General features: G+C 35.9%; 4 protein-coding genes across 6 annotated transcripts; 3 read left to right on the top strand and 1 right to left on the bottom strand.

The window, feature by feature from the left end:
- Positions 1–14,793: 14,793 nt before the first annotated feature.
- LOC107936674 (protein LEAD-SENSITIVE 1) lies at positions 14,794–17,299 on the top strand. Of its 3 annotated transcripts, none has more exons than XM_016869421.2 (2): positions 14,794–15,020; positions 16,407–17,299. In XM_016869421.2, the coding sequence occupies exons 1-2, from the start codon at positions 14,927–14,929 to the stop codon at positions 17,096–17,098; spliced, it is 786 nt and encodes a 261-aa protein (XP_016724910.2). In that variant the 5' UTR covers positions 14,794–14,926; the 3' UTR covers positions 17,099–17,299. The 3 variants fall into 3 exon arrangements, with proteins under 3 accessions (XP_016724910.2, XP_016724912.2, XP_016724911.2); XM_016869423.2 differs by having other exon boundaries at positions 14,801–15,020; positions 16,494–17,299; XM_016869422.2 differs by having other exon boundaries at positions 14,842–15,020; positions 16,341–17,299.
- A 13,254-nt stretch (positions 17,300–30,553) lies between these two features.
- On the top strand, positions 30,554–32,173 carry LOC107936669 (uncharacterized). Its single transcript, XM_016869418.2, has 2 exons — positions 30,554–31,278; positions 31,399–32,173. The coding sequence occupies exons 1-2, from the start codon at positions 30,554–30,556 to the stop codon at positions 32,171–32,173; spliced, it is 1,500 nt and encodes a 499-aa protein (XP_016724907.2).
- Positions 32,174–47,527: 15,354 nt separating this feature from the next.
- Positions 47,528–47,875, bottom strand: LOC121204821 (30S ribosomal protein S11, chloroplastic-like). Its single transcript, XM_041075409.1, has one exon. The coding sequence runs from the start codon at positions 47,873–47,875 to the stop codon at positions 47,528–47,530; it is 348 nt and encodes a 115-aa protein (XP_040931343.1).
- Positions 47,876–48,666: 791 nt separating this feature from the next.
- Positions 48,667–49,958, top strand: LOC107936672 (myb-related protein 308). The gene is made up of 2 exons (XM_016869420.2): positions 48,667–48,952; positions 49,061–49,958. Exons 1-2 carry the CDS (start codon positions 48,820–48,822, stop codon positions 49,750–49,752), a joined length of 825 nt encoding a protein of 274 aa, XP_016724909.1. The 5' UTR covers positions 48,667–48,819; the 3' UTR covers positions 49,753–49,958.
- Positions 49,959–63,566: the final 13,608 nt, after the last annotated feature.

The raw sequence follows: 63,566 nt of genomic DNA, 5'->3' as shown, positions 1-63,566 counted from the left end.
CATGAAAATTTCAGAACCCAGTCTGTCTATCGCTTCAAAACATATCTGAAAACTCAAATAGTTTGTGATTTTCCTGAACTAGATCATGCCACCTATGGATTTTTTCTAGAATTTGGTCGGCCAATTAGTACAGTTATTAGTCAAAGTCTCCCATGTTACAGGGGTCGACTACACTGACCTTTTCCCATTACGACTGGGATATCTCTCTGCACAGAGCTTCAATACTGATGCCGTTTGTTTCTATGGAACTAGACTCAGAGAGGAATCCATACATATATGGTATGACCCCTAATTATCTCTGGTCAATTTATAGTGAATTTCCAAAGGCGGAACAGTGAATCCAGAAACTGTTCTGGCCCTGTTCCACAAGAACCCGAATATCTCTTTCTGTACTGTTCCTATAATTGTTCGTTACTTCCATATGAAAGTAGATTCACAAGGTTCGATTACATAATTTATTCACTATTAATTCCACTCCTACGAATTCTTGTGATTTTTCCAATCCACACACTGCTGCTATCAGCTCTGTTTTCAAAGTGAACTTACCTAATTTGGGGTTTCATGGACAACTAGGGCTTGTCATACATAAGCCACATATGATCATACTTAGCCATTCTAGTGGCTGATCATTGCTCAACACTTCCATTCCAACATAGTTACATCATGAACCATCTATACATTCATAATACGAAGGTCTAATGCCATACTCCACTTCTACAAGCCATTTTCGCATGGCTGTACACTTATACATTTCATAAAGTACTCGAAAGACAACAATGGTAGTCCTATACATGCCATAACAAAATTCAACCAAAATAGTACCCAAAGAGCCTTGATAGTGTGGGCGACTTCGACTTCAAGATCCCGAGGCCGATAGCTGAGAACCAAAAATCTATAAAACAGAGGAGCAATGTAACGAGTAAGCAATTATGCTTAGTAAGTTTGAGTAAGGAATCCAGCATGCACAAAGAATAGCACACATTTAGCTAAACGAATATTATAATACGCAATTTACCGATATCAAACTTGCTTCACACATTAACAACCCTTATGTACATACACAATAAACTAACTTGGCCGAAGGCCGGTAGCTCGTTTATCAACTGAGCGAACATTTATTTGTAAGGGCTCGATTAATTCAACACATACGTAACATATCCCATATTGGGATGTTTTCGAGTATTCGCTGGAATTTTACAGCAAGCTCATTCATTACAAATACGTACCTTCGGGATTTAACCGGATATAGCTCCTCGTCAAATGCCTTCGGGACAAGCCCGGTTTAGTAACTCACACAATGCCTTCGGGACTAACCCGGATTTAACAACTCGCACGAATGCCTTCGGGACTTAACCCGGCTTAATAACTCGCACGAATGCCTTCGGGACTTAACCCGATTAGTATCTCGCACAAAGCTTCGGATCTTATCCGGATATATCCTTAGCACAAGCCTTCGGACTTAGCCCGGACAGCATTCAATTAATCATGCACATCAACAATAATTCATGACATTCATATTTCATTTTCGTTACGAACTCAACACAAGCACATATTGTCCTTGCACATTCGGCTCAATAGCACACATAGGCATGATTTAATCACATCGAAATTAAGCTCTCTTACTCAGAATTACCTCGGTGTTGTCGAACGATTCGCTAGCTATTCAACCACTTTTTCCTTCCCTTTATCGTTTATTCCCCTTTGCTCTTGAGCTTAATCAAACAAATAAATTGATTTCATCATTAGGCATCAAAAGATGAACACAAGGCACTTAGCCCATATTTATACATTAGACATTAAAGTCTCATACATGCAAAATCATGCATCAACACAACATATTAGCTAATTTCTTGCCCTTGGCCGAATATGCATGTCCATTTTTGGGGTCGATTCAACACTTAATACACACATTACACACTAGTAAAGCATCCTCCCCCTTTCATCAATTTAACACATGCATTGCTCATTAACATGCAAAGTTACATTCGGCCTTAGCACACATCTTGCTAGCCGATTTTCTCCATTTAGCAACCAATGCACATATGTGCTCACACAAAAAATGCTAAAAAGGAGGTTCAAGAATCATCAAGCCATCATCACATGCATCATTAACAAGCTTCATATTTTGCATGCAATGGCATTAACACAACCTCCACCTAGGCCGAATCTTAACTCATCCTCATGCTCATCACCACAACATCAAACATCAACCAAGAATGATTCATCCATGGTCAAGTGCCATTTCCATCACATAGCAAGATTTAGACCATGGGTTAGGTAGAACTCAAGCTAACAACTAAAACATGCATGCCTCTCATGGAACATCATCAAACATACCTTAGCCTAGCTACATGCATGGCCGAATCTCTTCACCTTTCTTCTTCTTTCCTCCTTAAATTTTTGGCCAAGGATGAACCAAAGGATGAGAAAATTTTTCTTTGTTTTTCTTTCTAGTTTTGGCAAGCATGAAGATGAGAAAAGGATGAACAAAATTCCCCCTTTCTCTTCTTTAGCTCACGGCAATGGGGGGACAAACACTACACACACATTTTTTTTCTTTTGTTTTCCATTTCTTTATTACCCATACTCCTTATTTTATTCTTCCACTAACAAAACATGTTTCATGACATGTTTTGCCCATCCTTCCTTGTCATGGCCGGCCACCACTCATTAGGGGGGAAATTTGACATGCAAGTCCCCCCTTTGTCCACATGCACTAATAGGTCCTCACACATTGACCTATCACATTTGGAATTTTCTCACATAAGTCCTATTGACTAAATTCACATGAAATCAACCAAATTGAAGCTTGAAATTTCACACATTCATAATTACATATTCTACACAATAAGTATCACATTCAAACATTTCGGTGACTCGGTTTAGCGGTCCCGAAACCACTTCCCGACTAGGGTCAACTTTGGGCTGTCACAACTCTCCCCCACTTAAGAAATTTTCGTCCCCGAAATCTTACCGCTAAATAGGTTTGGGTACGTTCTTTCATCGAGCTCTCGGTCTCCCAAGTTGCTTCCTCGATCCCGTGTTTGAGCCATAACACCTTTACTAGCGGAACTCTTTTGTTTCGCAACTCCTTCACTTCACGAGCTAGGATACGCATCGGTTCTTCTTCATAGCTCATGTCGACTTGAATTTCAACCTCTGATGGGCTAATTATATGCGATGGATCAGATCGATAGCGTCGAAGCATCGAAACATGAAAGACGTCATGAATCTTTCAAGCTCCGGGGGCAAAATCAATCTATAGCAACCGGACCAACTCGTTCGGAGATTTGTACGGCCCAATGAATCTTGGGCTCAACTTGCCCTTACGGCCGAACCTGAGTATCTTTTTCCAAGGAGAAACCTTAAGGAACACTTTGTCTCCCACCTGATGCTCGATGTCTTTTCATTTCAAATCTGCGTACGATTTCTGACGATCCGTGGCTACCTTCAGACTTTCACGGATTACCTTTACTTTCTGTTCAGCATCTCTAATCAAATCAACTCCGAAAATTTTGCTTTCACCGAGCTCGGTCCAAAACAATGGTGTACGGCATTTACGACCGTACAAAGCCTCGTAAGGTGCCATCTTAATACTTGATTGAAAACTATTGTTGTAAGCGAATTCAATCAAAGGTAAATACCGTTCCCATGAACTACTGAACTCGAGGATGCAACATCTCAACATATCCTCAAGTATCTGAATTATCCTCTCGGATTGACCATCGGTTTGGGGGTGAAAAGCAGTGCTAAAATGCAGCTTGGTACCCAGAGCTTCTTGCAATTTCTTCCAAAATCGTGAGGTGAATCTCGGATCTCTATCCGACACGATAGAAACAGGTACCACGTGTAATCTCACAATTTGATAAACGTACAATTCAGCTAGTTTATCCAATGAAAATCCGTACGTACGGGGATGAAATGAGCCGACTTAGTCAGTCTATCAACAATAACCCATATCGCATCCTTCTTACTTGCTGACAAGGCAGTCCGGACACAAAGTCCATTGTGACTCGATCCCATTTCCACTCGGGTATCATGATCGGCTGGAGTAATCCTGAAGGTACTTGATGTTCCGCTTTCACTTGTTGACATATCAAACATCTCGAAACAAAGTCAGAGATGTCCCGTTTCATACCATGCCACCAAAATTGACGTTTCAAATCGTTGTACATTTTCGTACTCCCCGGGTGAATTGACATTCGGCTACAATGGGCTTCGTTCAGAATCGTCGAAATGAGTTCCGAATTCCTTGGAACACACAAACGATTTCTGAACCTCAAACAATCATCATCATCAATTTGAAACTCCGATTCCTCGTTCGGAAAACACTTAGCCCGTTTTGCAACCAATTCATCATCGACTTTCTGAGCTTCACGAATTTGGTGAGTCAATAATGGTTTAGCTTTTAATTCAGCTACTAACACACTGTCTGGTAGAACAGACAAATGCACGTTCATCGCTCGTAAAGCAAACAATGACTTCCGGCTTAAGGCGTCCGCAACCACGTTAGCCTTTCCCGGGTGGTAATCAATGACAAGCTCGTAATCTTTCAACAACTCAAGCCAACGTCTTTGTCGCAGATTCAAGTCTCGTTGAGTCATCAAATATTTGAGACTTTTGTGATCCGAAAATACATGGCACTTCTCACCAAACAGATAATGTCGCCATATTTTTAAAGCAAACACGATGGCAGCTAGTTCGAGATCATGGGTCGGATAATTCCTCTCGTGTGGCTTCAATTGTCTCGACGCATAGGCCACGACTCGACCTTCTTGCATCAATACGCAACCCAACCCAAGTAGGGATGCGTCACTATAAATGACAAACTCTTTACCTGATTCGGGTTGCACCAAAATTGGAGCTTCAGTCAAATGAGTTTTCAGTTGGTCGAAACTTTTCTGACATTTCTCCGTCCACTCGAACTTAACATCCTTTTGAAGTAGCTTCGTCATTGGTGTGGCTATCATCGAGAAACCTTTCACAAATCGTCGGTAATAACCGGCGAGCCCCAAAAAGCTCCGAACTTCAGTAACGTTTCTCGGAGGTTTCCAGTCAAGTATGGCTGAAATTTTGTTCGGGTCAACTCGAATACCCGACGCGGATACCACACGACCCAAGAAGCTAACCTCTCTTAACCAGAACTCACACTTACTGAACTTAGCATATAACTTCTTATCCCGCAAAATTTGCAGCACTAGCCTCAGATGCTCAGCATGTTCGGTCTCGTCTCTTGAATAGACCAAAATGTCATCAATGAACACCACTACGAACCGATCCAAATACGGTCTGAAGATCCGATTCATCAAATCCATAAATACTGCAGGGGCATTAGTGAGCCCAAACGGCATCACTAAGAATTCGTAGTGACCATATCTCGTTCTGAAGGCAGTTTTGGGAATATCTGAATCTCGAATTCGCAACTGATAATAGCCCGATCTCAAATCTATTTTTGAGAACACTGAGGCTCCCTTCAGTTGGTCGAACAAATCATCGATGCGCGGCAACGGATATTTGTTCTTTATCGTCACTTTATTCAGCTGACGATAGTCAATGCACAACCTCAGGGTTCCGTCCTTCTTTTTCACGAACAATACTGGTGCACCCCAAGGTGAGAAACTTGGTCGAGCGAAACCTCTATCCATCAATTCTTGCAACTGAGCTTTCAAATCCTTTAACTCAGTTGGTGCCATACGATACGGAACTATCGAAATCGGCGTAGTCCCAGGTACAAGCTCAATACCAACTCTACCTCCCGAACAGGTGGTAAACCCGGTAATTCTTCCGGAAAAACATCCGGGTATTCACAAACCACCGGCACAGATTCGGGTTTCTTTTCTAATTCTTTGTCATCAAGCACATATGCAAGGTATGCTTCGCACCCTTTTCTTACATATTTCTGTGCCAACATTGCTGATATTACAGCTGGCAACCCCTCCAAGTCCGCAGACTCAATTCGGACTACTTCGTTATTTGCGCACCTCAAATCAATAGTCTTGCTCTTGCAATTCACAATCGCATCATGCGCGGTCAACCAATCCAACCCAAGGATAACATCAAATTCATCAAACGGCAAAAGCATCAAGTTCGCCGGGAAACAGGAACCTCGAATTTCCAGGGGACATTTCTTACACACTTTGTCGACAAGCACGTAACGACCCAAGGGATTTGACACCCGAATTACGAACTCAGTAGACTCAATAGGTAAAGTCTTACTGGATGCTAAGGTTTCACATATGTAAGAATGAGTAGAACCGGGGTCAATCAAAGCAATTACATTAGTATCAAAGAGGGTGAATGTACCGGTAATAACATCAGGCGAAGAAGCATCCTCGCGGGCACGTATAGCATAAGCTCTAGCAGGCGCGCGGGCTTCGGATCTGGTTATATCATCTCTAGATCCTCTCTGACCACCACCAGCATTGCCCATATTTCCAGATGGTCTACCTCGAGCAGTGGTGGCACCCGGTCTCCCACTCTGATTTGCATTCTGTCCCGACAACCTCGGGCAATCTTTAATGAAGTGGTCCACTGATCCGCATTTGTAACAGGAGCGGTCAGGAAATCTACAACTCCCCGAATGCCATTTACCGCAATATCGGCATTTCGTCCTGTCTCGACGTTCATTCCCAACACTGGCGACCGAAGTGCCTCGTGTACCCACAGGGGGTCGATCACGATCTCGTCCAAAAAGGCCCGAAGTGCCTCTAAACTGGCCCGCATCATCTCGAAATCTCTTCGATGTCTGTTGAAGAGACCTCCCCGAGGATCTTTTACGAAACTCTCCAGTTCCCTCATCAACTCTTTGCTTTTCTTTTCTAAGCTCTTCGGCTTTACAAGCTCGTTCAACAAGTACCACGAACTCTTGTATTTCAAGAACGCCAACAAACATTTTTATATCTTCATTCAGCCCATCCTCGAAGCGTTTACACATAATAGCTTCGGACGAAACACATTCCCGAGCGTATTTGCTAAGTCTAACAAATTTTCGCTCGTAATCAGTAACCGACATGGAGCCTTGCTTAAGCTCAAGAAATTCCTTCCGTTTTTGATCAACAAATCTCTGACTGATATACTTTTTCCGAAACTCAGTTTGGAAAAACTCCCAAGTTACTTGCTCTCGGGGCACAATAGAAGTCAGAGTACTCCACCAATAGTAGGCAGAATCACGTAGCAAGGAGATAGCACACTTTAGGCATTCATCGGGTGTACAAGATAGCTCATCGAGTACCCGGATAGTGTTGTCCAGCCAAAATTCAGCTTGCTCGGCATCATCGCTATCCATAGCCTTAAATTCAGTAGCCCCATGTTTTCGGATTCTGTCAACTGGGGGCTTATTTGACCTTATTTGGTCCGTTACCGGTGGTATTGTAGGTGCGGGGGTAGTATTTGTCGGGAATGGAGGTTGTGGAACAGCCATATTAGTTCGAATGTATTGGTTAAACCAATCATTCATCACGCTATAGAATGCTTGTCTAGCTTCATCATTCTGATTACTAGCATTAGGTTGAGAGTCCGCCGGCACTGTCCCTTGTGCGGGAGCAGGCGCTACACTCTCAAGATCATCAGCTACTTCTCGGTCACGATCGGGATCCATTACTATAAATAAACACATTTACGATTGTCAGAAATCACCACACTATCAAGTAATCACATAAAATGGCATGTATAGCTAGACCCAAAACATTACGGTAGTCCTAGAATCGACTAAACCTGGCTCTGATACCAATAAAATGTAACGCCCCGAACCCGAGACCGACACCGGAGTCGGACACGAGATGTTAACAAACTTTGAAAAATTTTTTCCAGACACTGCCCAGTCTGAGTACTAGTCGCTTCAAAAATAATATCTTGAGTTTCACAACTCAAAAATGAGTTTTGTGATTTTTCCCTGAAACTAGACTCATGTCCCCACCTATGGATTTTTTTCTAGAATTTTTGGTCAGGCCAATTAGTACAGTTTATTAGTCAAAGTCTCCCATGTTACAGGGGTCGACTACACTGACCTTTTCCCATTACGACTGGGATATCTCTCTGCACAGAGCTTCAATACTGATGCCGTTTGTTTCTATGGAAACTAGACTCAGAGAGGCATCCATACATATATGGTATGACCCCTAATTATCTCTGGTCAATTTATAGTGAATTTCCAAAGGCGGAACAGTGAATCCAGAAACTGTTCTGGCCCTGTTCAACAAGAACCCGAATATCTCTTTCTGTACTATTCCTATAATTGTTTCGTTACTTCCATATGAAAGTAGATTCATCAAGGTTCGATTACATAATTTATTCACTATATAATTCCACTCCTACGAATTCTTGTGATTTTTCCAATCCACACCACTGCTGCTATCAGCTTCTGTTTTCAAAGTGAACCTTACCTAATTTGGGGTTTCATGGACCAACTAGGGCCTTGTCATACATAAGCCCACATATGATCATACTTAGCCATTCTAGTGGCTGATCATTTGCTCAACACTTCCATTCCAACATAGTTACATCATGAAACCATCTATACATTCATAAATACGAATGGTCTAATGCCATACTCCACTTCTACAAGCCATTTTCGCATGGCTGTACACTTATACATTTCATAAAGTACTCGAAAGACAACAATGGGTAGTCCTATATATGCCATAACAAAATTCAACCAAAATAGTACCCAAAAGAGCCTTTGATAGTGTGGGCGACTTCGACTTCAAGATCCCGAGGCCGATAGCTGGAGAACCAAAAATCTATAAAACAGAGGAGCAATGTAACGAGTAAGCAATTTATGCTTAGTAAGTTTGAGTAAGGAATTCCAGCATGCACAAAGAATAGCACACATTTAGCTAAACGAAATATTTCATAATACGCAATTTACCGATATCAAACTTGCTTCACAACATTAACAACCCTTATGTACATACACAATAAACTAACTTGGCCGAAGGCCGGTAGCTCGTTTATCAACTGAGCGAACATTTATTTGTAAGGGCTCGATTAAATTCAACACATACGTAACATATCCCCATATTGGGATGTTTTTCGAGTATTCGCTGGAATTTTACAGCAAGCTCATTCATTACCAAATCACGTACCTTCGGGATTTAACCGGATATAGCTCCTCGTTCAAATGCCTTCGGGACACAGCCCGGTTTTAGTAACTCACACAATGCCTTCGGGACGTAACCCGGATTTAACAACTCGCACGAATGCCTTCGGGACTTAACCCGGCTTTAATAACTCGCACGAATGCCTTCGGGACTTAACCCGGATTTAGTATCTCGCACAAAGGCCTTCGGATCTTAGTCCGGATATATTCACTTAGCACAAAGCCTTCGGGACTTAGCCCGGACAGCATTCAATTAATCATGCACATCGAACAATAATTCATGGTACATTCATATTTCATTTTCGTTTACGAAACTCAAACACAAGGCACATATTGTCCTTGCACATTCGGCTCAATAGCCACACATAGGGCATGATTTAATCACATCGAAATTTAAGCTCTCTTACTCAAGAACTTACCTCGGGTGTTGTCGAACGATTCCGCTAGCTATTCAACCACTTTTTCCTTCCCTTTATCGGTTTTATTTCCCCTTTGCTCTTGAGCTTAATCAAACAAATAAATTGATTTCATCATTTAGGCATCAAAAGATGAACACAAGGCACTTAGCCCATATTTATACATTAGACATTAAAGTCTCATACATGCAAAAATCATGCATCAACACAACATATTAGCTAATTTCTTGCCCTTGGCCGAATATGCATGTCTATTTTTGGGGTCGATTTCAACACTTAATACACACATGTACACACTAGTAAAGCATCCTCCCCCTTTTCATCAATTTAACACATGCATTGCTCATTAACATGCAAAGTTACATTCGGCCTTAGCACACATCTTGCTAGCCGATTTTTCTCCATTTAGCAACCAATGCACATATGTGCTCACACACAAAAAAAAAATGCTAAAAAGGAGGTTCAAGAATCATCAAGCCATCATCACATGCATCATTAACAAGCTTCATATTTTGCATGCAATGGCATTAACACAACCTCCACCTAGGCCGAATCTTAACTCATCCTCATGCTTCATCACCACAACATCAAACATCAACCAAGAATGATTCATCCATGGTCAAGTGCCATTTCCATCACATAGCAAGATTTAGACCATGGGTTAGGTAGAACTCAAGCTAACAACTAAAACATGCATGCCTCTCATGGAACATCATCAAACATACCTTAGCCTAGCTACATGCATGGCCGAATCTCTTCACCTTTCTTCTTCTTTCCTCCTTAAACTTTTTGGCCAAGGATGAACCAAAGGATGAGAAAATTTTTCTTTGTTTTTCTTTCTAGTTTTTGGCAAGCATGAAGATGAGAAAAGGATGAACAAAATTCCCCCCTTTCTCTTCTTTAGCTCACGGCAATGGGGGACAAACACTACACACACATTTTTTTTTCTTTTGTTTTCCATTTCTTTATTACCCATACTCCTTATTTTATTCTTCCACTAACAAAACATGTTTCATGACATGTTTTGCCCATCCTTCCTTGTCATGGCCGGCCACCACTCATTAGGGGGGGAAATTTGACATGCAAGTCCCCCCTTTGTCCACATGCACTAATAGGTCCTCACACATTGACCTATCACATTTTGGAATTTTCTCACATAAGTCCTATTGACTAAATTCACATGAAATCAACCAAATTGAAGCTTGAAATTTTCACACATTCATAATTACATATTCTACACAATAAGTATCACATTCAAACATTTCGGTGACTCGGTTTAGCGGTCCCGAAACCACTTCCCGACTAGGGTCAACTTTGGGCTGTCACAGATCTGGTTTGTGTGTATATGCCAGTACTACTATGGCCAGTGACTTTAATTTCTTTGATCACGAGTTACAGCATATGTCCACACCCCAGACTGTTTGATAGATTGTCGTAAAAATTCTGATTAAAAATCTAAAACATATGATTCTTAATCTTTGTTGTCACAGAGCAGCTACAGGGAGTACCTAAAACTGAAAGCTAGATATGAGGAACTGCAATGAACTCAAAAGTGTTTAGTCTTACAACCATACCATAGCTTTGGACTTCCATATTAGTTTGATAGGCTATTAGTCCTTTTAGAAGTGTATACTCAACTTACTCCATGATTGTAATTACTAAAAGTATTTGAATAAGAGCAATTTTATGTGCAATCTGGTTTGGTCCTTGGATTCAACAAGAATCTTCGCGTTTATTAGACTTGGGTCTATTGAACTCAAAGAAGCTTGAGCATCAACTAGAGTCATCCTTCGCTCTACCAAGGTAACATGTAATGAAGCTTATATACTTCTAGGTTTTTTCTTGTTTGGAGGGTAAGTTTTGATTGCTACTTACATATATATCTTTGATATGTTTGAGTTTATACAAGTGAGAATTCCATACAATTGTTCAGCATAGTATATTTTATTTTTTATCATTTGTTGCACATCTGTTATATTCTGAATTGTTCAACATTATTGTTTACTTTCCTTTAAGAAAATCATTTGCAGCTATTCCATTCTCTTTTAATAGTTTTTAATGATCTCTTCGTGCAGTGGCTGTGTTAAACTTCATGATTTCCTTCGGTTTATTTTTATGCATCAATTACATTCAAGCAGGTAAGCTGCAGTTTTACCTCCCTAGAATTTTCGTGCTTCTGTTTATTTTTATCTTAATTTTAGCTTTACGTACAGTGTGTTGCTAACCGGCCATGACCATGGTAACATTGTCATTACTCATAATGCTGCTATTATATTACCTTCGGTTGATCACTACTAGCTTGCATAAGCATCCAAATTCTCTCTGTTATGATAATTCACCTTAATTTTGGTCCAAAAGACAACTCAAGCAATTTTTTCATCCGTAGATGGCTCATTGTACTATTTTGTGTTCTTCCTGGCAGTCTTTATTCGGGGTAGCTCATGTTATGAAGAAACCACTACTCATGCAAGCTTGTGAATTAGCATTTGCCGAATATGATGTTACAAATGGAATGCAAGCCCCGTGGTTGGTGGAGATAGGTATCTGCAAGGCTTAGCACTTCTTCAAGTGGAGTGTTATACAATTGGTTCAATTGTAACTATTTGCTATCCATTATAGTCTGCTAAGGAGTTAATAGTAGCTGTTAGTCGAAGCTGTTATACATATTCTTGTATGAATAGCTATAGAGACTTTATTGTAAAGAGATCATCTTTGCAGATTGATGGTATTTCAATATCAGATGTCTTCCTTCTTGTATATTTAGTGTGTATCTTGATATGCATTGATGTGATTTCCCAGTATTAGAGCAAAGTCATTGTTTAAATTGTAGGTTATTTAATTTGATATGGATTTTAGTATGGCAGTAAGTTTTATGTCGAAATGTACCTATAGGCTATAGCATATTTTGCTTCTTTTTTTTTTCTTTTTGCTCGCATAATATGCTTATCTTTGTTCTTTTAGTTTGTGGTTGCAAGCAGTTCTGTGTTTGCTGCCTGTTGTTTAGAGGATCTTGGGAGTGTCATATTGGGCATCCTTTGTCATGTCGTTTTTTATTTCTATTTTTTGTTTCTCCTATTTCTCCTTATGTCTGACCTTGTTTCCATTCTTGTTTATTGATGGATATTTTCTTCCATAATGGTTGTTTCCTTTTACTGTGGTTTTCCTTGTTTCAAAAAGACCAGTTCTATACTCTGGAATTAGTGATTCAGCCTGGAGGAATTTCAGACTTCCCCATCAGGTATTCTTTCATCCTTCACCTCTTCTTCTTCTCACGGTCCCCATTCCTTATGCATTTGACTTGCTTTTCCTCAGATGATGTCCCCAGCAAACAATACTAGGCCTTCATCTGGCTCACAGATGGATTTCTTAGCTGAGTTTCGTCGTGCAATTCGAAATGGCAATACCGGCAACTGACTACTGACAAAGTGTGATAATGGCAGATGTGGACTTATGAAGAAATTCATGAACTTTGCACTCGAAGTACCTGTTGTATGTGTTCATTAGTTACTGAAATCAAATGCTACTTATTTGGGCGATCGTGTTATTCAGTGTAAAGCATGGTCCAGGCATTTGTTTATGTCATGGTCCTTGGACATGTAATTTAGATGAAAACGTTATGAAATATGTCAGCTATACAGTGTTATATTATTACTCTGGAACTCTAAGGTGGTGTTTTTATTCTCTTTCCTTTTATGAGACAGTAGTAGGGGAGGGGTATTTTGTTGCCAGACCTGTATGGATTTTGATGAATGCAAATCTCTATCTAGTAAAATTGAGCTGTTGTTCTTTTTAAGACTGATCATTCATATCTGTGTTTTTAGGGAGGAATGACTGCTAAAGTGAATCAGAGTTGTATTGTTAATTCAAATCTTAAAGCTGCAGTGCCCTTTTTACTCTTTTGTTCAACCTAAAGGTTTGACATGATGATGGGAATTGATATTTGCTTTTCTAACATTGCCCTGAATTAAGCATCTAAAAAGATTCATTTTTCAAATTGTAGAACAATTATGAATTGGAAAATTTTGTATGAGAGCATTATATTCAGACATGAATAATATATAAGAATATTAATTATTCTTATATAAGAATATCACAAGCAATAACAGTCATATATTATGATTTGAGTAAATTCATATAAGAATATTGATTATTAATAATATTATTAAATTATATATTTTAATTATAATATATTTAATAATAATTATGTTAATTTATATTTTATAGTATCATATATTATGATTTGAGTAAATTCATATAAGAATATTGATTATTAAGAATTTTATTAAATTATATATTTTAATTATAATATATTTAATAATAATTATGTTTAAATATGATTAAATTATTTATTATTGATATTAATAATCTTATTAAAATTTAAATAACAATAACAATAATCATTTACCAAAATAAATTTATGGTAAGGGTATTCTAGTCATTTTAGTTTTTTCCATTATGCTATTATACCTCTATTCCATTCAACCAAACACAAGATTACTATTACGCCTCTATTCCATTACATTCAACCAAACAGTTGATTTGCTATTACACCTCTATTCCATTACACCTCTAATCCATTACACCTCTAATCCAATACAGCTCTAATCCAATACAGCGAACCAAACGTGCTCTTAGGATCCTTAGCTTGATCAACTTTCTTTGCCTCGTGATGGTGGATTTAGATTCCAAACTTCCCAAAGAAATTAGGAAAAACAACAAAGGAAACTTGTACATCAAAGATGGTCAATTTCACATTCATATCCGAAATTAAAATTAAAAGTATTTAATGTGTAAGTGTTAATTTGACAATACTTTTAAAAAGTGATATGAAAAAATATTTTTGAGAAATACTTTTAAAAAGTTTAGTTTAAAATTTGAGTGTTTAAGGTTGTTGTCAAAAAATACTTTGAAAAAATAAAATATTTATTTTAGACATGTTATTATCAAATAACAAATATATATTTAAATAATATTTAAATTAATTAATATTATTATATTTTAATAAAATTATAAAAAAAATTATTATAACTAGTTGTTAATATTTTAATAAATAAAATATAAATCTTAAATATTTTAAGTAATAAATATTAATTATTTATAAAATTTAATTAGAATATATAAATTATATTTTAAATATTTAAATATAACCATTAAATATTTATAATTAGTATTTTAAAAAATATTATTTTATTTTTAATTAATAAATTTAATTAAGAAAAAAACTATATTATTAGAGAAATAAAAAAATAATTAAGCACGTACTTTCCCTTCATAAAAATACCAAAAATTTCAGCCAAAAAAACATTAATCCAAGCTGCTAAGAACACAGAGGCTTAAAAATGGGGGGTCAACCATAAGTAAGTTGCTGCGTGAGCAGTGATACATTATCAGAGGCAAAGAAGAAAGGTCAAAAATGGGTCTTCTTACAAATAGAGTTGAGAGGAATGAGATCAAACCAGGAGATCATATTTACACTTACAGAGCTGTTTTCGCTTACTCTCATCATGGTATCTTTTCTCTCCTTCTTTTACTTGAGTGAAATTTATGGGTTTCTTCTTTTCTGTAAAAGAAAGGACTTGGAAACTTTATGCCTTGTGATCTGGGTATTCATCTAGGTTTCTGAGTTTTTAAATTCATGGTCCCGTTTTGCTTGCTTCAGTTTACTTTCTTTTTTCTTGTAGATTTTACTAAATGTTCGAAAATTTTCCATGTCTCAATCTTGCAATTCTAATTCTTTTGGTCTTTTTTTGGCTATTTTGTACCAATAATATTCTGGATCTTGGTAACATACAGGTAAAAGTTACCCCTTTTTTCACGAAGAGGTGAAAATTTACTCCAGAAGCTCTGAAACTGAAAATGGTCTTATAAACTAAGATACCTTTCCTTGTCATTGTGCCGTAGAATGTCTAGGATTGACATGATGACATCCTTTATTTTCTGTCAGAGGTTTTGAGTTTTTCTTTTCTTCGTTTCCAACAAGTACTGGTTCTGAGAGGTAATATTTTAAGATGAAGAGAGCTAATAGAAAACTTTAAACCCTTTTGAACCTGGGGAATGAAGTGGAAGATAAATTATATGGTGGTCTCTGTCTTAAGCTACAGGAATGTTATCATTGGCCGTTGATGCTTTTTGACATTTTCTTTTGAATCAAGATTGGCCTCTGTCAAATTAGCTATGTAAAGTGTTCTGTAGAAAGCAATTGTTACAAAGGCCACACAGTTACTTGGTTATGTCGTTGAGCAATCAAATACTGTCTTGTTACTATGATGAAGTTCATTCACTAGCTTTATTTTCAAAAGTCTAGAGTTCTTAGCTTGAAAAAGTTATGAGGACAATAAGTCTCGGCCACTATCCCACAGCCAGAATCCTAAATGTTGCACCTATTCTTATATTTGTTTCTATCTTTCCTTTCTTCTTGTTCAGAAGTTGCATTGTCACGAAAGATTCGAAGTTCCGATCCCAATCATGCATCTCTTAAGCAACAAAATTTTAGGTCCATTCTTTTTGTTCTATAGGTTAACTGCTAAAACTTGAAATGGTAGCTGATATTCTTGGACTCCTTCATTTCTAGGTGGTTTAAGACTGATCTCATGGCAGCATCAACTGAGTTATTTATGTCTTGAGGAGTCATATCATCTTTCTCGACATTTCTTCACTTTGCCTTAATTCCAAAGCATATCTCTGCTTCTTGCTTCTTATTCCAGTATCAAAATCCTCAATTATACCATGCTTGCATTAATCTTAAGTTCATAATCAACTCATTATTCTACCTTACTACTTTATGGCTTTGTACCACTTATTTTAAAGGTATCTTCAAACTTTTCTAGGATGTTGATGATGCTTGAATCAAGCTCAATATTGTGCATATGCTTGTTGAATGTCAAATCATGTAGGTATCTTTGTTGGTGGAAGCAAGGTGGTTCATTTTAGACCTGAACGTAACTTGGATTCCAGCATTGATACATCTTCTAATCTATTAGATCCGACATTCCCTCAATCAACTTGTCCAACTTTCCCTGATTGCGGCTTCCGGCAGCCAAACAGTGGGGTAGTACTCTCATGCCTGGATTGTTTCCTTCGAAATGGATCTCTCTACTGTTTTGAATACGGGGTGACCCCATCCGTTTTCCTTGCCAAAGTGCGAGGAGGCACATGCACCACTGCAGCCTCTGATCCTCTTGAAACAGTTATCCACCGGGCAATGTATCTTCTTCAAAACGGGTTTGGAAACTATGACATATTCGAGAATAACTGCGAGGATTTTGCTCTGTATTGCAAAACTGGTCTTCTGATTCTAGACAATCTAGGAATTGGAAGAAGTGGTCAGGCCTCTTCCGTGATAGGTGCCCCATTGGCTGCGCTTCTTTCTTCCCCGCTAAAGCTTTTGATGCCAAGTCCTATAGGCGTGGCAACAGTTACAGCCGGAATGTACTGTATGACCCGATATGCAACTGATATAGGCATTCGAACTGATGTGATCAAGGTGGCGGTTGAGGACTTGGCCGTGAACCTAGGCTGGGCAGGGCGTCCTGATGAAGCAGCTGAAGAAAATGAGGCTTCTAACAGACAAGTTGTGGCATTGTGACATGATCTGTATTTATTCTGCATGAGAATAAAGCAGTAGCTTAGACTTGATTGAACTCCTAATGTGATTGTCGCCTCCAAGTTTCTCACTGCTCATAACATTGTTAACTTTTCTCAGGCTAGTTTCTTGCCGTTTAAGCTATGCTATATTCGGACAGAACTTGAGATATGGATTAAATGAAAGCCATGACATTGCTTGTTATTATGCATAACAAATTAACAATCTCTGATGTAAATATATAAAATCTTTTACTGAAAAGCAATGGAGTATATAACTGTTTTTATTATCAGTAATATTTTTCTAATAGAGGTATGGTAGAGTGTTGGACTCTTAATTTTATTGATGTCAAACCTTTGCAAACATAAAAAAAAAAAAAGTGTATGTAGATTTCTAATAATAATATTAAAACCAATCAGATTTAAATATACATATATGCTTGTAATCGACCCGTCAACCATTCTTGGAGTCGAAAGGTGCAACCAACTTGGCACAACAATACACCTTTGTAAAGCCTTTAGCTGCTCAGTGGTTTCCTCATGAACTGTTGGGAAATTTAATCTCCATATCAACTATTTTTCATTAAGTTTGTTAAATAATTTATTTGACTTTTTTTTTAATGGGATGTGACATATACATTTGATTTTTTTTTTATTTTATTGTTGGACAGATGTTACACTTATTTTATACAATATTAGGGGAGAGATGGGATAACACAGTTTGAACTTGTGCAATACGAGTTATTTGACAATAGTTTTAACCACCGCTGTATACAAATCAAGATATGTTTCTTTTTTTTTTTTCTTTTTTTTTCTAAATTTAACTCCAAATATGTTAAGGCGTATGTCATATAATCACATATTTTATAAAGAATTAATATAAGATATATTGTCGGTGTATAGGACTCATATATTATCATTTAATAATAATATGACACATCATTGTTGGTATAAAATAAAAAATATTAAAAGACTTAAAAATAAATACCAACTTCTTTTAAACATAATTAAATATTAACTATAATTATTTTGTTTCTCTTTGGAGTTTTAAATTTTTGGATTTCAGATTTCATATTTTAGATTTTGGATTATGGTTATGATTTTTGAATTTCAGGTTTCATGTATTTGCATTTATTTATGTTTAATAGTTATAATTATTTTTTTAAAATAAAGTTATTTATATTTATTTTTAAATCCTTTAATATTTTTGTTTTGCACAGGTGTTATCCTACTATTAGTTCATAGTGCATTAAATCTCTTCATCGATAGTGCATTAAATCTCTTCATCGATAGTGCATCAAATATTTTCCCAATTTAAGTCAAGGTTATTAATACCATATGGGTATATATCGTTGTTAGGATCGACCCGATTTAAGCAACGAACAAGTAAAAATAGTAGAATAAATTGAGAAATTGAACACACAAATTTAACGTGGAAAAACTCCTCCAAAGAGAATAAAAAATCACTGGCAAAGATAATTTTACTATAATGGCAAAAGAACGAAGAGTATAAAAGATGGAGATAAAAAACTAAACCTCGAAAGCCCAAAAACAAAGAACCCTCAAAACGTAAAGACAAAATTCTCTAAATGTGTTATGAGTTCTAATCTCAAATGGGTGTATTTTCTAATGTTGTAAAAGAGCCTATTTATAGGCTAAATTAGCAAGTCAAATAAACTATACTAATAAATGCTAAATATATTATACTAATAAATACTAAATCTTCTAGAAAGAAAATATATTTTTGTTTAACTTGACTTGCAAGCAATCTCTTAGAATTTGTGTCACACAACTCTAACAATCTCCACCTTGACACGAATTCTTTCAAAGCCATCTTTTCCAAAACATGCCACGGGCCTATCTTGAACTATGCAGGGAATTAACTGAGTCGAATCTATGCTTAGAAGCTGGAAGACTTAGTATTGATGGAGAAGAAGCGTAATATATCTTCTTTCTAGAAGATTTAGTATTTATGAGTATAATATATTTAGCATTTATTAGCATAATATATTTAAATTTGATTAGAATTAGGTTTTTCAACCTATAAATAGATGTAGTCGAAACTCTTTTTGTAATCATTCGAATTCGACATAGTGAATTTTCTTCTCCTCTGCCCATGATTTTTTCCCGTAAGAGTTTCCACGTAAAAATAGTGTATGTTCTTTTTTTTTATTCGTCTTTGTTCAAATACGGGTATGTAACAAATATTGCTACATTTTAATATACCATTTTGAGTTTATTATTATTATTTAAATATTATATATAATCTAATTTCTAGTTTATTAATGAATTATATATTTAAAAATATATTTGTATATAAATATAAAATTTAAAATTATTAGTTAAGTTAAATAACTTAATTTGATTAATTATATTTTAATTTTAATGTAATTGTAAAAAATAATAAAATGGTCAAGATAAAAAAATGTTAATTGATATAGATTGATACACACCCGCACAAACTAATATTGATCGAAAATGATTGAAACATACGAAACATCGGAAAAACACTCAACTTTTTATGAAAAGAAAAGTTCAATTATTTCATGCCAATCTATATAATTCTATATAAAAGGAAGCTCATGGCTATTTTCTTTTATATTATTATAAATAAATGATTAAATTTTAATTTAGATCTTTTTATTATGCTTAAATTTAATATTTAATTCTTATATTTTAATTTTTAATATAATATAATATTTATATATTTATAATATTATTAATTAGTTCAAATAGTTAATATCATTAATTTTTTTATTAAAATGTTATGTAGTTATATATAATTTGAAAGTAGATTTTTAAATTCAAAAAGTAGAAGAATTAAATTTTTGAAAAAAAAATAGGGAGAGTAAATTCTAAATGTACGAAGTGTACAGAGACTTAGAGTCATGGTTGTTTGAATTAAATCTGGAACCGACTAATATATTGGTCCGAAGAGAGGCATTCGATCAGTTGATGGACTAACTGGTACAAACTGGTTGAACTAGGCTAAAAAAACCATTGAAATGATTTTTTTTATGATTTATTTAATTGAATTGTACGAACCAATGGCCTAATCGATTCAACCTAATTCGATTCTGAAACCTTGTATTAATTGTATTTTAATTTTTAAATTTTTACGTTATAGTTTATATAAATAAATAATCAATCCAATATAAAACTTGAGCGGAATCATACTAATTTAAAATTTAAACGGTGCATAACGACTGATACCGTTGCAATGCTCACCACTCTAAGGTTAGTTGAAATCTCAAATGCCATACAAATATATCATAATATACAAATAATAGTATAATATAATATAATAAAAGGAAGTAAAGACATCCAAAATTGCCTCCCATAGTTGGGAGATTGAATTATTGGTGTTAGAAAATACCTACGGATTTATTTAATCTGGTATCAAGTTGAATTTGTTTAGTGTAAACTCATAAATTTTGGGACAAGCAAAGACTTCGATAGTGATTACATTACATCTATATTTCTGACTTTGTGATGTAATTATGGATGAGTATTGGATTTTTATTTCTAATATTGTATATATATATGTTTTTGGTGTGTTTTGTTTGTTTTTTTATGTAATTTTATCTATTAAAAGTTACACAATATTGAGAGCTTCAACGGAATTTGAGGACTACTCTACTGTTTTACCATGCACATCATGTATCGAGGGAGTTTTCTCAAACTTATTTTTAATTGGGAACTTATTAGGAACAACATGTAATTTAAGTGTGGGGAGACACATAATTTTCTATTTTTTTGTTTTGTCTGTTTTATTAAAAAATATTATTTATGTTTTTGTTTGAAATGCATGGTGTTTGAATTATGTTTGACATTGATATATTTGGTTTTTGGTATTGAATGTGCATTTGACTCTCAAAGCACACAAATTATGGTTGATCTTAGTTAATTTAGTTCTCTAAAAGTAGATTAGTTAGTTCAATAAGGTTAAGTTGCATATTAGGCTAGAGGTGATTATTTTCTATGAAAATATGTATGAATTTGTGTCAAATGATAGATAAGTTGTATAGATAATTGTAGATAGATAGTGCTTGAATCTTTTGTCATTCATTTGTGTAAATGTTGAGCATGATTGAAATTGTGTAATGTGAAATGTTTTGAGGATGACCTAAGATATTGTTTGGATAACTAGAGCATAAATAAGCATACCTTTATGCTATCCCTAGGTCCTATGTTTTAGCCTTTATTTATCTTTTCTTGATGAACCTTTATTTTTGAGACCTTGAGCTTAAATTGAGTATGAAACTTAAACATTCTATGTCCTTATTATTTGATTTGCATCATGAAATGGACGTAAAGCCTTGGATATTGAAGGTTAGGTAGCAACATTATAGTGGTTTCAAAATGTGTACTTGAGTGAAAAAGTGAGGAACTGGTTCAACATGGTTGGTATAAACTTTTGCTAAAATATGCTTAAATGAAAATTTTGTGAGTGAACAAAAGCAATCTGAAGGTTAAAAGCATGATGACTGAATAAAAGCACTGAACGTGTCAAAAGCATTGTGAGTGAAAAGAGTGATATACTAGAATGTACTCAAATGATGAATCATATTCGAGCTTAAAAAGAATTATTTCATTTTTATAATGCACAAAACTTGATAGTTTGTTTTTTTTTTGGTTCTTGTTAATATTGAACCATATCCTCCATAATTTGGAGATAAAAGGGAGGTGAGAGAAGGAGGGATAAGGAGGTGAGCTTAATGATAAATGTTGGATCTAGTGACTTAAGTGTAGCATTTTTGTTAATGAACACTTGTAATTTTTTAAAACAGATTGGTTAATAAAATTATTCATGAATTACATTAATACTTTGTATAATGTCCTCATACAATTTTTTTACGTAAAGAAAAATAAAAGTAAATATTGCTCATTGGTTGCCTAATGTTTAAACTAATATTAAGCGGATCGTAATACGAAAAGACAAATTATATTAGTAGATGAACCTAAACATACCCTTAGTCTAATATGTTGTATATCAAGTCCAATTGGGGAGATGCTTTGTCTTGGGCATTGAAACGGATAACTCACAGAAGATAGAGACATAGATGTGACTGGCTTGACTGACAGCACATTGAACTGGACCCAAGAAAAATAGATCATGAATTCATTTATGGATTTATTCACTTGTGACGTTCATAGTGTGACATACTGATAGCCTCCAGAGGTACCAACATCCAGAGTAAGAATCATGCGCAAGAGATATGAAATAAGCGGTATCCGCAAGTATACGGGTTAGTTTGTAATATACTTACAACGAAGTAGGTAAGTATTACGAGGATTGTACCCAAGAGAGGCGAGTACTAAATTAATTTAACCTAAGTACAAATAGATCTAATTAGTACTTTAACTAAAACATATTACGATAAAATATAAATAGAATTTTTTGGGGTTTTATAAATAAAGGAACAAAATACCATAAATGAAAAGAATTTCAAAAAAACTAACTTATAAAGTCTATCAAATCTAGCTATGGGTGATTAGCTCACTTTGGTGGTCATAACTAATTACTATTTTTGGGTTTCTATTCAATAAACTAGCCCATTAACCTAGCAGGATCTTTCGATCTTCCAGTAAACTAATGAGTCGGCAATAACTACTAATCTCTCGACCTCACAGAACAAACTGGTTTGAGGCTAAGGTGATCACTGATAGGCCATACCAATTTTGGGTTAATTCCCATCTAAATGACTTCTTAGGGTCGTCAGGCCTTGGGTTTAAGTTCTTTCTCTCCCAAACAGTTGAGCCGTTAAGAAAACCATACATAGTCATTAATTAGCCACACTTCCACTCACTAATCCCCCATAAGAGAATTAGTTCCTCATAGATCTCATAAACACAATAAACTTGACAAATAATATATGTTGTAGGCCAATTTTGTCCCGTTTACACTTTAGGCCCAATATATTAAACCCAAAACAGACCCTAAACCAATACCCAACTAACAATACAAGCTACCCAAACCCAACTACCCATTTAACCCATCCTCAAACCCAATCTAAACCTAAGCCCACTAATCCCAAAACAATGTAGCCCAAACCATAACAAAAAAACAACAACAAAAATTTCAAACCCTAGGTGCGCCGCACCTAGGGTCTTCTGACAACATGACTGTCACATCCACCGTCAGCCACCATACCTCCACTCCACCACCATCAACCACTCTGCAAAATGAAGCAGACACGCAAGCAGCAAAAACGGATTAGAAAGCAATGAAAACGACTATATAAGCCGAACAAAGTGATGTAAAAAGGGGATTTTTTTCGACAATTTTCAATACATACATACATTATTTTCAAAAAAAAAAAGTAGATCAAGCAAGAAAATCAATCCAAATCAGAGAACCAAAGCATTAATAGTCGAAACTAGAAACCCTAAGGTGATTTCATCATTTTTCTCTATTTATTTTAAATCTTTTTTAGTATATATCTTTATCTATCAAAAAAAGATATATAATATTAAGCAAAATAAAATAAAATAAAATAAAAGAAAGTAAAAAAAAATACCTTTTGAACTTTCGGCGGCGGCGGACCTGCGACAGCGCACGGCGGTCGGCGACCGGACGGTGACCGGCCCTGTGGCCGGAAATCACCTCACCTCACCCCTCCCCTCTCTCTTTTTTTTTTCTCTCCAGCAGCACAAATGATTTTTTTTTCTGAAAAAGGCCCTTTTATAGCCTCCCAAAACGACATCGTTTTGGGGGCTGCCTTTTAACCCCAAAACGACGTCGTTTTGAGCTAACCCGTGTGTTGACCCGACCCGCTCCAAGGATCCGCGTATTTTTACTTAAGGGTTTAATTGCGCAAATGACCCTTCCACCTTTTTATGTTTTCGCAATTGAGTTTTTTAATATTTCTTAATTTGGCCCCAAAATTTGTTGCGCTTTGTGATCTGGTCCTTTGCCATACGCTGCGTTTTAGGATGAGGGAATATTGCGCTTTTGGTCCTCTACCGTTTTACGCGCGTTCAAATAAGTCCTTCCTTTTTGTTTTTATTTCGAATTCGCCTCAAAAATTTCATTTTTAATTAAATTTCGTCCTTTTTTCACTTTTTTCTCATTATTTTATTTTAATTTTAATATTATTTATACTATTATATTTTATTACTGTTATTATTATTATATTTTTTTATTTATTAGCATTTCATTATTATTATTTTTTTACTTAATATTTATATATATTATAGTATTATTAATAGTTTTTAATATTATTGTTTTTGTTAATATATTCATATGCCATATATGTATTCTTTCAATATATATATTATACTCCATATTCGCATACATATATTAATATTATATTATGTATATTATTTTTTAAAATATTATATTTTTTTATATGTTATGTATATATTTTTAATATCATATTAGTCATATATTTTATTATATTATGTATATATTTTTAATAACTATATTATGTATGTATTTTTAACACTATATTACGTACATGCTTTTAATATCATTATTATGTATATATTTTTAATATATATATGTGTATATTTATGTAATACTATTAATAGTTGTTTTTAATATTATTATTATTATTTCTAATATGTATATATTATTTATATATTTTTAATACTATGTATATACCTTTTAATACTATTATTATGTTTATATTTTAGTATATATACGTATGTATATAGGTAACATTATTAGTGTTTAATATCATGTTTCTGTCACTTTACTAACTATTATTATATGTATATATATTTATTGTTTTTATTTCGTGTTTAATACTATTATTACGTTTAATATCGCATGCATTGTTATTGTTTTTAATATTATTGTCACATTTATTATTTGCTTCAATGTATTTCTAACTCTTTTATTTTTTGTTTCTTACCCATTCTGTATCAGTTTGCTCTTTTTATTATATTATTAGCATATCATTTTTTTATTATTATTTTCTTTTTATTGTAAATATTGATTTTATTATTGTCCTAATGCTCTTATATTATATGTTAATATTTTTTCATTCATTATATCATTGTTTGCACCATTTATTTATTTAGGAATTTTTATTTTGAAGAATATTTTTCTTCATTTTTTTCAATAAATAACGCAATGTACCGATTTAACATTAAGTCATTGATTTCATCGCTATGTTGGATGAAATTCGTCGGCTCGTGTTAAAAACAGGACGCCCTTCAAAAGAAACCGAAATTTTAAAAATTCTCGTGTTTTGATCGAATCACTATTAAATATCAATTTGAACTCGTATTTTTGAAAATTAAGACAACACATGTTTAACGAGATACCAATTTTGGGCGTCGCGAGGGTGCTAATACTTTTCTCGTGCGTAACCGACTCCCGAACCCTATTTTTTCTCTAGTTTTTGACGTAGATCTAAGCTCGGCCTTCTTTTTTTTAAAAAAATAAATTTTCTTTTTAAAAAAGAGGATTTATTAGGTGTCCGATCACACCTAGGAAAAAGGATCGGTGGCGACTCCCTTCTTTTTAAAACCGAAATTCCATTTTCAAATTTTCAAATAATCGCCTCAACTAGCGACCAAAGCGAAATTTTTACGTCGCTACAGCTGGCGACTCCGTTGGGGAGCCATTCTTGAGAGTCGAGTCGAATTAAACGCGTGTTGTCAAAATTTTCAAATTTCCTTGTTCAAATTAATATTTAGTCGTGATCCTCAAATTTTGTTTTCAAAAATCATGCATTTGCATCATGTTGTAAATATTTTTCTAACTTGTTTTATCTTTTGCTTTTCAGCTCTAAGTTTTTATAGTTTTAGTTCCGTAGTTTTAAAATAAGATGAAAGGTTTGTAAGTTTCTCCCCACACACCGTGCACTTGCATTTTGCATAACATAAGTTCTCTACCCGGGCTCCGTCTGTTTAAGTGAAAGTAAACGCTATGCCTTCGTGAGTTAACTCGTCCCTCCGCACAGGCTAGTGAATACTTTCAGGTTATATATAACTTATGCTTTCGTGAGTTAACTTGTCCCTCCACATAGGCATAAGTAAATGTGATCCCTCAAATTGAACTTGTAAGCTTGTGATAGGCAATGACCGAGGCTTCGTACTAATCTTAGCAGATGACAGTACGGAAAATTTGAGTACCTATCTAGAACCGAAACCTCATATAGTGAATCATATGAGCCACCTAATTAGAGCCATGACGAACCTCTATCCGTTAATAGTCACCAAAATAAGTACATAGGAGAAATGCCTCTTACCTTTTATTTCTTTGACATTTACAGTTTTTATTTGGATTTTTCGTAATTTTCCTCTGTTCATATTTGTTGTACTAACCAAGGTATTTGTCTTTGTTTTTATTTTGCATCATGCATCATAGGCATCTTGATTAGGAAGGTGTTGATTAGAGATTGGTTGCCCAAAAAGGGTTTCTGATGGAGGAGTCAATTACACAAGTGACCGAGAAAAATGTCGTGATTCGAGACTGGTCTTTAAAGACTCAGAAAGCGAAAGGGGACAGTTTAACAGAAGGATGTATCTCCAATCTTCCCGAGCAAGTAATTTCAAATGCTCGTCAGAATAACCTCGAAGATTTGACTCAAATTTGGAAACAGTGGGACTCAGAGAGTAGGGGCATCTTCACTGAAAAGTATAGGGATATAGCTCACTTGATCGCCATCAACGTAGACGAACAGTTGATTCAAGCCATGGTTCGATTCTGGGACCCAGCTTACCAGTGCTTTACTTTCAATCAGGAAGATATGACTCCGACCATAGAAGAATATGCTGCTTTACTTCGTGTTGATAATGTGCAATTCAACAAGATATATATGAAAAAGCCTAAGCCAATAACCTTCAAGAAAAAGCTAGTGAGGTTGACCAGAATGACCGATATATGGGCTGAAAAACAGATAAAGAAAAAGAATGAAGTCAGTTGTGTTCCGTGGTTTTCTCTGCGAGACTTAGTTCAAAACCATCCAGATATTGCAAAGAGAATGGATCTGTTTGCTTTGGCCATTTATGGACTGATCGTCTTCCCAAAGGTTTTGGGGCATATAGAAGTCGCGGTAGTGGATTTCTTTGAAAGGTTGGGGTAAGGGATCAACCCCATCCCAACTATCTTGGCCGAGACTTTTAGATCTCTGAGTAGTTGTAGGAGAAAAGGGCAAGGACATTTTATCGGATGCGCGCAGTTACTTAATGTTTGGATTCTGAGCCATTTCTAGAAAGTAGAGCGCACACCTTTCCACATGTTCTCAAAAACATTCGCCCCATTAAAGGCTTACTTTGAGAAAGATTGGCCGAAAGATGTCATCTAGCAGCACTGGGTTTCGATTTTTCAAAACCTTCGCGCTGAAGAGATAACCTGCAGAGCATCATGGATTCGTCCTTCAGTTCTGATATATAAATGCGGAAGCCAAGATTGGGTTTCTTTACTAGGATTATGGGGAGGAATTGGATAAGCTCCGTTAATGGTTCAAAGGCAGTTTGCTTCACGACAGTTCATACCCGCTACCGGAGGATTGGCACAATCAGAGTTTGCCTTTACGGGTGAAGGCTACATGAAAAGAGTCCAAGATACTGCAAAGTCTTGGAAGGAAATTCACCTAATGGAGTTAGCCCTTTATGCTGATACTGTCACTTAGGATTATGACTTATGGAGAAAATGACGAGTGAATAGTCAACAAATCTCACCGACGAGTTATACTTTCCAAATTCCTTTCACAGAAGAAATGCCATCCGAGCTGGAAGTGGCGAGACATGAATTCGAATGTGAAAAGGCCAAGCTATTACAGGATATTAGTTCTCTTTAGGAGGAAAACTACCAGCTGAAGATCGGGGTTCAAATTGAAGAATCCAAAACCATGAAAGTTCAAAAAGAAGCTGAGAACGTGAGAAACGATTTAAGGGACCTTCATTTGGAAAATAAAAAATTAAGAAATACTATAAAAAATAGTGGTTTGGGCAAGTCATCAGCAGAATGGAAGGAAGAAATCAGTAACATCAAAGGTGGGATAAAATTCTAGAAAGGAAAAGCAAAGAAAGAAGAGGAAAAAGTTACGCGTGCTATGATAGAGTTAAGAAAGAAGAATGTTGAGTATGAAACTGTGACTGCAGACTTTGTGACTAGTCAGCCTGAATGTCAAGAGCTAAGAAGAAAAATACGAGATTTAAAAAATACACTGCAAGCTCAATAGCAACAATTGGATAATCTCCTAGAAGCCCTGGAAGAAAAGAATAGTCAGTACGACAGAGACATTCACGCCTACGAAAGAGCTCTCTAAGAAAAGAAAATGCAACTCGGCTTTTTGATCAATGAAATTTGCAAGGCGACTATGCAAGTTGTGCAATTATCAGATGAAGCTGAAACTCTCAGTTGCTAATTTCCTCCGAGCTAAAGATCAAGCATGTTAGAGTTCTTAGAGCGAGTGAAGAAACAAGGCGATGTGGCTAGGAAATCTGTGTAACTGTTGAATCAAAAAATGGCGAAACGTTTTGTAATAGACTCTTTTGATAAATGAAATGCCTAAGTATGGGGCTATCTTGAAATCAACACCAAAATTCTTGCATATTTATTCATGACTAACATTTATTCGTCATTTATTCAACATTTGTTTGTCATTTATTCATTCATTCATTCATTGCATGTACATATCTCATAATCATTCATTGAGGTTAAAACCGTATAATCCGCAGTTGCGACACATCAAGTCTGGAATCACGCCATACTTATAGAACGCGTCTAAGAGCTAGAACCATAGAGGCCGAATTCAATGAAAGAATTGAAAGGATGGAAAGAGCCCAAAGAGAATTGCAAGAGCAGTTGGCTAAATCACAGCAGGAAACAAGAGATCTGATGGTGAGATCTCGAGAGGAATCACTCGAGCAAAAAGATCAAATGACCAAGATGATAGAAATGATGTTAGCTTTAGTTAAAGGAAAGGGGCCTATGTAGAGCCTTGACACTATGGAGCCTCAGCCAAGAACTAATCATGATCAGGATCCGCTCTATCCCCCAGGATTCACTCCACCTCATGCACATGTAATGTAAAGAGAATGTCCTCGAGTAGAACCTGCAAGCTTGGAGCAACGACCCGTACCCCTTGCTCATCTAGGGCAAGGTATATTCGTATCGAACCCCGGAGCTAATCCTATCGATCCCAATGTTCCAGATTTGGATAATCCGATAGAAATAGTCAGGTTGAAAATGGATGATCATGATGATCAGGATAAGTATAGGACTTTGGAAGAAAGACTGAAAGCGATAGAAGGTACTGAAGCCTTCTCTGCATTGAGTGCCAAAGAGCTCAGTTTGGTGCCCGATCTGGTTCTGCCTCCGAAATTCAAAGTACCAGATTTTGAAAAATACGATGGCACGAGATGTCCAAAAGCGCACCTTATCATGTTCTGCCTGAAGATGACTGGTTACGTGAATGAAGATAAATTGCTAATACACTGTTTTCAAGATAGCTTGGTCGGATCGGCTCTTCGATGGTATAATCAGCTTAGTAGAGAAAAGATTCGATCATGGAAAGACTTAGCATCTACATTTTGTGAACAATACAAGCATGTATCTGACATGGTGCCTGATCGGCTGACTCTGCAGATGATGGAAAAAAAGCCGACGAAAACTTTTAGACAATACGCCCAAAGATGGAGGGATATCTCGGCCCAAGTAGAACCCCTATTAACTAAAACTGAAATAACGGTCCTCTTCATCAACACTTTGAAAGCACCATTTTACGATAAGTTGGTAGGAAGTGCCACGAAAGATTTCACAGATATTGTAATATCCGGGGAACTTATAGAGAATGCCATCAAAAGTGGAAGGATGGAAGGCCTCAAGAGCTCGAAAAGGACAGTACCCATGAAGAAAAAAGAGGCAGAAACCTACATGGTGGGAACTGAGAGTCACTAGACTTCTAATCCGTCTCCAACCCAGTCACGACCTCGATATCGCCCACCTCCAAACTTCTATTATCCTCCCCAAAGCCCTTACTATCAAGCACCATCTCATTACCCTTCTTACCCCATTTACACCACAAATAACCAAAGACCAGTCACTACGTTCCCATAGAATACCATGCCAGCTCAAAGCCAACCTAAAGATGAACAAAAACCGGTAAGACCCAATCCTAAAAAACCTCAATTCACCCCTATTCCCATGTCATACGGAGAGCTGTACCCAAAACTATTAGAAAAACAATTAATATCCCCATATTATATGGCACCCTTGAAGCCTCCATACCCAAAATGGTACGACCCTAATGCTAGTTGCATGTACCACGCTAGAAACCAGGGGCATTCTACAGAAAATTTTTTGGCCTTTAAAAGGAGGGTTCAAGGTCTTATTGATGCAGACATTCTATGATTTGATGGTGTTGGCAATATGGCTGGAAACCCACTCCCTAATCACACTGAAGGGAACGTGAGCGCAGTGATAAAAGAAGACAGGTGGCGAACCAAAAGCTGCGTTTTTGAAATAAAGACACCTTTATAGAAGATATGGAAGGCGATGGTTGAAAATGGGCTGTCCTGTCACCCCTACAGAATTTTTAAAGAAGGAAGTATAAAAAGTCAATGTTTTTGTGACTTCCATGGTATTAAAGGGCATGACATTCAGTCTTGTGAGGAATTAAGAAAGTTACTTCAAGATATGATGGACAATAAGGAAGTCAATATCTTTAACAAAATGAAAGAGGACGATGAAGGAGAAGTATGCACTTCTGATAATCAATCATCAGGTTTCCCTTATAGTGCCGATCGACCATTGGTGATTTATTACGATGCAAAAAAGGAGCAAGTGAAACCAAAGATGATAATTGAAGTACCATCTCCTTTCCTTTACAAAGACATCAAGGTAGTACCATGGAAATATGATGTCAACATCATCATACCTGAAGGTGAAAAATCCAAAGTTACTGCCGGAAATGTTGGAGAAGTTGGACACTTCACCCGCAGCGGGAGGTATTATTCTAAAGTGGTCAAACCAATGAAGAAGACTAATGACTTGAAGCAGAAAGGAAAGGCACCGATGCATGAGGCTGAGGTCGAACTTGAGACTCCGTCCGAACAAGAAGTTAAAAGGCCTATGAATGAAGAGGAAGCATATGAATTCTTAAAGTTCATCAAGCATAGTGAATATAACGTCGTGGAACAGTTAAGCAAAGAATCGACACGAATCTCGGTATTATCCCTATTGTTGAATTCAGAACCACATCGGAATGCTTTGCTGAAAATGTTAAACTAAGCTTACGTGGCAAGCAATATATCTGTCGAAAAACTTGATAGGTGGGTGAATAACCTGAACGCGGATAATTTTATTTCTTTCAGTGATGACGAAATACCGCCAAATGGTAGGGGCTCCGTAAAAGCATTACATATCAAAACCCGCAAGGGTTATATAATACCGAATGTGCTCATTGATAACGGGTCAGCACTCAATGTTATGCCTTTGGCCACGCTTTCTAGAATTCCAATTGATATATCTTATCTGAGGCCTTGTCACTCTACAGTAAGAGCATTTGATAGGACAAGACGAGAAGTCATAGGAAAAATTGAAATTCCTCTAGAAGTAGGCCCCTATTTATATGACATCGAGTTTCAGGTCATAAACATCACGCCTTCATATAATTTCCTTTTAGGAAGGTCTTGGATCCACTCTGCTAGGGCAGTTCCTTCATCTCTCCATCAAAAAGTGAAGTTTATCATGGATGGTCTTTTGGTCACTGTCGTGGGTGAGGAAGACATTATCGCATCTATATCTACTGATACACCATACCTCGAAGTAAGCAAAGATGCAATAGAATATTCCTTCCATTCCTTCGAATTTATCAATGTTACGTTCGTTGCTGAAGGAAATAAAATTCCCATGCCTAAGTTGTCAAGGAACACCAAGATGGGAATTAAGCTAACTGTGGGAAAGGGAGCCCGAGCGAGGAAAGGTTTGGGAAGATATCAGCAAGGGATAGTTAGAGCTCTAAGACCAGTGCCCCATAAGGCTCGATATGGTTTAGGGTTCGAACCGGATATACGACAAAGAAGAAAACAGTTGCAGAAAGATCGAGAAAGGCGAATTGCAAGAGCCTTAGGCCAAGAATTAGAATGGGAGCCCATGACGTACCTTCCTTTGTAAAAAACATTTACATCTACAGGAATGATACACCCCGAGGAAGATAATCCATGAAGCACACTGTTATTAATTGGAAAGGGTCTTCAGAATGTCAGTATAAATGTCATTGACAAATGAGATGATGCAATTAAAGATGTTTCAATGATAGGCCCTTGTCCTCCTGGATTCGTTTTGAACAATTGGACTACTATGGACCTTCTTGTAGTTTCTAAGTCTCTTCTAGAGTAATGCTCAATGTTAACACTCTTCTTTTTGTATGTCCCTAAGTAATAGTGGGATTCTTTTGTAAGAGCTTATGTTTGCTCTTTATCATTTAAATGAACATTAATAGAGATGCATTTTGTCATGGTCCTTTCATTCTCATTAAATTCATATTTTTTCCCTCTTCTCACAGCCTGTCATTGCATATATCTCACATAATGCCATGCTTGTTGGTCCCAATACTTTGATGATCCTCTATAGTTTTGTTTTCCATTCAACTTTCAGGTGCTCAGATATCAATGATATGAGCAAACCCGTTACAAATCTTGAAATCAATTTCGAGAAGGCTATTTGTTTAGGAGAGTTCGAAGCTGAGGAAAATGTTGAAGACTATGTCTCGTCTCCTAACTTACTAAGAATGGTAGAACAAGAAGATAAACAGATTCTACCTCATCAAGAATCTGTTGAGATAGTAAACTTGGGAAATGAAGAAAAGAGGCAAGAAGTGAAGATTAGGACATCTATTTTAGATAACACCAAATATGATTTGATCGCTTTGCTTCATGAGTACAAAGATGTATTTGCATGGTCGTATCAGGACATACCAAGATTGGATGAGGATGTAGTGGTCCATAGACTCCCACTGAAACCAGAATGCAAACCCATTCAACAGAAGCTAAGACGAATAAGACCTGAAATGCTGTTAAAGATAAAAGAAGAAGTCAAGAAACAATTCGATGCTGGCTTCCTACAAGTCTCCAAATACCCACAATGGGTAGCTAACATAGTCCCAGTACCGAAGAAAGACGGCAATGTACGAATGTATGTGGATTTTCACGATCTGAATCGAGCAAGTCTTAAAGATAATTTGCCTTTGCCATACATCGATACATTGGTGGATAACACAGCCAAACATTTATTATTTTCATTCATGGATGGATTCTTGGGTTATAATCAGATAAAGATGGCTCCCGAGGATATGGAGAAAACTACTTTCGTAACGATGTGGGGAACATTCTGTTATAAGGTGATGCCGTTCGGATTAAAGAACGCTGGGGCAACATATCAGAGGGCCATGGTGATGTTGTTTCATGACATGATGCACAAAGAAATAGAAGTCTACGTCGATGATATGATCGCCAAATCCAAGGGGGAAAGAGAGCATGTTGGGAACCTCAGGAAGTTGTTTGAAAGACTGAGAAAGTTCCAGCTAAAGCTCAATCCAGCCAAATGTACGTTTGGGGCTACCTCGGGAAAATTGCTAGGCTTCATCGTCAGCGAGAGAGGCATTGAAGTTGATCCAGAAAAGATTAAAGCCATACAAGAACTACCACCTCCGCGCACGCAAAAAGAAGTCAGAGGATTTTTAGGGAGGTTGAATTACATCGCTCGGTTCATTGCTCAACTTACCAACCAGTGTGACCCAATTTTTTGACTTCTTCGAAAGCATAATCCAGGAGAATGGAACGAGGAATGCCAAGTAGCTTTTGACAAGATAAAACAGTATTTGTCTAGTCCCCCGGTGCTAGTACCGCCAACTCCAGGAAGACCGTTAATATTTTATCTGACCGTGTTCAAAAATTCCATGGGTTACGTACTGGGGCAACATGATGAGTTAGGGAAAAAGGAAAAGGCGATTTACTATCTCAACAAAAGTTCACAGAGTATGAGGCAAAGTATTCGTCAAATGAAAAATTCTGTTGTGCTTTGGTTTGGGTAGTTCAGAGGCTCACGCAATATATGGTGTATCATACGACATGGTTGATTTCAAAGCTGGACCCCATAAAGTACATGATGGAATCACCTGCACTTTTAGGAAGAATGACACGATGGCAGATCCTATTATCAGAATACGACATCGTCTATGTGAGCCAAAAGTCAATAAAAGGGAGTGCAATAGCTGATTTCTTAGCAACTCGAACGATGGAAGAATACGAGCCATTGAGATTTGATTTCCCAGATGAAGACTTGATGTGCATTACGGGAAAAAAATGTGAGTCATCCAAAGAGAAGTTATGGAAGATGAACTTTGACGGTGCATCGAATACATTGGGGCATGAGATTGGAGCAGTCTTAGTATCACCAGAAGGGAACCATTATCCCTTCACTTCCAGGCTGAATTTCTTCTGTACCAATAACATAGCGGAATATGAGGCCTGTATCATGGGACTTTATGCAGCTATTGAACGAAACGTCGAAATCTTAGAGGTGTATGGGGACTCAGCATTGGTGATATACCAAATCCGTGGAGATTGAGAAGTGAGAGATTCGAAATTAGTTAAATATAGCGATCTAGTGGCAGGACTGATTAAAGAATTTAAAGAAATAACTTTTAATTACTTCCCATGAGAAGAAAACCAATTGGCCGATGCCCTAGCCACTTTGGCTTTAATGTTCAAAGCAAATAGAAAAACAGAAATAATGCCTTTCCAAATGAGCATATACGAGGTCCCTGCACATTGTTTTAGCATTGACAAAGAGCCAGATGGACGGCCATGGCTCCATGATATCTTAGAATATGTCAAAAATCAAAGGTATCCCGAACAAGCAAATGAGAATGACAAAAGAACCATCAGAAGAATGGTAGTGGGATTTGTTCTTGACGGGGACATCCTGTACAAAAGAGGAAAAGATCAAGTGCTTCTAAGATGCGTGGATGCTATTGAAGCCAGAAAAATACTCGAAGATGTTCATGAAGGAATCTGTGGGACACATGCCAATGGTTTCACTATGGCCAAGAAGATTATGAGACTCGGTTACTACTGGTTGACGATGGAAAGCGACTGTATTAGTTATGCAAGAAAATGCCACAAATGTCAAATTTATGGCGATAAGATTCATGTAGCTCTTTCGCCCCTTCATGTCATGACTTCTCCGTGGCCTTTTTCTATGTGGGGCATGGATGTTATAGGGCCAATTTTCCCAAAAACTTCTAATGGACACTGATTTATTTTTGTCGTGATAAATTACTTCATGAAATGGATAGAAGCCGCTTCATTTGCTAATGTAACGAAAACTGCAGTTTGCAGGTTCTTAAAAAAGGAAATCATTTGTCGATATGGTTTGCCTGAAAGAATCATTTCAGATAATGCCTTGAATTTGAACAACAAGATGATGAAAGAAGTGTGTGAGCAATTTCAAATAAAGCATCATAACTCCTCGCTCTATTGCCTAAAGATGAACGGAGCTGTTGAAGCGGCCAACAAAAATATTAAGAAGAGTATTGGAAAAATGATAGAGTCATATAAGGACTGGCATGAGAAGCTACCATTCGCTTTGTATGCATATCGCACATTTGTACGGACATCTACGGGAGCAACTCCTTTCTCTCTGGTCTATGGAATAGAAGCTGTGCTACCTATTGAAGTTGAGATCCCCTCTCTACGAGTCTTAATGGAGTCGAAACTAGAGGAAGCAGAGTGGGTTCGACCTCGATATGACTAGTTAAACCTTATTGAAGAAAAACGTTTGAAGGCAATCTATCATGGACAGATGTACCAGAAGAGAATGATTGCGGCCCATGACAAGAAAGTAAGACCAAGAGAATTCCACGAAGGAGAACTCATGCTGAGAAAGATTATCCCAATACAAAAAGACTTCTGAGGAAAATGGGAACCAAATTGGAAGGACCATATGTCGTGAAGAAGGCTTTCTCAGGTGGAGCTTTGATTCTCACTGAGATGGATGGGAAAGAGTTACCTAACCCAGTGAACTCAGATGTTGTAAAAAATATTATGCCTAAAAAAATATCAAGGTGAAAACCCGAAAAGGGCGTCTTGATGAACAAAAAGGATTAGGATGAAAACCTGATAGGGCGTCCTAATGAAGCAAACCTGGGCTTAAAGAGCAAGGAGCTTGAACGGTGGGTCAAACAGCGAGACTGCAATATTTGAAGCATTTCTGAAAGCTCGAAATCTTCTACACAAGAAGCCACACTCGAAAGGATTCTTGATTAAGAAACGTGGAAGAGTTCATGTGTTGAATATCTAGAGCATTTGTTTCCGTTGAATGCAATCCCCTTTCTCTTTATGATACTTTTTACTATCCTTGGTTAATTTTCTTTGTTTGCTACCTTTGAAATAAATAAATGTGAGGTATCCCTTTCGTCCCTACCTTACAATTTTCATGCATCTTATTATGTGGTTTATTTAAATGGTAAATAGTGAAATGACATACTCCAAACAAAAGAAATGTTAACCATTACCCGGATGAGAGTTTGATAAGTACAAGAGCCTCAAAGTAAGGACAAAGTTCAACCAGGGGCAAAATAGTGATATCTGAGAAACGCAGGTTACTTGTAAAACTTGAGGTTGGGTACAAAGCCTGAAGAGAAAGTCAAGAATCGAAGCAATGAACGTAGATCATCATAAGAATCGTAACGAAAAGGGATATGTGACAGACAAGCCCAAGGCGCATAGCATAATCATGTAGGCATAAAGGCATTTAAGACAAACATGTGCATATCATGATAACATCATGCATGACAAATACAGGTACTCCAGTAGAGCAAGAGGTTTCGATGATAGCTGTACTGAATCAAGGAAAGAGACACTCGAGTTCCACCAGATGACATGTGTGGGTATTCTGATATTTTTTTTTTATTTCAGTTATTCCAATAATCAACTCATATTGAGAGAGGTGAGTTGAGCCTCAAGACACGCTGAGGTATTTTTAATTTCTGTTTTTCAAAAAATCAACTCATATTGCGAGAGGTGGGTTGAGCCTCAGGTCACGTTGAGGTATTTTTAATTCTATTTTCAAAAAAAATTAACTCATATTGCGAGAGGTGAGTTGAGCCTCGGGTCTCACGTCGAGGTACTTTCAATTTCTGTTTTCAATTTTTACGTTTTTCAAAAATCAACTCATATTGCAAGAGGTGAGTTGAGCTTCGGGTCACACGTTGAGGTTTTTCAACTTCTATTTTTCAAATTCTGTTTTTAATTTTTGTTTTTCAAAAATCAACTTATACTGCAAGAGGTGAGTTGAGCCTCGGGTCACACGCTGAGGTATTTTCAATTTCTATTTTTCAAAAAAATCAATCTCATATTGCGAAATGTGAGTTGAGCCTCGGGACACGCTGAGGTATTTTCAGTTTTTGTTTTTCAAATTCTGTTTTTATCAAAAGTCAGCTCATATTGCGAGAGGTGAGTTGAGCCTCGGGTCACATGCCGAGGATAAAGATTGGAGTTAATCGAAGACACAGATTTTGCCTACTTGAAGTTGTAGTGAAGCAGGTTGAAGTTACAAGTCTTATCTCCCTGAAGTTGTAGCAGAGCCTTGAAGTTACAGTGGAGCTGATCTAAGTTGCAGTGAAGCACATTGAAGTTGCAGATCTTATCTTTCTGAAGATACAACGAAGCAGATCAAGAAAATGGATCTTATATCCCTGAAAATGCGAGCAGATTAAAGCTACAAGGCATATCTCCGAATTTACAGTGGATTGAACCAAAGCTACAAGATGCGGTGGACTGGAAAAAGACTACCTGAATGAGAAAAGCACCAGAGAAGTCAAGACAGGGCAAAATTGGCCTTTTCTTGTGTCTTTGCTCTATTCCCGTTACACGACAATGAGCAAAGAGGGGCAGCTGTTGTAGGCCAATTTTGGCCCGTTTACACTTTAGGCCCAATACATTAAACCCAAAACAGACCCTAAACCAATAGCTAACTAGCAATACAAGCTACCCAAACCCAACTACCCATTTAACCCATCCTCAAACCCAATCTAAACCTAAACCCACTAAGCCCAAAACAATGTAGCCCAAACCATAACAAAAAAACAACAAAAATTTCAAACCCTAGGTGAGCCGTACCTAGGGTCTTCTGCCACCATGACTGTCACATCCACCGTCAGCCACCATACCTCCACTCCACCACCATCAACCACTCTGCAAAATGAAGTAGACATGCAAGCAGCAAAAACGGATTAGAAAGCAATGAAAACGGCTATATAAGTCGAACAAAGTGATGTAAAAAGGGGATTTTTTTCGACAATTTTCAATACATACATACATTATTTTCAAAAAAAAAACAGTAGATCAAGCAAGAAAATCAATCCAAATCAGAGAACCAAAGTATTAACAGTCGAAACTAGAAACCCTAAGGTGATTTCATCGTTTTTCTTTATTTATTTTAAATCTTTTTTAGTATATATCTTTATCTATCAAAAATATATATTATTAAGCAAAAAAATAAATAAATAAAAGAAAGTAAAAAAAATATACCTTTTGAACTTTCGGCCACCGTGTGCGGTGGCTGGCGGCGACGGAGCTGCGGTGGCGCACGGCAGTCCGGTGACCAGACGGTGACCGGCCTTGTGGCCGTAAATCACCTTACCCCTCCCCTCTCTCTTTTTTTTCTCTCCAGCAGCATAAATGATTTTTTTTCTAAAAAAAGGCCCTTTTATAGCCTCCCAAAACAACGTCATTTTGGGGGCTGCCTTTTAACCCCAAAACGACGTCGTTTTGAGCTAACTCGTGTGTTGACTCGACCCGCTCCAAGGATCCGCGTGTTTTTACTTAAGGGTCTAATTGCGCAAATGACCCTTCCACCTTTTTATGTTTTCGCAATTGAGTTTTTTAATATTTCTTAATTTGGCCCCAAAATTTGTTGCGCTTTGTGATCTGGTCCTTTGCCATACGCTGCGTTTTAGGATGAGGGAATATTGCGCTTTTGGTCCTCTACCGTTTTACGCGCGTTCAAATAAGTCCTTCCTTTTTGTTTTTATTTCGAATTCGCCTCAAAAATTTCATTTTTAATTAAATTTCGTCCTTTTTTCACTTTTTTCTCATTATTTTATTTTAATTTTAATATTATTTATACTATTATATTTTATTACTGTTATTATTATATTTTTTTATTTATTAGCATTTCATTATTATTATTTTTTTACTTAATATTTATATATATTATAGTATTATTAATAGTTTTTAATATTATTGTTTTTGTTAATATATTCATATGCCATATATGTATTCTTTCAATATATATATTATACTCCATATTCGCATACATATATTAATATTATATTATGTATATTATTTTTTTAAATATTATATTTTTTATATGTTATGTATATATTTTTAATATCATATTAGTCATATATTTTATTATATTATGTATATATTTTTAATAACTATATTATGTATGTATTTTTAACACTATATTACGTACATGCTTTTAATATCATTATTATGTATATATTTTTAATATATATATGTGTATATTTATGTAATACTATTAATAGTTGTTTTTAATATTATTATTATTATTTCTAATATGTATATATTATTTATATATTTTTAATACTATGTATATACCTTTTAATACTATTATTATGTTTATATTTTAGTATATATACGTATGTATATAGGTAACATTATTAGTGTTTAATATCATGTTTCTGTCACTTTACTAACTATTATTATATGTATATATATTTATTGTTTTTATTTCGTGTTTAATACTATTATTACGTTTAATATCGCATGCATTGTTATTGTTTTTAATATTATTGTCACATTTATTATTTGCTTCGATGTATTTCTAACTCTTATTTTTTGTTTCTTACCCATTCTATATCAGTTTGCTTTTTTTATTATATTATTAGCATATCATTTTTTTATTATTATTTTCTTTTTATTGTAAATATTGTTTTTATTATTGTCCTAATGCTCTTATATTATATGTTAATATTTTTTTCATTCATTATATCATTGTTTGCACTGTTTATTTATTTAGGAATTTTTATTTTAAAAAATATTTTTATTCATGTTTTTTTTCAATAAATAAAGCAATGTATCGATTTAACATTAATTCATCGATTTCATCGCTATGTTGGGTGAAATTCGTCAGCTCGTGTTAAAAATGGGACGCCCTTCAAAAGAAACCGAAATTTTAAAAATTCTCATATTTTGATCGGATCACGATTAAATATCAAATTGAACTCGTATTTTTGAATATTAAGACAACACATGTTTAACGAGATACCAATTTTGGGCGTTGCGAGGGTGCTAATACCTTCCTCGTGCGTAACCAACTCCCGAACCCTAATTTTTCTCTTGTTTTTGACGTAGATCTAAGCTCGGTCTTCTTTTTGTTTAAAAAATTTAAATTTTCTTTTAAAAAAAGAGGATTTATTAGGTGTCCGATCACACCTAGGAAAAAGAATCGGTGGCGACTCCCTTCTTTTTAAAACCGAAATTCCATTTTCGAATTTTCAAATAATCGCCTCAACTAGCAACCAAAGCGAAATTTTTACGTCGCTACAATATATGTATAAAGAATAAATCAAGAGTAAGATTTAGAGAATCCTAAATTGTATTGATTGATGTATCACAAAATTACGACAAATAATGAAAATACTCGGATTCAACTATGAAAACCTTTTTATTCTGCTTTTAGACTAAACTATGAAAACTTAATTAAAACATAATGAAAATACTCAGATTCAAGCTCCTAAAGTGCGAAAACTAGTTTATTTTGCTACACCAAATTACGACAGATTACATACCTAAATCCTAAGTGGATAACAAATTATGTATGCATGACTCATACATATTGATGCAAGTAAAAGCTTGAGTTCGAATAGATAAGGAACCGAAAGCTGGGTGCGTTGGGTGTATGACCACTTTCGGAAGTACCAACGTCTAAAGTGAGAATCCTGCACAAAAGATCTGAAATAAGCGATATCCGCAAATATACGAGCTAGGTTGTAATTTAGTTACAACGAAGTGGGAAAGTACTCTGAGGATCGTACCCAATGGAGGCTAGTACTAAATTAATTCTAACCTAAATGCAAATAGATTTAATTAGTACTTTAAATAAATCATATTACGATAAAATATAAATAGATTTTTTTAGGGTTTTATAAATAAAGGAACAAAATAACATAAATGAAGAAAACTAACTTATAAACTCTATCAAATCTAGCTATGGGTGATTAGCTCGCTTTGGTGGTCATAACTAATTCCTATTTTTGAGTTTCTATTAAATTAACTAGTCATTAACTTAGTAGGATTTTTTGATCTTCCACTAAACTAATGAGTCGACAAGAACTATTGATCTCTCGTACCCAATGGAGGCTAGCACTAAATTAATTCTAACCTAAACGCAAATAGATCTAATTAGTACTTTAAATAAATCATATTACGATAAAATATAAATAGAATTTTTTGGGGTTTTATAAATAAATGATCAAAATAACATAAATGAAGAAAACTAACTTATAAATTCTATCAAATCTAGCTATAGGTGATTAGCTCGCTTTGGTGGTCATAACTAATTTCTATTTTTGGCTTTCTATTAAATTAACTAGTCATTAACTTAGCAGGATTTTTCGATCTTCCACTAAACTAATGAGTCTATAAGAACTATTTATTTCTTGACCTCACAATTCAAACCAATTTGGGGCTAAGGTGGTCACAGATAGGCCATATCAATTTTGGGTTAATTCCCACCTAAATGACTTTCTAGGGTCATCAAGCCTAGGGTTTAAGTTCTTCTTCTCCCAAACAGTTGATCCATTAAAAAACCCCTACATATTTATCAATTAGTCACACCTTCACTCACTAATCCGTTAAGAAAATAGTGGTTTTGCGTATTATTGAAGCGAAATACATGGCAATTACTGAAGCAGTAAAAGAAATAATTTGGTTAAGGGGTTTGTTTAGTGAACTGGTAAGCGGAAAAGGGGTAACTGTTGTATACTGTGATAGTCAAAGTGCCATACATCTCACTAAAGATCAAAGGCAACACGAGAGAACAAAGCACATAGACATTAGTTACCACTTTGCTCAAGAGGTGGTTATTCAAGGAGATGTTCAAAATCTTAAAATTGGCACAAAATAAAATCCTGCCTACATGTTGACAAAGAGTCTTCCGATTTTAAAGTTCGAGCATTTCTAGGACTTGGAAAGCACCCGATGAAGATTTAATTAGGCCTGTAATAGGGCTTGGCAAAGGAGTTAAGTCAAATACAAGTCAATGTAGATATTTGTGGGAGAATGCCTCTTATTTTTACCAAATAGTGTGTGACGTCCCTACAAGCAACACTCTTTCGTCCCAAAGACATGACGGTCCTTCACGTCCTAACGATAGATCAAGCGACATCACGACGTAGTGACATGCAGTCTAAGTTTTCTTTGTTTTATTATCCCAATTAAACTCTATTTTTAGTTTCCCACCTAAACTCTGATTAACCTAGGGTTGTTGTAGTCATATATGCTACAAATTTTAGCCTATAAACAGGCCTTAATTACTTTAGCTTATATATAATATAAATATTAAGATTGAGAGAATTCTATTCTTTGTTTCATAGGAATTTTCTTATGGGGCTTTGGGTTTTCTTTTGATTCTCTCCATCTTTTGTACTCTCATTTTATTATAGTGAAATCTCTTTTTACCCGTGGTTTTTATCCCTTTTTGAAGAGTTTTTCCACGTAAAATTTGTGTGTTCAATCTTTTTCGATTTTATTTTATTTACTTCTTCGTTGCATATACTTGTTAATTCCCTGTATCTTTCATCTTTTTTTTCCACTATGTTGATATATATATACTTAGTTTAGTCTTTAATTAATCTTAATTAATCTAATATTTATATTCTTTAATCACTAAAGTTACTAGTAATCATCGTCATTTCCCACTAACAGTATGGAAAACAATGGTTTAATAACCATTTAAGCCAATTAGATAATCATTAGCTAGGTTCTCAAACATTTTTTAAATTAAAACTCAATAGTGATTGGACTTTTACAATTTAGTCGCTGAACTTTGATTAACTATTTTCTCGATTAAATTACTTAATCGATCTTCAATATATTTTCATGTTAACTTCATTAATCTTTATATTTCATCCTTATGGGATCATCCAAGATCCAATCTTTAAAGTTGTTGAGGAGAATCAATCTTTAACGCAAGGTCAAGATCCATGACTCCGAGAACAATCATATATTCTCTTGCCATGATTTAAAGTTGGTGTCATTTAACATAGGAATCGAGTTAATGCTGGTTGTGATGTTAACAAGTGTAATATAGCTAAATCAAACAAAACAAGCTCACATAAGACTTCAAATATAAACCGAAAAAAATTGAATAAATGTAAACCCCATGTCAAAATACTGGGCACTCCATTAATTTTTTTTCTTTGAATAACAATATTTACTTGTAAGTGATATCTTAGTGTAGTAATCAAACACCGACAATAAAAACATGTCGAATAATAAGTCTTCATTTGGATTAATTTATTACTCACATGTAAAACTGAATAATCCTTAAATGTTTATTACTATAGTTGCACATGTAGTTTTCAAATTCTGTTAAACATTAATCTTTCTTGGGGCTAATCAATATTACTATAGCTTAAGTTACATGCACACAACAATTTTAACAATAGATGTTACTTTGATAGTTTATTGTTTCAATTAAGTTATTTTAAAATATATTATTATACCGATAAATTTTCATAACAGTTCAAGGTCAAAACTAAAATTTTTGCTTGCGCTACAAATATGAAATAACTAAAATAAAGTTGTTTAAATGACACAATAAAAAAATTAAAAAACCTTAATATTTGACTGATTTTATATATAATAAAATATTAAGCAACTAAAACTATTTTCCACTAAAATTTAAAACCATTAAATTAAAATATTTAAAAAATAAATATGATAATAGTTAGTATATGTTACAACTCATACAACATATAATACGTGAAAACCAAATACTCACAAGAAAAACTACCTGAATTCATCTTTAAAATACCGTATCCATATATAGTCAAAGAAAAAAATGGAAGAAAAAGAAATCAAAACAATATCACTGCCCCAATAAGAAATGAACGTGGATTCAACTTTTCATTCTTTCCTTTCTTTTTTCTTTTAAATTCAATTAAACTTTTAGAAACGCAAGTCTTCTTTATCAATTATCGTTGTAATAAAATTCAAAATCATACCAATATCATTAATATTCCATTTAATTTGGAATTCAAGAATAAAATTGAAACCATAATCTATATATATATATAATAGAAGAATAGATTAAAAACAAATTATATATTCAATTACAGGTATACATTTAATCTATATTCATAAAATCCTAAAATTAACAAAAAAATTTCAACATAAATCCAAAATATTTAATATATATTAACCAAAATACCAAATCATAACATAAAAATCACAAAACTTAAAAACAAATATTTCAAAAATTAAAGAAAATTAATTTATTCTCAATGATTTAACATGACATGGCTTGAATGTCACTTGTTGGAATCTTAAAACTCTGATATAAAACTTAAAACCGTAAACTAAGATCTGCCATGTTAGATCATCAAGAACAAAACTAGATGTGGAACTGTACTTGAATCTATTACTATATTGAAATCTTCAAGTCTTTATGGTTTTATTATTCCAAATTAACACACAAGTATTTTAGAGATGCTAACTCTTTTTTTTTTCTTAAGAGGATGTTAAAAAAGTTAGCTATGTGTAATTGGGGACCATAATTTTAATATATAACTTTTGTACAATAACGTTAATTTCTAATCAGTCCATCATCAATTAAAAATTAGTTACTGGAGTATTCGTCCCATACTTTATTTAACAGTTGAAACTCAATAAATTTTCAATAAATTAGATCACTTTTAATTTTAGTATCTGCTATATTGGAATTCCCAACCAATTGTGTCTTTGTATCAACCACCCTGTAAGCCCCATACAAAGGATAGGCTGGTTCGCTTGAAGAGAATCTTTTCTATGATCAGACCTGATGATGTTGTGTATAAATAGGGCTCCGTAAGATTCATTAGAATAAGTGATTTGGCATAATCCAAATTAAATTTTAGTTTTTTTTTTTTACTTTCTTATCTTAATAGTATGAAAATGCATTCATTTTTTTTTTGCATCGACCTGATTTCATTAACTATCGGAGTGAAGCAAGGGATCTAAAGAAGAGCAAAGGCTAGACTATATTAGTAACAAGTAAGTCCTTTATATGTAAAAGATCTAGATATATTTTTGGGATAAAGATGAATCGCAAGGCCTAAGACGACCCATAAAGCACTTGATCACGATCAACTTTGTATGCCTACTTGGGTATTGAGCATTTACCTTTAAAAATGAAATTCCTTGGAATGTATAATCGCAACTCCATAAAATGGAATCAAGTAACTTTTTTCTTACATATGGAACCATTAATATATATGGGGATAACATATAGATTTATTTTAAACATATAGAATATAGATTTATTTTTTAGGTATCCGTTTGTATCCATTTGATTTGATTGACTTTTGCTTGAGCCAGATGATGAAAAATTATCATGTCCGGTTCCTTTGGGGGATGGATCTTGAAAAATTCACCTATCCTAATAACAAAAAAACCTAACTTGAATGATCCTGTATTAATAGATAAAATAATTAAGAGATAAAACAGCTAGAGGTATGGGTCATAATTATTATGGGGAACTCTCACGGCCCAATGATCTTTTATATATTTTTCCAGTAGAAATTTTCGGTACTATTGCTTGTAATGTGAGCTTAGCGGTTCTAGAATCTTCAATGATTGGTGAACCCCTGGATCCACTTGCAACTCCTTTGGAAATATTACCTGAATGGTATTTCTTTCTTGAATTTCAAATACTTTGTACAATACCTAACAAGTTATTGGGTGTTCTTTTAATGGTTTCAGTATTCACGGGATTATTAATAGTACCATTTTGGAAAATGTTAATAAATTCCAAAGTCCATTTTGTCGTCCAGTAGCGACAACCATTTTTTTGATTGGTACTGCAATAGCCCTTTGGTTAGGTATTGGAGCAACATTATCGATTGATAAATCCCTAACTTTAGGTCTTTTTAAAATTGAATCAATTAAAAAAAATATCATGATGTGTTTATCTAGGGAGTAGTCACTTCAAAGTCAAAGTGAATTCTCTGTAGATACATTTATTCAATTCTGGTCCGAATCTATGGATTATGCTGAAGGTTCAAAATCCATTGGATTAAAAATTTTGATAAATCAATTTCAAAATGCTTTTTCTACTTCTTTTCTATAATGCCCAATATTTGTTTTACATCTTCTATGCGAAAGTGTTCAATTTTCATAAGGTCTTCTCGACTGTAATTCAAAAGGTCCAATAATTTATGTATATTGGACTTTTTGAGACAATTATCGATCCTGGAAGGCAATTTTGATTGGTCAATAAAAATATATTTCAATGCTATTTCTTTTTTCTTTTTTATTAGTTTAACTAATCTATCATGAAACGGGAAAAAAGGTAAAGTAACATCATGTTGATTATTTTCTAAATGTAAGTTTTCTTCTTTTGCATGTAGAAAAAGAATAAATCAATCAATCAAATTGTGAGAGGCTTCATGAAGTGCTTCTTTTGGAGTTAAACTTCCATTTGTCCATATTTCTAGAAAAAGTATCTTATGTTTTTCATTATCATTCCCATAACAATGAATACTATGATTCGCATTTTGAACATGCATGAATACAACATCTATAGGATAACTTCTATCCTGAAAATTCTTTGGCATTTTTATACCATATCCTCTATTTCTCTCGATTTGTAGTCCAATACACAAATCAATTGGTTCAGTTAGGTTGGCTACATGAGGTGTATTATCAACGATTTCCATAGAAGGTGGTAAGATGATGTTTTGAGTAGTTACATATCGAGGACCCTTGGCACAAATAAAGGTGTTACGAGTTCCATACAATTCCTTTTCAATACAATTTCTTTCAAGTTTATTAAAATTTCATGGACTGATTCTTGAATACTTACTATGGTAGAATATTCATGTGGTATTTTGTCAAATTTTGCATGTGTAATGCATGTTCCTTCTAGTTCTCCAAGCAAAGCTCTTCACATCGCAATGCCTATTGTGTCGGCTTGGCCTTTCATAAGTGGAGACAGAATAAAGCGTCCATAATAAAGGGCCTTACTATCTGTGCTTGATTCAACACACTTCCAATGTCGTGTCTGGATCAAAGTAGAGACTTTTACTTTCTCTTGAACCATAGTAATATTATTTTATTTGATCAGACCATTGAATCATTTATTTTTCTTGAAATCTCTTTAGTGTTTATTTCTACACACTTTTTTAGGGGGTCTACAACCATTATGTGGCATAAGGGTTACATCCCATACGAAACTTCATAGTATACCACTTCTACGAATAGCTCGTAATACTGCATCTCCTCTGAGACCAGGACCTTTTATCATAACTTCTGCTTGTTGCATACCTTGTTCTACTACTGCTCGAATAACTTTTCCTATTGTGGTTTGAGCAGCAAAAGGGGCACCCTTTCTTGTACCCTTGAATCCAGAAGTGCCGATGGAGGACCAAGAGATTACCTGACCCCGTACATCTGTAACAGTAACAATGGTATTGTTGAAACTTGCTTGAACATGAATAACTCCTTTTGGTATTCTACATGCACTTTTCTGTGCACTACTGCGCCCATTCCTATGTGAACCAACTTTTGGTATAGGTTTTGCCATATTTTATCATTTCATAAAGATAACTCAAAGATATATGGATATATCCATTTTATGTCAAAACAGATCTTCTATTTTTATTTGTTTATTGCTTTCTTTAAAATTAGTTCCTTTTCTTTCAGGAGTTCTTTTTAGAATAGAAAGATTATCCTTGTCTTTGTTTATGTCTAGGGTTAAAACAAATTACAATAATTCGTCCCCTCCTACGGATTAGGTGACATTTTTCACAATTTTTATGAATAGAGGCCCTTATTATCATAGTTGTTATTCTTTAAATTTTTTCGATTTCGCTTATTGGAAGAAAATAAGTTTCTTGAAATTTGAATTGTATCCCCTTAAAGGAATATTGAAGTTGATAATATGTATTACTTCATATTTTTCTTTGACATAGGAGACTATTGAACACCTATGAAGAGGTGGTGAAAACTATTTGAAGGGTAGGAGTAGTTAGTTTTTCTTGCACGACTATTGGGAGGCCAAGTCATTGGCTATTTAGTTGGCAAAGTTTTGGGGGAAGTTTAGGAGTTCCATGTGGCACATTTCATGGTCCTTGCTGTTGCTTTTTGGGGATTTGTTTTCTAATTAAGTGTTGCTTGTAACTCTTTTATTTTCTCATTCAATAAAATTGTTATAGAAAAAAAATTGATACTGATACTTTAGTACTAAATAAAAATATTTCAAAGTTTAGAGAATAATTTAAAAGTTGAGTCATAGTTGGAGACGTTTGATGTAAATAATCCACATTCATAATTTTTAACGGTTTTAAAAGGCATAAGCCAAATATTTTGGGACTCGTGGTCCTTAGAGCATCCCTATCTCTATATTGCTTCCTTGTTTCCCTTCCCTCATGTCTCTCCATTGTTTCAATGCTTGTTAAGTATTTGAGAAAGAGAGAGTGAGTGAGCTGACTCGTCGAGTTTCTTATAAACAAAGAGAAAGAGAGAGAGATGGGAAGGGCTCCTTGTTGTACAAAAGTTGGGTTGCATAGAGGTCCATGGACTCCGAGAGAAGACACGTTGCTTGTCAACTACGTTCAAACTCATGGTGAAGGTCACTGGAGATCACTTCCCAATAAAGCTGGTAGCTAAATTCCTCAATTTTAACTTACAAATCCACAAGGCAGGCACTAGTACTTGGTTTGAAACTAAAATGATTCCATTTTTCTTGCCAAATCTGTGAAACTTTCAGGGCTACACAGGTGTGGAAAGAGTTGCAGGCTGAGATGGATGAACTATCTAAGACCTGATATTAAAAGAGGGAATATATCCACAGATGAAGACGATCTCATCATCAGATTACATTCTCTTCTCGGCAATCGTTGGTCTCTCATTGCCGGGAGGCTCCCTGGTCGAACCGATAACGAGATTAAAAACTACTGGAACACCTATCTGAGCAAAAGACTTCTAAGCCAAGGAATCGACCCCAATACCCACAAGAAACTACCAAAGCCAGTAGTTCAACAAGTGAGCAAGAGAAAGAACAGCAGAGGCAGCAATAACAAGCAGAATCCGAAGAAAGCAAAGACAACACTTGAGCCTGCAGTGATACCAAAGGTCCATCTCCCAAAACCCAGTAAGGTGACTTCAATTTATTTTCCAAGAAACGACAGCTTCGACCAATGCAATACGTTTAGCACAGTGTGTTCGAGCCAAGGAGAAGAAGAGGGTATGGGTACCCAGGCTATACAAGGCCCTTGGTCAGAATATGTAAGCAATGGTGAAAACGGGACCGGGTTTCTTTCAGAGTCGGGGTGCCACCCTCGTGTGCCAAGTGAAGATGATAATTCTCTAGATAAGCTTTACGAAGAGTATCTGCAGCTTTTGAAGGCAAACGAAGATCAACTGCAGTTGGATGCTTTCGCTGAATCATTGCTGATCTGATTGGGAAAAAAATATGTATGTATGTATGCATGCATGCATATATTAAAATATCCTGTTAATGTCTGTACTTTTACAAAATTTAAGATTTAATCAATTTAATTAAAAACTTCTAACTATTTTGATTTGAAAATTCTAGTCACATCATTAAAATTTTAAGTATTTTTTTTATCAAAATTTATCAATTTGACATATTGATTAAGTTGTCCTCATATGACGTGTTATATGATTGATAGAAAATAACTATGTTAGATTGAAAATTTTTAACAGAAAATATCAATTATCATAGTGATTGGACTGAAATTTTTAAATTGAAAAAGTAAAAGGACTGAATTTTTAATTTTTAAAGTATAAGGACTAAATCTCAAATTCTATAGATGTACAGGGTGTAATGGCATATTTTAACAAAATAGGAAAAAAAAACAAAAGTGGCATATCGTTGTTATTAATTAATTACGTTTGAAGGTCAAACGGAATTTTCTCTCAAAAGAGTTGGTTGAATTTTAGATTTCACGTGCTTACCTTCTTCTTCTTCTTCTTCTTTTTTTTTTAATTAACAACTAGATTCGCAAAAAAAGAATCTAGATTTCTTTCTCGGAAGAATGAGGGTACAGATCCGAAAAAGACAAAGAAAACAGAAACAAGATCCAGCAGCCAAAGTGATGTTATATATTTGTGATTGGCCTTCCCTTTGCAGCTCCAAGAAAGGTTCCTCAAAGCTTCAAAAGGACAAATTGATGAATCCATGCATGATTACGGCTGAGCCACTTCCTTTATTGGAATCAGCCACATGAGAGGAGGTCATGTGCAGTGGAGTAGGAAAGAACAAATCTGGGGGAAGATCAAATCAACCATTTGAGGAGAAGTCGAGAGCAATGGCAGTGGCAATTTCAAAAGAGAGTGGTTGCAAGCGTAACCCTAATCATCCAACCATATTAGATAATTTGACATTTATATTTAAATTTTAATCCAATGTTAATAATGAATTGTAAAATTACTTTGATGTTTATACATGATATACTGTTACTATATAAGTATATACACTTATAATGAATTATTTAGTATTTTTTGCTAAAATTTATTTTTTTGTCATAAACCACTCTTTCCTTCTTTCTTTTTTCATTATAAAGCCACTCTTTTTCAACCTTTATTTTGTATTAATATTCAGTAAGTTAGTGTTGTTCTTTTAATTTATAACAGTAGGGGCGATATTAAAATTTTTTTTAGGGATCCAAATTAAATTATAATTTTTATGATAGTAAAAATGTAATTTCACCATTTTATCTTTATAATTTTTAAAGGATTAAATCAAATTTTTATATTTTTAGGAAGGCCAAAGTGCAATTTTAAGAGCTTAAATGAAAAATTTTTCATTTTAAAGGTGCCAGCCCATCTAATTTTGGCCTTGTATAATAGTATTTATAGCGGTATTAATTTTTTTTTAATTTGTTCGGTTTTAAATTATAAATATCTTTAATTTATAAGAATATTATTTATGTTATTGATATTATTTTTAAATATATTTTAATTTATAAATGGTGTAAATTTATATTAATATTTAAGTATGTGTTAACTTTTTTATTTATATGATAATTTAAACAAGTTAGAGATATATTTTAATTATAATATTATATTTGCAATTTTTTAGGCTTTAGGATATATTTAATGTAAGTTATATGGTATTGTGATTATGGTTTTTGTAATTTTATTTTGTAATATTATGTAAGATAAATATTATCTAAAATTTGTAAAGTTTAGTTTTTTTTATTATTTATAATCTTATTTTTATTTTTATTTATGAGATTATTGAAATTTATTTTTAGGGTATTTCACTAGTTTTTAGTTATTTTATAATGTTTTCTTTATTATTTTATTTTTATATAAGTTATCTTAATATTTTTTTTATTATTTATGTAAGTTATATTAAGTTTTGTAACTTTTTTTTTGTTTTTTTAGCTATGTCTGCTATCTCTGGCAGGTTTTAGGGTTTTCATTTTTTTGTCCTTGTATTAATCTGTCGGCGCAGTGGTGCCCTTCTGCGATTATCTTTTATCTTGGGAAAGCACAGTAGTTACTCAACACGAGTATCAATTATGGAATCTGATTTTGCGGAACTTTCAATTAATGAGAAGGAAGATGAGGTTTTGCAAATTCATGGGGAAAGAGATCCAGATAGGGAGAGGGGGTTCTGTAACAACCCGTACCGAAGACCGTTGCCGGAGTCGGACACGAGGGGTTCACAGACTAAATTCGCTTACTATCGCAGTCCATTTTAAAAATTTCCAGACAGCTGGCTAACTGTGTCGCTGTCACCTTAAAAATCATATCTTGAGTTTCACAACTCGAAAATCAGTTTCGTGATTTTTCCCTGAAATTAGACTCATATGTCCATCTACATATTTTTTTCTAGAATTTTTGGTCAGGCCAATTAGTACAGTTAATTAGTTAAAGTATCCCCTGTTACAGGGATCGACTACACTGACCTTTGCGCATTACAACTTGGATATCTCCCTGTACAGGGCTTCAATACTGATGTCGTTTGTTTTCATAGAAACTAGACTCAAAAAGGAATCTATGCATATATGGCATGACTTCTAATTATCTCTGGTTAATTTATAATGAATTTCCAAAGTCGGAACAGGGAATCCAGAAACCGTTCTGACCCTGTCTCACGAGAACCTAAATATCTCTTAACATACTGTCCATATGATCGTTTCGTTACTTTCCTATGAAAATAGATTCATCAAGGTTCGTTTACATAATTTATTCACTATTTAATTCCATTCCTACTATTTTTAGTGATTTTTCACATCCACATCACTGCTGCTGTCAGCATCTGTTTTTTTTAAGGTAAACTTTACCTATTTCATGATCCTCCATGGATCAACTAGAGTTTGTCATACATATTCCAAAAGTGATCAAGAATAACCCTTCCCATGGCTAACCGTTACCAACATTTCCATACCTCTCGACGGACAACATACAAAACGATTATAATGCTATGATCAAAGTATATTTAAGCCATTTTCGCATGGCTATCCAAATTTACACAAAACCGAAGGGTACATGACCAACAACAAAAGGGTAGTCCTATACATGCTGTGACAGCCCAAAATTAACCCTAGTCGGGAAGTGGTTTCGGGACCGCTAAACCGAGTCACCGAAAGGTTTGAATGTGATGTTTATTGTCTAGAATATGTAATCATGAATGTGTGAAAATTTCAAGCTTCGATTTAGTCGATTGCATGTGAATTTAGTCAATAGGACTTATATGAGAAAATTTTAAAATGTGATAGGTCAATGCATGAGGACCTATTAGTGCATGTGGAAGAAAAAGGGGACTTGCATGTCAAATTCCCCCTCCCTAATATGTAGTGGCCGGCCATGCTATGGGTGGAAACATGTTGGGAACATGTTGGCCTAGTGAGGTATGTAGGATAAAATATAATAAGAAGTATGGGGAATAAAGAAATGGAAAAAGGAAAGGATGTGTGTAATTGTTTCTTCCCCTCCCCATTGCCGTGAAAGTAAGAAAGAAAACAAAGAAAAAAAAAGTGTCCATCTTTCTTCATTTCCCCTTGGCCGAATGTTCTAAGGAAGAAAGAAAAACAAGTTGTGTTCTTTGGTTCTTCTTGGCCGAATTGAAAGGAAGAAGAAGGGAGTGAAGCAATCGGTCATCTTAGGTCACTATTAAGGTAAGGAAGTTTGTACTAGCTTTTGAAATTTTAGTTGATATTGAGTGAGTTATCAAGTGATTTTTGTAAACCATGTTGAAATTTCGATTTTGGGGGTGAGTATGGTTTTCGGCTATAAAAGATTAATAAGGGTGATGATTGTGTTTCATGCTAAACTTAGATGAATAATGGTAGTTGCTCACATCTTGATATCTATGAGTTCCTTTCTTGGTTCTACCATAGACCCCCAAAGTATATGTTTATTGGGTGTTTTTGGAGGTTTATGATAGAAGCTAATGAGTGAGAGTTTGATAGGTACCATGAGGTTAAACTTCATGAGATTGTAAGCTTGTAAGTTGGATGATGAAATTCATGCTTTGTGAAGGTAAAAGGAGTAGAAGGAGCATTCGGCCATGAAGAAAAAAAAGAGAGCAAAGGGGGAAATTTATGATGAATTAAGTGTTAAATGGAATGAAAATGATATTATATGGGGTATGTATATTCGGCCATATGAGTAAATATATAGATGATGTTAAATTTGATTATGTATAATGGGCATTAAGATGTGGAACATAAGAAATGTAGTATATGTGGATCTACATGATGTTATAGTTGACATTGTGCATATACACATGCATTCGGCCATCTAATTGAGTATGAAGGTGGTGTTAAATCTAATTGTGATGCCCATTCCGAAGTATATATATATACATATATATATACATAAGTATGCCATTCGTGATGTTACCTTTAATTATGTGTGTAATCGACTAAATGGGTAATTAGTGTGGATGGTTGCCGAATATACAAACATACATATGCATGTGTAATTGAATTATGAATGTTTAACAAGATGGTTAAACTAGTTAAATTATTGATTAAGCTCAAGGAGTTAAAGGAGGTGAATCGAGCAAAGGCAAAGAAAAGGTCATCGAGTAGCCGAGTTGGAACCGTCTTACCCAACATGAGGTAAGTCATTAAGCATGTAGTTGGTATTATTTCAAATGGTCATAATGTTTATGTATTGATGCTGAATGGAATGAATAAATATACATATATATATGCATGTACGTATGTGATGATGAAATTGTTGAATGAAAAGAAAAGAGGTAAGATGTACTGAGTTGTTGATCTCGGCACTAAACGTGCGGGTATAACCATTTATGACCATGAGATTGGCGCTAAGTGCGCGGGATTAAATTGTACAGCACTAAGTGTGCGATTTGACTATGTTGCACTAAGTGTGCGAAATGAATATGATGCACTAAGTGTGCGAATTGACCATGCGGCACTAAGTGTGCGAGTTTGACTATGTAGCACTAAGTGTGCGATTTGATTACGTAGCACTAAGTGTGCGAGTTGATTATATAGCACTGAGTGTGCGGACTCAATATACATTCGTGAATCATTATGGACACTACGTGTGCGACACTATTGAGTCGATCGCGGACAGCGGATCGGGTAAGTGTCTTGAGTACATGGCTAATAGGTGCTATGCTTATACTTGGTGTTGAGCTCGGTAAGTTTGAACCTATGTGACAAATATACTTGAAGTCACGTACATAAAATTTATCGTAGGATGGGTGAAAGGCTGTTTAGTCGTTTGATTGTAACAAAAATAAATTGATTTATGAAAATGCTTCAATGTCCTATTGATGAGTATATGGAATGTGAATGCATGAATTGATATGAAATTGAATCGATAGGTTGGAGGAACTATGGTATGGTTCGGTATGGATGGAGTAAATTGTCTCATTCCATTTTGTTTCCTCTTGTGATAATGTTATTGATGGATGGTAGTGCATTGCTTATGACTTACTGAGTTATAAACTCACTCGGTGTTTCCTTGTCACCCATTATAGGTTGCTTGAACTCATCTATTTTTGCGGGGTCAGGCCGTCATCGAAGTCATCACACCGGATAGCAAGTTTTGGTACTTTCTTCTTAGTTGGCTTAGAAGAACATTTTGGCATGTATAAGCTATTACGTTGTGTTTGAACTTTGGCATGTAAACTTTAAGCCATGCGAAAATGGCACGAATGTTCGATTGAGTTGGATCAAGGGTAGGCATGAAATGGACCTAGTTACTTTCGTAACAGATGCTGGCAGCAGCAGTGTCATGAGATTGAAAAATCACTAAAAATAGTAGGAGTGGAATTAATTGATGAATAAATTATGTAATCGAAGCTCGATGAGTCTTTTTTCATGAGGAAGTAACGAAAAGATCATATGGGCAGTATATTAAGAGATAATCAGATTTTTGTGGGACAGGGCCAGAACAGTTTCTGGATTCCCTGCTCCGACTTTGGAAATTCATTATAAATTAACCAGAGATAATTAGGGGTCGTACCATATATGTACAGATTCCTCTCTGAGTCTAGTTTTCATAGAAACAAACGGCATCAGTATTGAAGCCCCGTGCAGGGAGATATCCAAGTCGTAATGGGCAAAGGTCAGTGTAGTCGACCCCTGCAATATGGGAGACTTTGACTAATAAACTGTACTAATTGGCCAGACCAAAAATTCTAGAAAAAAACACATAGATGGGCACAGGAGTCTAGTTTCTGGGAAAAATCACAAAACTGATTTTCGAGTTACGAAACTTAAGATATGATTTTTAAAACGACTAGTACACAGATTGGGCAGTGTCTGGAAAATAAATTTTATAAGGGGTTAAAGTCAGTTAACACCTCGTGTTCGACTCCGGTGTCGGTTTCGGGTTCGGGGTGTTACATTTGATTGGTATCAGAGCTATGGTTTAGTCGGTTCTAGGACTACCATAGCGCGTATGAGTCTAGCTATACATGCCGAATGTTAATGTTTAAATGTGTGATGACTTCCGACGGTTGAAATGTTTTTGTTTTGATTAGTAAATGGACCCCGGTGAAGAAAGAACCCTAGCGGATGACGTTGAGAGTGTAGCGGCTGCTCCTGCACAAGGGACGCCGCCTGTTGAACCTCAGTCATCTGCGAATAATCAAGGTGAGGGGGCTAAACAAGCCTTCTTTACCATGATGAATGAGTGGGTCGCGCAATATGCCCGAACCAACCCGGCTGTCCAACAATTCCCAAATTTGAATAATCCACCCCAAGAGCCTGTAATGCCATCAGTCGCTGATCCTGTGAGGCTGAGTAAGCCACCTGTAGACTTGATTAGGAAGCGTGGGGCCGAGGAGTTCAAGGCTATAGTAACTGATGATGCCGAAAGGGCCGAGTTCTGGCTTGATAACACCATTCGGGTGTTCGATGAATTGTCATGCACACCCGACGAATGTCTAAAATGTGCTATATCTTTGTTGCGAGACTCAGCCTACTATTGGTGGAGGACCTTGATTTCCATAGTCCCGAACGAGCGAGTAACTTGGGACTTCTTTCAAACGGAATTCCGAAAGAAATTTATTAGCCAACGGTTCATTGATCAGAAGCGTAAGGAGTTCTTGGAACTCAAGCAAGGCCGTATGACTGTATCTGAATACGAACATGAATTCGTAAGACTCAGTAGGTATGCCCGGGAGTGTGTAGCTGATGAGGTTGCTATGTGCAAAAGATTCGAGGAAGGATTGAATGAAGATTTAAAGCTACTAATGGGTATTTTGGAAATAAAAGAATTCGCAACACTAGTCGAACGAGCCTGCAAGGCGGAAGAACTTGGAAAGGAGAAGAGGAAGGCTGAATTTGAAGCTAGAGATTATCGTAAAAGATCGACGGGTAAAGCTCCGTTCTCAGCTGTAAAGAAGTTCAGGGAGGACATTAATAAGTCGAGGGCGACTGCGGGAATTTCCATCAGGGCAAGACCATCGATGGGCTCCCGAGCTACTTCGGTAGCTAGTGTGGGCAATAATTGTCACGAGAAACCTGAATGTCCCCAATGTGGAAGACGACACCTAGGTGAATGTTGGGGCAAGTCTACTAGCAGGGCCTGTTACGGATGCGGTTCGAAGGACCACTTCATTAGAGATTGCACGGAGCTGGATGAGAAGAATAAGATTCAAGGTGCAAGACCTAGTGGAGTGACATCTAGAGGTAGACCACCGAGAATTTTAGGAGGCAGGGGTGGTAGTCAGAGGGGGGCCTCTGATACGGCCGATCGAGCCGAGAACCGTACTCCTGCTAGAGCATATGCCATTCGCGCACGAGAGGAGGCATCCTCCTCCGACGTCATCACTGGTACCTTCACTCTCTTTGATACTAATGTGATTGCATTGATTGACCCTGGTTCTACTCATTCATATGTATGCAAAACCTTAGCAACCAGTAAGACTTTACCTGTTGAGTCTACTGAGCTCGTAATTCGAGTATCAAACCCGTTGGGTCAATGCGTACTTGTTGATAAAGTGTGTAAGAGATGCCTTCTAATAATCCGAGAATCCTGTTTTCCGGCCGATTTGATGCTTTTGCCGTTCGACGAGTTTGATGTTATTCTTGGTTTGGATTGGTTAACCGCGCATGATGCGGTTGTGAATTGCAAAAGCAAGACTATCGATTTGAGGTGCGCAAATAACGAAATAATCCGAGTTGAGTCTGCGGACTTAAGGGGGTTGCCAGCTGTAATATCAGCAATGTTGGCCTAGAAATATGTAAGGAAAGGGTGCGAAGCATACCTCGCGTATGTACTTGATGACAAGGAGTTAGGAAAGAAACCCGAATCGGTGCCGGTGGTTTGTGAATACCCGGATGTTTTTCCTGAAGAGTTACCGGGTTTGCCACCTGTTCGGGAGATAGAGTTTGGTATTGAGCTTGTACCTGGAACTACGCCAATTTCGATAGCTCCGTATCGTATGGCACTAACCGAGTTAAAAGAATTGAAAGCTCAATTGCAAGAGTTGACGGATAGAGGTTTCGCTCGACCAAGTTTCTCACCTTGGGGTGCACCAGTATTGTTCGTGAAAAAGAAGGACGGAACCATGAGGTTGTGTATTGACTATCGTCAACTGAATAAAGTGACGATAAAGAATAAGTATCCGTTACCGCGTATTGATGATCTGTTCGATCAATTAAAGGGAGCATCGGTGTTTTCAAAGATAGATTTGAGATCGGGTTATTATCAGTTGCGGATTCGAGATTCGGACGTACCCAAAACTGCTTTCAGAACGAGGTACGGTCACTACGAGTTCTTAGTGATGCCGTTTGGGCTCACTAATGCCCCTGCGGTGTTTATGGATTTGATGAATCGGATCTTCAGGCCGTATTTGGATCGGTTCGTAGTTGTGTTTATTGATGACATCTTGGTCTATTCAAGAGATGAGACCGAACATGCCGAGCATCTGAGGCTAGTGTTGCAAATTTTGCGGGATAAGCAGTTATATGCTAAGTTCAGTAAGTGTGAGTTCTGGTTAAGAGAGGTTAGCTTCTTGGGTCATGTGGTATCCGCATCGGGTATTCGAGTTGACCCGAGCAAAATTTCAGCCATACTTAACTGGAAGCCTCCGAGAAATGTTACCGAAGTCCGGAGCTTTCTAGGGCTCGCCGGTTATTACCGACGATTTGTCAAAGGTTTCTCGATGATAGCCACACCAATGACGAAGCTACTTCAAAAGGATGTTAAGTTCGAATGGACGGAGAAATGTCAGAAAAGCTTCGATCAACTGAAAACTCATTTGACTGAAGCTCCAATTTTGGTGCAACCCGAATCGGGTAAAGAGTTTGTCATTTATAGTGACGCATCCCTACTTGGGTTGGGTTGCGTATTGATGCAAGAAGGTCGAGTTGTGGCCTATGCGTCGAGACAATTGAAGCCACACGAGAGAAATTATCCGACCCATGATCTCGAACTAGCCGCCATTGTGTTTGCATTGAAAATATGGCGACATTATTTGTTTGGTGAGAAGTGCCATGTGTTTTCGGATCACAAAAGTCTCAAATATTTGATGACTCAACGAGACTTGAATCTGCGACAAAGACGTTGGCTTGAGTTGTTGAAAGATTACGAGCTTGTCATTGATTACCACCCGGGAAAGGCTAATGTGGTTGGGGACGCCTTAAGCCGGAAATCACTGTTTGCTTTGCGAGCGATGAATGTACACTTGTCTGTTCTACCTGACAATGTGTTAGTAGCTGAATTAAAAGCCAAACCATTATTGACTCATCAAATTCGTGAAGCTCAGAAAGTCGATGAGGAATTGGTTGCAAAACGAGCTGAGTGTGTTCCGAACAAGGAATCGGAGTTTCAGATTGATGATGATGGTTGTTTGAGGTTTAGAAGTCGTTTGTGTGTTCCAAGGAATTCGGAACTCATTCCGATGATTCTGAACGAAGCCCATTGTAGCCGAATGTCAATTCACCCGGGGAGCACGAAAATGTACAACGACTTGAAACGTCGGTTTTGGTGGCGTGGTATGAAACGAGACATCTCCGACTTTGTTTCAAGATGTTTAATATGTCAATAAGTGAAAGCGGAACATCAAGTGCCTTCAGGGTTACTTCAGCCGATCATGATACCCGAGTGGAAATGGGACCGAGTCACAGTGGACTTTGTGTCCGGACTGCCATTGTCCGCAAGTAAGAAGGATGCGATTTGGGTTGTTGTTGATAGGCTGACTAAGTCGGCTCACTTTATCCCCGTGCGTACGGATCTTTCATTGGATAAACTAGCCGAATTGTATGTCTCTCAGATTGTGAGATTACATGGAGTACCTATTTCTATCGTGTCGGATAGAGATCCGAGATTCACCTCACGATTTTGGAAGAAATTGCAAGAAGCTTTGGGTACCAAGCTGCATTTTAGCACCGCTTTTCACCCACAAACCGATGGTCAATCCGAGCGGATAATTCAAATACTTGAGGATATGTTGAGATGTTGCATCCTCGAGTTCAGTAGTTCATGGGAACGGTATTTACCTTTGATTGAATTCGCTTACAACAATAGTTTTCAATCAAGTATTAAGATGGCACCTTATGAGGCTTTGTACGGTCGTAAATGCCGTACGCCATTGTTTTGGACCGAGCTTGGTGAAAGTAAAATTTTCGGAGTTGATTTGATTAAAGATGCCGAACAAAAAGTAAAGGTAATCCGCGAAAGTCTGAAGGTAGCCACAGATCGTCAAAAATCGTATGCGGATTTAAAACGAAAGGACATTGAATATCAGGTGGGAGATAAAGTGTTTCTTAAAGTGTCACCTTGGAAGAAGGTACTCAGATTTGGCCGTAAAGGCAAGTTGAGCCCGAGATTCATTGGGCCGTACGAAATTTCGAACGAGTGGGGCCGGTTGCATATAGATTGATTTTGCCCCCTGAACTTGAATGGATGCACGATGTCTTCCATGTTGCAATGCTTCGACGTTATAGATCCGATCCGTCACATGTGATTAATCCCTCAGAAGTTGAAATTCAATCTGACTTGAGCTATGAAGAAGAACCGATTCGTATCCTAGCTCGTGAAGTGAAAGAGTTGCGAAATAAAAGGGTTCCGTTGGTTAAGGTGTTGTGGCTCAAACACGGGATCGAGGAAGCAACCTGGGAACCCGAGAGCTCGATGAAAGAACGATATCCAAACCTATTTACCGGTAAGATTTTCGAGGATGAAAATTTCTTAAGTGAGGGAGAGTTGTGACAGCCCAAAATTAACCCTAGTCGGGAAGTGGTTTCGGGACCGCTAAACCGAGTCACCGAAAGGTTTGAATGTGATGTTTATTGTCTAGAATATGTAATCATGAATGTGTGAAATTTTCAAGCTTCGATTTAGTCGATTGCATGTGAATTTAGTCAATAGGACTTATATGAGAAAATTTTAAAATGTGATAGGTCAATGCATGAGGACCTATTAGTGCATGTGGAAGAAAAGGGGACTTGCATGTCAAATTCCCCCTCCCTAATATGTAGTGGCCGGCCATGCTATGGGTGGAAACATGTTGGAACATGTTGGCCTAGTGAGGTATGTAGGATAAAATATAATAAGAAGTATGGGGAATAAAGAAATGGAAAAAGGAAAGGATGTGTGTAATTGTTTCTTCCCCTCCCATTGCCGTGAAAGTAAGAAAGAAATCAAAGAAAAAAAAAGTGTCCATCTTTCTTCATTTCCCCTTGGCCGAATGTTCTAAGGAAGAAAGAAAAACAAGTTGTGTTCTTTGGTTCTTCTTGGCCGAATTGAAAGGAAGAAGAAGGGAGTGAAGCAATCGGTCATCTTAGGTCACTATTAAGGTAAGGAAGTTTGTACTAGCTTTTGAAATTTTAGTTGATATTGAGTGAGTTATCAAGTGATTTTTGTAAACCATGTTGAAATTTCGATTTTGGGGGTGAGTATGGTTTTCGGCTATAAAAGATTAATAAGGGTGATGATTGTGTTTCATGCTAAACTTAGATGAATAATGGTAGTTGCTCACATCTTGATATCTATGAGTTCCTTTCTTGGTTCTACCATAGACCCCCAAAGTATATGTTTATTGGGTGTTTTGGAGGTTTATGATAGAAGCTAATGAGTGAGAGTTTGATAGGTACCATGAGGTTAAACTTCATGAGATTGTAAGCTTGTAAGTTGGATGATGAAATTCATGCTTTGTGAAGGTAAAAGGAGTAGAAGGAGCATTCGGCCATGAAGAAAAAAAAGAGAGCAAAGGGGGAAATTTATGATGAATTAAGTGTTAAATGGAATGAAAATGATATTATATGGGGGTATGTATATTCGGCCATATGAGTAAATATATAGATGATGTTAAATTTGATTATGTATAATGGGCATTAAGATGTGGAACATAAGAAATGTAGTATATGTGGATCTACATGATGTTATAGTTGACATTGTGCATATACACATGCATTCGGCCATCTAATTGAGTATGAAGGTGGTGTTAAATCTAATTGTGATGCCCATTCCGAAGTATATATATATACATATATATATACATAAGTATGCCATTCGTGATGTTACCTTTAATTATGTGTGTAATCGACTAAATGGGTAATTAGTGTGGATGGTTGCCGAATATACAAACATACATATGCATGTGTAATTGAATTATGAATGTTTAACAAGATGGTTAAACTAGTTAAATTATTGATTAAGCTCAAGGAGTTAAAGGAGGTGAATCGAGCAAAGGCAAAGAAAAGGTCATCGAGTAGCCGAGTTGGAACCGTCTTACCCAACACGAGGTAAGTCATTAAGCATGTAGTTGGTATTATTTCAAATGGTCATAATGTTTATGTATTGATGCTGAATGGAATGAATAAATATACATATTATATGCATGTACGTATGTGATGATGAAATTGTTGAATGAAAAGAAAAGAGGTAAGATGTACTGAGTTGTTGATCTCGGCACTAAACGTGCGGGTATAACCATTTATGACCATGAGATTGGCGCTGAGTGCGCGGGATTAAATTGTACAGCACTAAGTGTGCGATTTGACTATGTTGCACTAAGTGTGCGAAATGAATATGATGCACTAAGTGTGCGAATTGACCATGCGGCACTAAGTGTGCGAGTTTGACTATGTAGCACTAAGTGTGCGATTTGATTACGTAGCACTAAGTGTGCGAGTTGATTATATAGCACTGAGTGTGCGGACTCAATATACATTCGTGAATCATTATGGACACTACGTGTGCGACACTATTGAGTCGATCGCGGACAGCGGATCGGGTAAGTGTCTTGAGTACATGGCTAATAGGTGCTATGCTTATACTTGGTGTTGAGCTCGGTAAGTTTGAACCTATGTGACAAATATACTTGAAGTCACGTACATAAAATTTATCGTAGGATGGGTGAAAGGCCGTTTAGTCGTTTGATTGTAACGAAATAAATTGATTTATGAAAATGCTTCAATGTCCTATTGATGAGTATATGGAATGTGAATGCATGAATTGATATGAAATTGAATCGATAGGTTGGAGGAACTATGGTATGGTTCGGTATGGATGGAGTAAATTGTCTCATTCCATTTTGTTTCCTCTTGTGATAATGTTATTGATGGATGGTAGTGCATTGCTTATGACTTACTGAGTTATAAACTCACTCGGTGTTTCCTTGTCACCCATTATAGGTTGCTTGAACTCATATATTTTTGCGGGTCAGGCCGTCATCGAAGTCATCACACCGGATAGCAGTTTGGGTACTTTCTTCTTAGTTGCTTAGAAGAACATTTTGGCATGTATAAGCTATTACGTTGTGTTTGAACTTTGGCATGTAAACTTTAAGCCATGCGAAAATG

The sequence above is a fragment of the Gossypium hirsutum genome, chromosome A08 (genome assembly GCF_007990345.1).
Source record: "Gossypium hirsutum isolate 1008001.06 chromosome A08, Gossypium_hirsutum_v2.1, whole genome shotgun sequence".
NCBI classification, from domain to species: Eukaryota; Viridiplantae; Streptophyta; class Magnoliopsida; order Malvales; family Malvaceae; genus Gossypium; species Gossypium hirsutum.
Note: the sequence above shows the minus strand (reverse complement) of the source record. Positions and strands in the feature narration are given on the sequence as shown.

Bases quoted from the DNA above. Each gene is read 5' to 3' on its own strand.
- LOC121204821 (XM_041075409.1), bottom strand. From the start codon at position 47,875: ATGGCAAAACCTATACCAAAAGTTGGTTCACATAGGAATGGGCGCAGT.
- LOC107936674 (XM_016869421.2), top strand. From the start codon at position 14,927: ATGGGTCTTCTTACAAATAGAGTTGAGAGGAATGAGATCAAACCAGGA. The intron at 15,021-16,406 runs GTATCTTTTCTC...CAAATCATGTAG, and splicing joins TTTCGCTTACTCTCATCATG to GTATCTTTGTTGGTGGAAGC.
- LOC107936669 (XM_016869418.2), top strand. From the start codon at position 30,554: ATGGTTGAAAATGGGCTGTCCTGTCACCCCTACAGAATTTTTAAAGAA. The intron at 31,279-31,398 runs GTTAAACTAAGC...GCCAAATGGTAG, and splicing joins CGGAATGCTTTGCTGAAAAT to GGGCTCCGTAAAAGCATTAC.
- LOC107936672 (XM_016869420.2), top strand. From the start codon at position 48,820: ATGGGAAGGGCTCCTTGTTGTACAAAAGTTGGGTTGCATAGAGGTCCA. The intron at 48,953-49,060 runs GTAGCTAAATTC...TGAAACTTTCAG, and splicing joins ATCACTTCCCAATAAAGCTG to GGCTACACAGGTGTGGAAAG.